General features: G+C 36.0%; 4 protein-coding genes, 2 long non-coding RNA genes, 1 other non-coding gene and 7 pseudogenes across 13 annotated transcripts; 10 read left to right on the top strand and 4 right to left on the bottom strand.

Moving 5' to 3' along the window:
* The first annotated feature begins 10,353 nt into the window (after nt 1–10,353).
* Nucleotides 10,354–14,038, top strand: LOC103956970. Of its 3 annotated transcripts, none has more exons than XM_018649807.2 (2): nt 10,354–11,934; nt 12,473–13,699. In XM_018649807.2, exon 1 carries the CDS (start codon nt 10,532–10,534, stop codon nt 11,918–11,920), a length of 1,389 nt encoding a protein of 462 aa, XP_018505323.2. In that variant the 5' UTR covers nt 10,354–10,531; the 3' UTR covers nt 11,921–11,934; nt 12,473–13,699. The 3 variants fall into 3 exon arrangements, with proteins under 3 accessions (XP_018505323.2, XP_009367308.2, XP_009367307.2); XM_009369033.3 differs by lacking the exon at nt 12,473–13,699 and adding an exon at nt 13,706–14,038 and having other exon boundaries at nt 10,355–11,916; XM_009369032.3 differs by lacking the exon at nt 12,473–13,699 and adding an exon at nt 13,706–14,038 and having other exon boundaries at nt 10,356–11,934.
* Nucleotides 14,039–15,440: 1,402 nt separating this feature from the next.
* Nucleotides 15,441–19,177, top strand: LOC125468010. Of its 2 annotated transcripts, none has more exons than XM_048581744.1 (2): nt 15,441–17,036; nt 18,845–19,177. In XM_048581744.1, exons 1-2 carry the CDS (start codon nt 15,526–15,528, stop codon nt 18,846–18,848), a joined length of 1,515 nt encoding a protein of 504 aa, XP_048437701.1. In that variant the 5' UTR covers nt 15,441–15,525; the 3' UTR covers nt 18,849–19,177. The 2 variants fall into 2 exon arrangements, with proteins under 2 accessions (XP_048437701.1, XP_048437700.1); XM_048581743.1 differs by having other exon boundaries at nt 15,442–17,054.
* A 5,925-nt stretch (nt 19,178–25,102) lies between these two features.
* LOC125476118 lies at nt 25,103–25,221 on the top strand (annotated as a pseudogene).
* A 915-nt stretch (nt 25,222–26,136) lies between these two features.
* LOC125475903 lies at nt 26,137–31,827 on the bottom strand. Its single transcript, XR_007257266.1, has 6 exons — nt 31,686–31,827; nt 31,405–31,531; nt 30,336–30,428; nt 29,371–29,457; nt 27,322–29,172; nt 26,137–26,398 (listed from the first exon to the last, which is right to left on the bottom strand). It is a non-coding gene; the product is annotated as an uncharacterized LOC125475903 (long non-coding RNA).
* A 3,242-nt stretch (nt 31,828–35,069) lies between these two features.
* Nucleotides 35,070–37,325, bottom strand: LOC125476064. Its single transcript, XM_048581794.1, has 3 exons — nt 37,056–37,325; nt 35,426–35,483; nt 35,070–35,207 (listed from the first exon to the last, which is right to left on the bottom strand). The coding sequence occupies exons 1-3, from the start codon at nt 37,323–37,325 to the stop codon at nt 35,113–35,115; spliced, it is 423 nt and encodes a 140-aa protein (XP_048437751.1). The 3' UTR covers nt 35,070–35,112.
* Nucleotides 37,326–42,077: 4,752 nt separating this feature from the next.
* LOC125476117 lies at nt 42,078–42,196 on the top strand (annotated as a pseudogene).
* Nucleotides 42,197–42,489: 293 nt separating this feature from the next.
* LOC125476116 lies at nt 42,490–42,608 on the top strand (annotated as a pseudogene).
* Nucleotides 42,609–43,010: 402 nt separating this feature from the next.
* Nucleotides 43,011–46,274, bottom strand: LOC103957890. 4 transcript variants are annotated; one of them, XR_007257264.1, is made up of 3 exons: nt 45,284–46,016; nt 43,241–43,391; nt 43,011–43,124 (listed from the first exon to the last, which is right to left on the bottom strand). XR_007257264.1 is itself a non-coding variant. In XM_048581274.1 (2 exons), the coding sequence occupies exons 1-2, from the start codon at nt 46,257–46,259 to the stop codon at nt 45,612–45,614; spliced, it is 327 nt and encodes a 108-aa protein (XP_048437231.1). In that variant the 5' UTR covers nt 46,260–46,274; the 3' UTR covers nt 45,192–45,611. The 4 variants fall into 4 exon arrangements, 1 of the variants encoding a protein (XP_048437231.1); XR_668823.3 differs by having other exon boundaries at nt 43,052–43,154; nt 45,284–46,014; XR_668822.3 differs by lacking the exon at nt 43,011–43,124 and adding an exon at nt 46,134–46,204 and having other exon boundaries at nt 43,130–43,391; nt 45,284–45,832.
* Nucleotides 43,020–43,138, top strand: LOC125476108 (annotated as a pseudogene).
* On the top strand, nt 44,398–44,468 carry TRNAC-GCA. Its single transcript has one exon. It is a non-coding gene; the product is annotated as a tRNA-Cys (tRNA).
* Nucleotides 46,275–52,447: 6,173 nt separating the features above from the next.
* On the top strand, nt 52,448–52,566 carry LOC125476119 (annotated as a pseudogene).
* A 276-nt stretch (nt 52,567–52,842) lies between these two features.
* LOC125476110 lies at nt 52,843–52,961 on the top strand (annotated as a pseudogene).
* A 360-nt stretch (nt 52,962–53,321) lies between these two features.
* Nucleotides 53,322–57,062, bottom strand: LOC103957927. The gene is made up of 2 exons (XR_007257265.1): nt 54,687–57,062; nt 53,322–53,743 (listed from the first exon to the last, which is right to left on the bottom strand). It is a non-coding gene; the product is annotated as an uncharacterized LOC103957927 (long non-coding RNA).
* Nucleotides 53,373–53,491, top strand: LOC125476109 (annotated as a pseudogene).
* Nucleotides 57,063–65,842: the final 8,780 nt, after the last annotated feature.

Below are 65,842 nucleotides of genomic sequence, written 5' to 3'. Positions count from 1 at the left end.
TTCTAAATATAAAGGGTATATATGTTATGAGGTGTTAAGTCAAAGATTCTACATTTCTAGACATGTGATCTTTGATGAGACAGAGTTTCCTTATTCAGCCTTATTGACAGCAGTTAATTCTTTACATAAGATATCTACACAGTCTTCTACAGCAGCACCTTTTACACATCCATTACCTATCACTAATAGTCTTAATGAATTAGTTACATTCCCATCTCATTCATCATCACATACATCTTCTATACCTGTGTCACCAAGTTTATCATCTCATAGTCCTGTTGTTACACCATTACATCATTCTGTTTCCACTCCCCCTTCATTAGTACCCTCACAACCAGTAACCTCAAATCCTATTTCTCAGTCCATTACTGCAGCTGCAAATTCCTATCCTAAGATCCCTGTGGCAATTGATTTTAGTCCTGATAGTCTACAAGTTGTATTACCAATACCTCCACTCAATTTACATCCTATGCAAACAAGGAGTAAAAGTGGAATTGTTAAAAAGAAGGCACTCTTGACCATATTTGATGAGTCTCCACCTGTTGATCTTTCTTTGGTGGAACCTTCTACTTACAAATCTGCACTCAAGGTTCCAGTTTGGTTCAATGCTATGACAGAAGAACTAGATGCATTGTATAAACAAGGGACATGGAGTTTGGTTCCTTTACCACCTCAAAAGAACTTAGTGGGCTGCAAATGGGTATTCAAGGTCAAAAAGCACTCTGATGGATCTATAGCTCGACATAAAGCTCGGTTAGTCGCAAAAGGGTTTAGCCAAGAACCTGGTTTAGACTATGGAGAAACCTTCAGTCCTGTAGTAAAGCCAACTACTGTCAGGTTAGTTTTGGCATTAGCAGCTCAATTTGATTGGCCCCTTCCACAACTTGATGTCAAAAACGTTTTTTTGCATGGCGTTCTTCAAGAAGAGGTATATATGGCTCAACCTCCCGGGTTTGTAGATGCTATACACCCTGAGTTAGTCTGTAAGTTCCACAAGTCCCTCTATGGGTTGAAACAAGCCCCTCAGGCTTGGAATGAAAGGTTTACTGCATTTCTACCTTCTCTGGGGTTTCAACATACATATTCTGATTCTTCTCTTTTTGTCAAGCCTGCTGGTGAATCTGTTGTGATTTTATTGTTGTGTGTTGATGATATAATCATCACAGGGAGCAGTTCTGCAGCAATTACACAGGTCATTCACTCTCTCACAACTGAGTTTGATATAAAGGATTTGGGAACTCTCCATTTTTTCTTAGGTATTCAGATTACTAGGCGTAGCAATGGTCTGTTCTTATCACAGACTAAATACATACGGGATCTGCTGCATAAAACAGAAATGATTGATTCTAAAACTTGTGATACTCCATGTCTCCCTTATAATCGGCTATTGAAGGATGATGGTCAGCCCTATAACAATCCAACCATGTACAGGAGTATAGTAGGGGCTCTTCAGTACCTTACATTTACTAGGCCCGATATTGCCTTTTCTGTTCATCAGGTGTGCCAATTTATGCAAGCACCAATGAATTCTCATTTTACAGCAGTGAAGAGGATCTTAAGGTACTTAAAAGGGACTATGCATCTGGGGCTCACATATTCCAAGGGTGATTTGAATCTAAAATCTTTTAGTGATGCTAACTGGGCAGGAGATCCTAATGAAAGGAGGTCTACAACTGGTTTAGTTGTCTTCTTAGGTACCAATCCCATCTCTTGGTCATCTAAGAAACAACAAACTGTTTCTCGATCATCTACTGAAGCTGAATATTAGGCACTATCTTCCACGGCTGCTGAGTTAGACTGGATACAACAACTTCTGGCTTTCTTGAAGGTTTCTGTCCATTCTTCTCCTGTGTTGTTTTGTGATAATCTTTCAGCAATTGCATTATCCTTCAATCCAGTACACCATCAGCGCACCAAGCATATTGAGATAGATGTTCACTTTGTTTGGGAGAGGGTTGCCAAGAACAAATTGATTGTTCAATTTGTGTCTTCTCAAGAACAATTTGCGGATATTCTCACAAAAGGATTGAGTGCTCCTTTGTTTAAGATTCATTGTAACAATCTAATGCTTGGCATGTCCAAGCATGAGATTGCGGGGGGATGTTAGAAGTATAAGAATGTAAGGCTGAGATGATGCCACATGTAAACAGATTAGCTTGTCTGTTATATTTGTTAGAAGAGTCGTTTTGCTATGGATATAAATACTCCATCTTGTAATAGCTTCCTGATTAAGAAAAGATATTAATACAATCATATTTTCCCTCTGAATTCTCTCTACAATCCTCTTCTCTTTCTCTTTCTCTCTATCTTCATAGAATCTGAGATACTGGGTTAACAGCAAGGAATTTTATTCTCTGTAATATAGTGTGCGGAAGATTAAAATCTCTAATCGGGAAAACAAATAAGTAATCAATCTCAATATCAACAATAAACAGAAACAAAAAAGGGAAACAAATAAAAAAAAAAATACAACTTGACTTCAAAGGGTTCTATATGCTATATTTAAATTGATTAGCTTAGATGGTTTATTTCACATTCTTATGCACATAACATACCAAAAAAGATTCAAAACATATAAATAATCTAGAAAAAAAAAAGGCCAAATTAATTCCTCTTCTCAAACAGCTGGTAAACACTGATAACAGGAAAAAATAGATAAACAACCACTGTCAAAAATGTACCCAAAGAGTCAGTGGTGGAGCCACGTAGAGGGCGGGGAAAGGCCTAGGCCTATCTTGGAATTTCACTATATATATTATCTGCATGATTCTACAGAAATGACCATGTGGCTAGCTGGTTAGGGAGGTTTTTGCCACTTCAAAACGTCTTGAGGTCGAGACTTGCCAGCTTCTTTTTGTTGTTATAATTTCCCTTCTATTTTACCATCTAAAACCAAGCCCACATTTTTTTTTAATTTTTATTTTACAATAATAAGCCTTATGTTTTTACCATATAAAAATCATATTCCTTTTTTTTTTTTTCTGGCCAGTTGATATTAAAAAAAAAAAAACCTATACAATCTAGAACAAGATCTAATTTTAAGTCTTGACTTAAATTTTTTGCTTTAATCTAATGTATTAATCTTTTATTTATCAAAGTCATAAACAAGTTTTATTCTTATGATATAATCATTTCAATACTAAAAATTAGGCTCTACCACTCACAAAATTCATCCCTAACTTGAAACCACCAATCAAAAAAAATAAATCAGATGCACTGACAAAGCTAAAAGACATGGCCAATATCAAACTTACCTAAAGTATGTGTGTGGCATGTCACAGATCCTATCCAAACAAAATATGGAAAAATAGATACATAAATATACTTCCCAATCCACTATTTCATTATGTAAGTCTCACCTCAAGTGTTTTATAATTGCATAAGCTATCCAAGATGTTCTCGTCCCAGTGCAAATACAACCTGCAAAACAAACTAACCGACAAAAAAAATGATAAATGATAAAAATCAGAAACCCTAGAACACAAAATCCCAAGAACGGGATAAAAATTAGCAAAAAACATATACTTTCTGGCACTAAGCCTCTTGACACCAATGAAAGCCCCAATCCCAAACAAAACCCCATATCAATTTGAAAAAAAAAATTAGCCCAAATGAGCTCAACCCGTCCCTCTCTCATATTCTTCTTTCCTGCCTCTGTTTTTCTACCCCTAATCCTAAATCTCTCTTCCATCCCTTCTCTCTTGTTTTTCTCTCACCCTAATGTCATATCTGCAAAACTTGAACATCCCTCCAGTAAATTTCAAAGACCCTCCAACTTGATCGTATTACTTTGGGATATCCATCCTCCAACCCGATCTCCTTCCAAGTCTATAAAAAAAAGTTGCATGCTTGGATAAGTATGCTACAAAACTCTGAAACCTATTACATAATTTAATTAAAAATTTCACCCAATAAAACTCCCCACCTCTCTCATTAAATCAAAATTGCCAAATTCCCAATTCACTGCTTGATCACAACCCATAACATAATCTAATAAAATTTCACCCAATTATTTTTTTTCAATTTTTAACATTTTGGAAGAAAAAAAAAATGCTCCCAGATGCAAGATTCAAATAACTCACTGTAAAACGATCAAGTTTAAAAGCCGACTGAGACCGACAAAGAAGAGTGAGAGAGAACAAAAGGACGGCAAATGAACCAAAAATAATGGAAAGACAATTCGAGAGAAAATAGTAAAATGAATTCAAAGAAGCCATAAGATGCATCGATGACAGACACCTAGAGAGGAAGGGCATAAGCGCCATTTTACTATGGAAAAGCTGAAACAAAGTGCAGCCAACAAAAAAATTAGAGGACATTTTGTCACTTTACTGTTAGTGAACAAAAACGTTTGGTTTGGGTTTTAGTATATAGATAATATATATAGTGACCTATTTTAATTGTTTGACTAGGGACTCCAATTACACGCGACATTAGCATTAATCGAGGTGTTGGTGAGGAATATTGCTTGCTTGGCTTGGAGACTAGGTAGGAGGATCCTCACTTACCCTAGTTATGGAATTTTGTGAATGTATGTATATGTAAATATACAAACACCTGTGAAAGCTGCATATTTTGTTGTGATAGAACCATGAGGAAAAATGATTTTGTTTTAAATCATGCTATGCATGCTGTTTTTATGCTACAAATTAAATTGATGACTTAGGAGTGAAGGGGGTATAGTGACCACCTTGGGTTACAATCCCCTAAACCTCCAGAGGGGTTTCTATGAAGGGATTCGTACTGCTACCTTTCTAGGAAAGGTAGTAGCATATCTAAGGGTAGAGCATTAAAGGACACTCTAGCTACACCTTACCATAAGTATATTCATTCGGAATTGGTCTAGGTAAGAGAGTAGTTGGTCATTAGACTGGTCATCAGGCATGTAGCGATTTATTGGGATCCCTGTATTCTTTTTAAAAGGAAATTGTGTGAGCGTATAATCTATTTTCAAGACTAAACAAAGCTTTTGTTGTGCATCATTTCCCTATAGTGTATATTGCGTCATATACTATTTTCAAACCTAGCTAGGGTGGTTTACCTAAGGGGGAGCGACGAAAGTTTGTGATGCTCACCCCTACTTTATTACAATGGACCCACAAATAGACGATCTGGACTAAAGTCAGGGCAAACATTGTTTGTTACTTGTCAACTTCTCAGTCGTTTATTGACTCTTTTCACAGGTTTTTGTCAGTACATATTTCTTATTTCATTACCGTCTTGAAGGGATCGTTTGTAGCCAAACTCAACGCTTTGTATTTTCCTAATCGTACTAAAGAGTTGGTTTAGTATATTGATTACCTTAAAGTTTCGGTTTTGTTGTAAGTTGTGAACTTTGTCTTTGATGTAAAAATGTTATTCAAATCCCATTGCCCTTTTATTCTTTGATTTACCAAAATGATTTTCGCTTCCGTATTGCATAAAAATAAATATTTTACTGTATTCCTCTCAAGTAGCCTTACATTTTATTGGTAATATAGTGTTATAGTGTTGGTCTTTAATACTATAACATTGCATTATCAATAGGGCGTGGCACTGTTACATGCTTATTTTTCAGGTGTACACTTTGGGAGCATGATCGTTAGCATGTGGATAAGAAACATTTTTTTAATCCTTCTGTTGAGCTCTATGCATCTGATTTGAGCATTTCTGATTGAACTACCTAAGTTGACTTGACCAAAGTATTTCCGCGTATCAGAGCTCTATTGGAATAAATTCCACTTGGGGATTACCTAGTCTGGATGCCCTCTTCAAATCTAGTAATCACTTGGTGTTGTAGAGCTTACTTAACGGAGATCCGTTGGAATAATTTTCTCTTGTGGGACCATGATTTTACAAGGCCAGAATAAGGCTGATCCAAATACTGTTACCTCAGAAGTCCGGTCATGCACTTACCAGCTTCGCGTAAAGCTGTATCAAACGGAGCAAAGTGCCACCATCATTCTACTCCGGGACAACAGGCAAAGTCCTATTGACTCCATTGGATGACCATACTTGTTCCACAAGACACACAATTTGATCTAGGTATGGACACAAGCAAATCCTATAAGTCTTGGAGTCCCCACAATCTAGAGATAGGCATGCGCAGCAAGTAATCATAACTCAGAAGATGATACAGTATCTACCCACTAGATATCCTCTAGGATTCTCCTGGCTTAGAACGAGGATTCTATCCCAAAAATGTCTATCTCCCTTCCTATCTCAAAGCCTCTATCCACGAAACCTTCATTGAATGACAACGAAGGCAAACCTACACCACAATTCGCTCAAAACGTAGAGGAAAAAATTGCCCTTCCAAGTACACTATCTCCACCGTCGGATTTTAAGCTTTGATGGGTAGATCTGTAATTAAATGACTACGGCCCTGACTGAGGGTCGGGCTTTTACCGAAAACCAACAAAGTCTATGAAAAAAGAGGGGAGCCTAAACCCTAACCCAGCCATAGAAGTAAATAAGGCAAAATCAAGGGACAAAAATTTGACTGTAGCTAAGCTATAGTCAAATCCCTCCTCAACTTTAGAATAGATAATTTCATGTATTCAGTAGCTAAACTGTCAATTTGACCATTAAGTGATGGCGTGGCAATTGTGGGTCTCATCATTGTTCGTATGTGGGTCAAAAAACACTTTTTTAAATCCTTTTGTCGGACCTTATGCGTTAAACCTAAGCGCTTCCGATCAGACTACTTAGATTAACTTACCCAAAGCACTTCCGTGTATCGGAGCTCTGTTGGAATAAAATTCCTTTTGGGGATTGCTAGTCTAGATGCCCCATTCAAACCTGATAGCACACGGTGTTACAGAACATACTCGACTTAATTGCTGGTTTGGCATGGAAGTAGTCGTACTTGGGGTCGAAGTTCAGAGCCACCTTTGGATGCTTTCCTAACCGCCCTTTCGACTATCCCCTCGAATGGCATAGAGCCCGAGTTTGAATGTTATAACCCACAACCTTGTTGGTTGAATAAACTTTCCAGACGCCAAATGGTGCATTAGACTTATGGGTCAATGCACCATGTGCTCATTCTTGTAGCCCGCCAATCGTTACCGCGCTTGTTACGGTTCGAGTCTCCCAAGCTATTAACCATTCAAGACGGACTAGGCTAAGGAAAACTCCTTTGACAATGTTGCTTTGGACTTTTTTAGATTGCATTTGTGCAAAGTTTTTCAAAGTTAATGCCCTGTTTGGAATGAGTAAGGTACTTTCCTGCATCACAAGTAAAAGAAAGAATAGATATTTAAGACAAATAACTTTTCTTTATTCATGATTCAAGGTAGAATTAGATTGATAAAGGTTGTTGGAACCAATTCTATGCACCTCCACGAGCGGTGGTTGAGCACAAATATGTGTAATCTTGAGCAACTTGCAAAACAGTGAAATAACCGTAAGTAAACCATAGGCCCGGGAGGTGTGAACAAGCATGGCCATCTAGCAGAGTAGCTAGGACTCTGCCTATTACCTCGAAGTAGAGTGATGGTGGCACCCTGCTCCATCTGATATAGCTCCCCAGAGCTGGTAAGTCCATGACTAGACTTCTTAGGCAACAATATTCGGATCAATCTTAATACGGCCCTGGAAAATCATGGTCCCACAGTTGCCTTTAACTATTCATCTGAGAGGCAACCTGGTCTGGCTCATTATTAAAGCTGGGTAGTCTTCACTTTGCAATCAGGTCCGGCTCATTATTAAAGCTGCATAGTCGAGTCGCTTCAATTTTCATAGCCTAATCTTTAGAATCACGAAAAAATATCAACTCCCATGATGACGAACACCTTCATTTTACGTGATTGCCTTTTCCATGCGTTTTATTAATTAACTTCAATCTTCGTGTATGTCAATCTCGAGATGCACAACCTTTCACTTTCAACGGTGAGATCTTCTAGTGATCTTCCTTTAAATAGCCTTACCAAGTCATAGTTTTCTTCAAAACCTTCTCATTTTCCGCTGTGACGCATGTGTCTTCCTTGCTTAACTCTTATTATTTTTTGTGTCTTTTTTTGAGAAATGATTCAATCCTAGAAAATAGCATTGCCTGCCGTAAATCTCCAAAAATGTTTTCCTTCTTCTTGCAACTCATTCTGTAATTTTCCATTATTCGGAAAACTTCCATGGGGGTCTTATGGAAGGGTTGGATATGTATAAAGAATGGAAATCAAGGGCTCATCCATCCTCGTTTTCTTCCCCATTTAATGCTTGTTGACGGTGACAGCGGTGGTCCTTCGTTTAAACACTCACCCATATGGCACTCATGTGGCTTGAGTGTTTAGAATCGTATTGGCGAGAAGATAATGGGTGATGGGGCATTCCAAACACCATCGGTTTTGGGGTGGAACTTGAAGAAGAAGGGTCGTGGAGTCATGTGCAGGTGATGGCGAGCCTTAGATCACCGGAAAAAAAGGCAGAAAAATCGTCAGACCGTCGCCAAGGACTAGTTTGGGTCATGGGTCAAAACGGGTCAAGGGTGATTCGGCCGATCCCTTCCATCTCTCTCTTCTCTCCTTTCTGTCCTTACTCTCTCTTCTCATTGGTCCTTTCCCTCTCTCCCTTATTCCTGATTGGGCATCCCGCCCTTCATTTCTCTCCTTTATATTTCATCCCCACCGCCCATCTTTTCTTCCCTTTAATCTGGGCCACACACGTGGCTTTCCTAGATTTTGCTCCAAAAATCTGGAGAATTCCAGAAAATATTTAAATGACTATTTTGTCCCCATTTTTACTCGCCCATAACTTCTTCAAACCACGTTCTGTTTGCGCCTACGCGTTCGTAGCGATGAGTACTACGAGGATATGCTAAGAAAATGGATCTTACGTGACTCGACAAGGCGATCAACAAAAGTCAATGCATTTGCCTTGAAGAGCATTTTCGAAATTTCACATTTTAAAATTATAAAAACCATAGTTTTTGGGGACGGTCGTTACATCTTTGTATTGGTTGAGAAGTTATCTTTGAAGAGAATGTATTGGAGCTTGGTTTTTAGCCATGGTTTCAACCAGATTCATCAGAATGGGACTAAATGGGAATAAAAATTTGTCTAGTTTTATGTTTTTATATCAATCGAAGTACTCTCCAAACAATAGGTATATAATTGGAACTAAAACGAGCAGACCTTTGCAGACTAGTGGCTAAGGTTTTATGTAGAACTATTCCAAACATTCTCCTATTAGAATCCTTTTGGAACTCAAACAAGCAATACACATTAAAGTTGGACTGACTTGCAGTCACAGTACCAAGTTCAATCCTCCATGTATTGGATTACTTTCAGTACTCATAATCCTACAAGAAATATAATTCCTCTAAGCTTATTGACAAGACTTTTCCATAGCAAGATTCACACAATATATCCGGCCGCAATGTTATCTTCGTACTCATAGTCTAACAATACTTCCAATACAAATTAAATGGGAACTTTAAATATCAACTCCAAAATTAATCAGGCATTCGACTTTGATAATACTATATGGGCATCTTAAGTTATAGGAATATATTTTACATTTCAGAAATTAATTTAGTTAAGTGTTTTGCTAAAACACTGAGACTTGGTGGTGGCCTGCACTTTGCAGCCACAACTAAGACCAAGGGGTTGATTTTCAATTTCCTTTCCTTATCAATTGGAATAAAAGTGCAACCCACCAGATAAGTAGTTAATTAGTTGTACTACTAAAGTTGTTAAGTTATTTTTACATAATGCCCCTTAGCAGCGGGAAATTAACGAACTAGATTTCTTGACATATTGTATGACAACTTTTTAGGTGCTACAGTTTTTGTTGTTCTGGTTTTTCATTCTCCCCGTGAATTTCAATTGTAGTAGGATTGAATCGTTTAAATTGTGGAATTGTTTTGTTTGATGGATTTCAATTGCGTTTTCATTTATATAGTACTAATGGATTTACTATTTTTGGGATATTTAGGAATTTGAATCGTTGGAGGAGAAAAGTTGGTTCCTAAGCATATTGAGGTGTATAATTATATGCCCTATTTTTATTCAAAGCCTATTTTAAATGTATGATTGGTTTGTGAGAGATGAATGAAAAACAGATTTAGAATACCCTATTTTGGACTTTGAAAAAGAGAGTTACAAATGTATTGTTGGGATCCAGAACAAAAATACCAAAAGCAATACTGCAACTGACTCAAGCAAACTGGGAGAATAACTTGTTTATTGAATAAAAACGTTGGCTATTATATAGCCTTACATAGTTAACGAAACCCTAAAAAATAGCCCACGATCCACACTAACGGAAAGTGGTAACGTGCACAAGGAAATAGTTTACGTAGAACAAGTCTTCCTACATAATAGGAACTTATTGAAAAACAAAACAATCCTAAGTAATAGAGTCCTACAACGAAAAGGACAATCAAACTTATCACGTACAAGGATGTGCATTTTATATTCCCTGTTTTGGATCAGTGTGTGTTATTTGGAAAAGAGAGCTAGAGATTTATGATCAGTGTGTGTGTTATTTGAATTTTCCCACAAACCAAGAAAGAGGAAAAACCCAAGAGCTGCAGTTGAGATCAGGAGGAGGGCAGATGGAGCAGACTCGTCCTCATCGTCTGTATATATGCATCGAGGAGCGCAAGTATACGGATTGTGACAGGTGCCGTTACATAATCTACGCCATCCAACTGAGCGATCTCTTAAATTGCTCCTGCAAGATTAAACCTGATGCAAGCTGTCAATCTCCCAGATGCCCCACTTGCAAAGCCAAAGCCAAGGCAGCCAAAAGGGCCCGAAGAAAGGCGGCGGCCGACGGTTCCAATGGTGCGGCGGCCGACGGTTCCAATGGTGAGTCGTCCGACTTACGCAAAGTGGCCTCCATGCACAACGGAACCTTCATGATGGGCTGCGGAGTCTTTGGCTCCAAAATTCTCTTCGCCGGCGGCTTGCCGGCCCCAACCCCAGACAATCCACGGAGTGGATTCGGACCATTCGCAGAAGATCCGAGTAAACAAGTGTATGTGTTTGACACTAAGGACTCTAATCCTAGCATTAAGCGCGAAATAAGCCCCCTCGGGGAATTCAAGCAAGGGAAAACACGCCCCTTTCTGGTTGACATCAACGGCGACCTCTATGCTGTCGCCGGCTCTCCTGCACTCCTCATGGCTTCTCCGGCTTGCGAGGTATTCGACTCTCGAAACAAGTGTTGGAATCCTCTTCCGGATCATCCCCTCGTCGGAGGCAGATGGCTTGTTCCTGTCTTTTCTTATGCAGTTGTTGGCACCAAGATCATGGTCTCCTCCCCAGAAACTCCGCTCTTCTTCTTCGACGTTGCTGAACCCGCTCTAGAATGGAGACGGCTCCCTCCTCCTCGTCTTCCTTCCCATGGCACGGCTTTGGTCCTCCTTGGTGGTCAGCTAATGTTCACCTACACTTTCGCACCTAGTGTACAAGCCTTCACTAGCTGCCTGGAACATAACTATCATTATTATGAAGATTATTACGCCGACCACCACGGCCTTTATAAGGCTTCTGGTTCTAATTGGGGCATAGTAGCCTGTCAACTGTCCAGTACCGATTCCAATGACTCCGGAACTTGGATTAAGCCCATCCAAATTCTGGAGCCAAGGTTGCCGAGTGAATTTTGGGGGCGATGCCATTATAGCTTTGCTCATCTAGGAGGTTCAAAAGTCTGCTTTGTTCTTTCCAATCCCATCAAGCACCCAAAAATAATAGGTCTTTGGAAGATGCGTCTTCTTGTTCAAACTTTTGAGTTTTCCTTCTCCAAACCAAGTACCACCATCACCAGTCCTGCTGATGATGATTATAATTATAATGATGGTGGCTGCAATTCAAAAAGATCATTCGATTTCTCCTCCTTCAAGGCCGACACCCTCTCCACTCGCATCTTTGAATACGATTGGTGCGGAGAATCTTTTGGGACTGCTCACGCAGCCGTGCTTGGTTGCTTTGCCCTGTAAGTTTTGTCTGTAAGGTAACTTTCCAATTCTATCACATTAACTGTATTTGCTTTCTACTGCATGCGGCCTTAACTTCTAACTGTACTACATCCATAGAAACCCAATAAGCAAGCATTGTCAAACTTTTGTTGTCATTCAACTATTCAAGTATACACGTCATCTGCATTCCAATTGAAGCATCATCATCTTTGAACAACAAATGAAAGGGCGGCCTGTCCGCTCCCTATGGCATTTTATGCATTTTTACACTTACGAACTGGTCATTTCGAAACTTTCATCTGTGTTTGATGTCTATGATTACTAGGGTCATTGTATGGATATGTTGAGGACAAGGGCTAATGCCGTTGTGCTGTATATCAAGAAGACAAAGCTTTGTCATAGGCATTTGAGAATTGTAATTAGAGTTCGGAAGCTAGTTAAGGGAAGGGCGGGTATGTAATATTAAGGGATGGGTTCCGTAATGCTTTGGATGATTAGTTGTGCTTACGATGATGTTAAGTTTGAAAGCAAAACATGGTCTGTTCTGTTGCCTCAATTTTGTGCTTGTTGCAGTGGTTTTTCGTCAAACTGTTGCACTACAGGGAGATCTTGCACAGAATCCCACCGACATTCTCATGTTACTTCAAGTTTCTATGAATCGGCCATCATTTCATTTAAAGTCCTTGGTTGGATTGAAGTCTATTGTGTCTAAGTTAAAAGACCACAACTTAATCACATCATCCGCAGCAACTGCAATCTAATTGAAACATCATCATCATTGAACAACAAATGAATGATATATGTCTTCAGACTCCACACCTTTAAGTTAAACTGAGTTGGATTTGCTATTCTTGCCATTATTGTTTTTTATACGAGTTGGTTCCTATGGCATTGTATGCATTTTTATTCTTATGAACTAATCATTTCAAAACTTCCATTCGTGTTTGATGTCCATGATTAATAGAGTCAGTGTATGGATATGTAGAGGATAAGGGCTAACGCCGTTGTGCTATATATCAAGAAAATCAAAGCTTTGTTCTTAGGCATTCGAGAATTGTAACTAGAGTTCGGCAGCTAGTTAAGGGAAAAGGCGGGTCTAGGCCTCGCCCCTTTACAGTATGTAATATTAAGGGCTGGGTTACGTAATGCTTCCGATGATTACTTGTCCTTACTATTAGAGGTTAAGTTTGAGAGCAAAACATGGTCCGTTGCCTCAGTTTTATGCTTGTTGCAGTGGTTTTTTCTTCAAAATGTTGTACTACGGGGAGATGTTGTAGAGAATCCCACTGACTTTCTCATGCAATATACCTGTAATCATCTACTTCAGGTTGTAACGAGTTGGCCTTCATTTATTTTATATAATAGTAATCTTTGTTGGTAATCTTTATTCTCTTTCATAGTTAATTTGCTGCAATACCAGTGATAAGAGCTAGAGCATTATTCAATGTATTTTCTGTGCACACACTTTCACTCGAGGAAGAAGTTCGTTTTGGACGGATCAAAAATCAACTGACTGCATTGTTTGCGATTTAAGTCAATCTAGATCCTGCATTGAAACGTGTATTGGGTCAAACTGGAACTCCTTAGAGATGCAAAACCCCCTGCGTATTGATTGATTTAGTAATAGGTAGTAGCTTCTTGTTTGCCAAACACAATTTGAGATTCAGTTTTTCGATTCTTGTTTGTTAGCGACACAAGATAGTAACGAAATGTTTATGGAGTTGTGAGGGTTTCCCGTGTTTAATCTTGCATCGTTTTGCTTTTCGTTTCGTTGGGCCAATGTTTGCTCTTTGCCTTTGGAAACAGGTGAGGCTCTCAGGGGGAACATCATTCTCGATCAAGCACGTTGAAAATATGGTGTGCAGCAGCATTGTGAAGTGACCCTTTGATTTGTGTATGCAACATTGCTTGGAAATCGGAAATTGGAGGCCTACCGAGCTAGCTTCTGTTGTTTCCAGTATATTCAAACATTTATGTGTCTGGTTCCTCGTGTAGTTTTCTAAACTCAATCCGAGATTCGGAAGTAATCGTCATCTTAATTGTCTCTCTCTGTTTCCAGTATGTCCACGCTTGACACTGTATCTAGTGCCACAACCACAACGCGAAATCAATTTTTCTGAGAAGTCATTGATGCCAGAGGAGTTGATAAAATAGTTGCCAAATCAATTAGTATTTTCATATCGTTTTCTGTTGGAGGTTTTTTTTTTTTTTTTTTTTGTTGTTGTTTAAATGGAAGAACGTGCGCCAGTGTGCATTTTATTAATAGTTTGATCGCCATCATTCTTTCCGGCACATTAGTTTACAACAAGAACTAAACGAGTTAATCTCGACCGTTCACTCGTGAATAAAAATGTGGAGGTGTTCTTGTTCTTTACTCCTTTGTAAAAGGTGGAGATGTCGTTGCTCCTTTCCTTTGAACGGAGGGTCCAATTTTCATCACCCTTGAAGGCTGAAGGCCGATGAGATGTACTTCAACTGACTGAGGAGCTGGCACGGAGCTACTCATGTGTGGGGTAAATTTTTTGTGAAGTAGGTGAGTCGTTGTGGAGCAAACTCGAGTACTGTACCATAAAGTTTGTAATGATGCACGAAAAAAAAGAAATTGCCTTCGATATCTTTCAGTAACTTTAACCGTCAGATTCGCTGATCCCAAAAAACATTACCACAAAAGGACTCACTTCTTTAAATCCAAAGCCCTCCCCCAAACCACGCGAAAACTATCCGGCAGCTTTTCTTCGACATCATTAGTTGCTCCTTCCCAAACGCAATTGTTGATTGCGGACACAACGTCTGGAGGCCTTGAAGAGGAGGAAGAAATCCCGCAATGTTATGTTCGTACCCATAGTCTAACAATGCTTCCAATACAAATTAAATGGGAACTTTAAATATCAACTCCAAAATTAATCAGGCATTCGACTTTGATAATACTATATGGGCATCTTAAAGTTATAGGAATATATTTTACATTTCAGAAATTAATTTATTTAAGTGTTTTGCTAAAACATTGAGACTTGGTGGTGGCCTGCACTTTGCAGCCACAACTAAGACCAAGGGGTTGATTTTCAATTTCCTTTCCTTATCAATTGGAATAAAAGTGCAACCCACCGGATAAGTAGTTAATTCGTTGTACTACTAAAGTTGTTAAATTATTTTTACATAATGCCCCTTAGCAGCGGGAAATTAACGAACTAGATTTCTTGACATATTGTATGACAACTTTTTAGGTGCTACAGATTTTGTTGTTCTGGTTTTTCATTCTCTCCGTGAATTTCAATTGTAGTAGGATTGAATCGTTTAAATTGTGGAATTGTTTTGTTTGATGGATTTAAATTGCGTTTTCATTTATATAGTACTAATGGATTTACTATTTTTGGGATATTTAGGAATTTGAATCGTTGGAGGAGAAAAGTTGGTTCTTAGGCATATTGAGGTGTATAATTATATGCCCTATTTTTATTCAAGGCCTATTTTAAATGTATGATTGGTTTGTGAGAGATGAATGAAAAACAGATTTAGAATACCCTATTTTGGACGTTGAAAAAGAGAGTTACAAACGTATAAGGACGTGCATTTTATATTCCCTGTTTTGGATCAGTGTGTTATTTGGAAAAGAGAGTTAGAGATTTATGATCAGAGTGTGTGTGTGTGTGTGTGTGTGTTATTTGTTCAAGGGGACATCCTTATTTGATTTTCTCACAAACCCGGAAAGAGGAAAAACCCAAGAGCTGCAGTTGAGATCAGGAGGAGGACAGATGGAGCAGACTCGTCCTCGTCGTCTGTATATATGCATCGAGGAGCGCAAGTATACGGATTGTGACAGGTGCCGTTACATAATCTACGCCATCGAACTGAGCGATCTCTTAAATTGCTCCTGCAAGATTAAACCTGATGCAAGCTGTCAATCTCCCAGATGCCCCACTTGCAAAGCCAAAGCCAAGGCAGCCAAAAGGATCCGAAGAAAGGCGGCGGCCGACGGTTCCAATGGTGCGGCGGCCGACGGTTCCAATGGTGAGTCGTCCGACTTACGCAAAGTGGCTTCCATGCACAACGGGACCTTCATGATGGGCTGCGGAGTCTTTGGCTCCAAAATTCTGTTCGCCGGCGGCTTGCCGGCCCCAACCCCAGACAATCCACGGAGTGGATTCGGACCATTCGCAGAAGATCCGAGTAAACAAGTGTATGTGTTTGACACTAAGGACTCTAATCCTAGCATTAAGCGCGAAATAAGCCCCCTCGGGGAATTCAAGCAAGGGAAAACACGCCCCTTTCTGGTTGACATCAACAGCGACCTCTATGCTGTTGCCGGCTCTCCTGTAATCCTCATTGCTTCTCCGGCTTGCGAGGTATTCGACTCTCGAAACAAGTGTTGGAATCCTCTTCCGGATCATCCCCTCGTCGGAAGCAGATGGCTTGTTCCTGTCTTTTCTTATGCAGTTGTTGGCACCAAGATCATGGTCTCCTCCCCAGAAACTCCGCTCTTCTTCTTCGACGTTGCTGAACCCGCTCTAGGATGGAGACGGCTCCCTCCTCCTCGTCTTCCTTCCCATGGCACGGCTTTGGTCCTCCTTGGTGGTCAGCTAATGTTCACCTACGCTTTCGCACCTAGTGTACAAGCCTTCACTAGCTGCCTGGAACATAACTATCATTATTATGAAGATTATTACGCGGACCACCACGGCCTTTATAAGGCTTCTGGTTCTAATTGGGGCATAGTAGCCTGTCAACTGTCCAGTACCGATTCCAATGACTCCGGAACTTGGATTAAGCCCATCCATATTCTGGAGCCAAGGTTGCCAAGTGAATTTTGGGGGCGATGCGATTATAGCTTTGCTCATCTAGGAGGTTCAAAAGTCTGCTTTGTTCTTTCCAATCCCATCAAGCACCCAAAAATAATAGGTCTTTGGAAGATGCGTCTTCTTGTTCAAACTTTTGAGTTTTCCTTCTCCAAACCAAGTACCACCATCACCAGTCCTGCTGATGATGATTATAATTATAATGATGGTGGCTGCGATTCAAAAAGATCATTCGATTTCTCCTCCTTCAAGGCCGACACCCTCTCCACTCGCATCTTTGAATACGATTGGTGCGGAGAATCTTTTGGGACTGCTCACGCAGCCGTGCTTGGTTGCTTTGCCCTGTAAGTTTTGTCTGTAAGGTAACTTTCCAATTCTATCACATTAACTGTATTTGCTTTCTCCTGCATGCGGCCTTAACTTCTAACTGTACTACATCCATAGAAACACAACAAGCAAGCATTGTCAAACTTTTGTTGTCATTCAACTATTCAAGTATACACGTCATCTGCAATACAATTGAAGCATCATCATCTTTGAACAACAAATGAAAGGGCGGCCTGTCCGCTCCCTATGGCATTTTATGCATTTTTACACTTACGAACTAGTCATTTCGAAACTTTCATCTGTGTTTGATGTCTGTGATTACTAGGGTCAGTGTATGGATATGTTGAGGACAAGGGCTAACGCCGTTGTGCTGTATATCAAGAAGACAAAGCTTTGTCATTAGGCATTTGAGAATTGTAATTAGAGTTCGGAAGCTAGTTAAGGGAAGGGCGGGTATGTAATATTAAGGGATGGGTTCCGTAATGCTTTGGACGAATAGTTGTGCTTACGATGATGTTAAGTTTGAAAGCAAAACATGGTCTCTTCTGTTGCCTCAATTTTGTGCTTGTTGCAGTGGTTTTTCGTCAAACTGTTGCACTACAGGGAGATCTTGCACAGAATCCCACCGACATTCTCATGTTATATACTCGTAATCATCTACTTCAAGTTTCTATGAATCGGCCTTCATTTCATTTGCAGTCCTTGGTTGGATTGAAGTCTATTGTGTCTAAGTTAAAAGACCACAACTTAATCACATCATCTGCAGCAACTGCAATCTAATTGAACCATCATCATCATTGAACAACAAATGAATGATATATGTCTTCAGATTGCACACCTTTAAGTTAAACTGAATTGGATTTGCTATTCTTGCCATTATTGTTTTTTATACAAGTTGGTTCCTATGGCATTGTATGCATTTTTATTCTTATGAACTAATCATTTCAAAACTTCCATTCGTGTTTGATGTCCATGATTAATAGAGTCAGTGTATGGATATGTAGAGGATAAGGGCTAACGCCGTTGTGCTATATATCAAGAAAATCAAAGCTTTGTTCTTAGGCATTCGAGAATTGTAACTAGAGTTCGGCAGCTAGTTAAGGGAAAAGGCGGGTCTAGGCCTCGCCCCTTTACAGTATGTAATATTAAGGGTTGGGTTACGTAATGCTTCCGATGATTACTTGTCCTTACTATTAGAGGTTAAGTTTGAGAGCAAAACATGGTCCGTTGCCTCAGTTTTATGCTTGTTGCAGTGGTTTTTCCTTCAAAATGTTGTACTACGGGGAGATGTTGTAGAGAATCCCACTGACTTTCTCATGAAATATACCTGTAATCATCTACTTCAGGTTGCAACGAGTTGGCCTTCATTTATTTTATATAATAGTAATCTTTGTTGGTAGTCTTTATTCTCTTTCATAGTTAATTTGCTGCAATACCAGTGATAAGAGCTAGAGCTTTATTCAATGTATTTTCTGTGCACACACTTTCACTTGAGGAAGAAGTTCGTTTTGGACGGATCAAAAATCAACTGATTGCATTGTTTGCGATTTAAGTCAATCTAGATCCTGCATTGAAACGTGTATTGGGTCAAACTGGAACTACTTAGAGATGCAAAACCCCCTGCGTATTGATTGGTTTAGTAATAGGTAGTAGCTTCTTGTTTGCGAAACACAATTTGAGATTCAGTTTTTCGATTCTTGTTTGTTAGCGACACAAGATAGTAACGAAATGTTTATGGAGTTGTGAGGGTTTCCCGTGTTTAATCTTGCATCGTTTTGCTTTTCGTTTCGTTGGGCCAATGTTTGCTCTTTGCCTTTGGAAACAGGTGAGGCTCTCAGGGGGAACATCATTCTCGATCAAGCACGTTGAAAATATGGTGTGCAGCAGCATTGTGAAGTGACCCTTTGATTTGTATATGCAACATTGCTTGGAAATCGGAAATTGGAGACCTACCGAGCTAGCTTCTGTTGCTTCCAGTATATTCAAACATTTATGTGTCTGGTTCCTCGTGTGGTTTTCTAAACTCAATCCGAGATTCGGAAGTAATCGTCATCTTAATTGTCTCTCTCTGTTTCCAGTATGTCCACGCTTGACACTGTATCTAGTGCCACAACCACAACGCGAAATCAATTTTTCTGAGAAGTCATTGATGCCAGAGGAGTTGATAAAATAGTTGCCAAATCAATTAGTATTTTCATATCGTTTTCTGTTGGAGGTTTGTTTTTTTTTTTTTTGTTTAAATGGAAGAACGTGCGCCAGTGTGCATTTTATTAATAGTTTGATCGCCATCATTCTTTCCGGCACATTAGTTTACAACAAGAACTAAACGAGTTAATCTCGACCGTTCACTCGTGAATAAAAATGTGGAGGTGTTCATGTTCTTTACTCCTTTGTAAAAGGTGGAGATGTCGTTGCTCCTTTCCTTTGAACGGAGGGTCCAATTTTCATCACCCTTGAAGGCTGAAGGCCGATGAGATGTACTTCAACTGACTGAGGAGCTGGCACGGAGCTACTCATGTGTGGGGTAAATTTTTTGTGAAGTAGGTGAGTCGTTGTGGAGCAAACTCGAGTACTGTGCCATAAAGTTTGTAATGATGCACGAAAAAACAATGATGCACGAAAAACAAGAATTTGCTTTCGATATCTTTCAGTAACTTTAACCGTCAGATTCGCTGATTCCAAAAAACATTACCACAAAAGGACTCACTTCTTTAAATCCAAAGCCCTCCCCCAAACCACACGAAAACTATCCAGCAGCTTTTCTTCGACATCATTAGTTGCTCCTTCCCAACCGCAATTGTTGATTGCGGACACAACGTCTGGAGGCCTTGAAGAGGAGGAAGAAATCCCACATGATGGTGGTTATCTGCCGTCAAGTGCACCACCTAGGCATCCCTATTCTTACTATGGTGGTAGCCAAGACGGCGCTTCATCATCGTATGGTGGTGGTCTTGTATCACATCTGCTTTATGGGGTTCCTCATTTTGGTGACTCTCCATCACATAGTGGTGGCCATATTGGTGGCTATCCTCAAAACTCACTTGTACAGTCAAGAACAGATGTTGTGCAAGACTATCACCATATGGTGCACTTGACGGTATAGGTGAGTTTTGCGGATAGCCACCAACATGGCCACTACTATGTGATGAAGAGTCACCGGAATGGGAACCCCATAAAGCAAATGTGATACAAGAACACCACCATACGATGATGAAGCGCCGTCTTGGCTACCACCATAGTAAGAATAGGGATGCCTAGGTGGTGCAATTGACGACAGATAACCACCAACATGTGATGAAGAATCACCATAATGGGGAACCCCATAAGACACATGTTGATATTATTCACCTGACTGTATATAATAATTACTCTCATACGGTAGTCCATGACTACCACTAGGACGAGGAGATTGGCCATATTGAGGGGGACCACCACTCATCTTGTTTTTGTAAAATTTGGAAGTTCAAAATAAGAATTTGTCTCTGTTCATGAGTTCCATGATAGCCTGTAGTCTGAAATTTATAGGCTTGTATTTACTGTGAGTTTACCATTTGACTTGTATTTTATATTTCTTTTTTGTCATGTTCTGTTCATTCAAAGTTTCAAATGTCCATCCGATTAGCGTGAAGGTAGTACATGTACTGTTCATGAATACAATAATGGTACTAAATTACAGAGAAAGATATTTTGGTACCATGTTCAGAAAGAAAATTAAAAAAAAAAAAAGGGAATCTTCCGTCATAGAATTAATTTAAAATAAACCGATTTGATCTAAAATTTACATGATCTAATCGAGTTCGGATCTCAAATTTAGAAGGTCAATAGTGAAACGGTCTAGAGTATATTTCTTACTTGTTCTTACGTATTGTTTTTATTTATCATATCACCAATTTGAATAATGGATCATATTTCTTACTTGTTCTTACGTATTGTTTTTATTTATCACATTATTTTACAGGGAGTGCATTTCCACTGAAGATGGATTCCCTTCTCGATTCCAGAGGTCTGCCGGACCAATTCCTTCTTCAATGCTGGGTTTGGAAGCTATGATTGGAAGACTGAATGATTTTGGCTTTGAGGATTACCTGAGCCCCTAGGAATCTGAAACCTTTTGGTCTGTGGACGCATCATGCAATGGAAGTTCACCTTGGGCTTTCAAAGGGTCCAGTCTCCCCAAGCTTTATGTGATCCTCGTAGACTTCCCTAAAGAAGAGGATTAGTAACCTTGTCAATGTTATTCTTAAAATGTGATTATTTGTCACACTGTGAGTTGAAAGGTCCAGGCATTGATATTGTGGTATTGGCTTTCTTCCAACCAATGACTGTTCCTCTATTTGGCACTTCAAAAAAATAAAATAAAAAAATGCAAGTAACAAGAACCCAATTAATGTAAACGTCAATTCAGTACAACAAGGAGAGATGGGATTTGGGCTTTTCATCTAAAAGTCAATAAATTATTAAACTCTACACTGGCAGGTGCCATGCATGGCTGATGCGTGTCTGTGAGATTGAAATTTCAAAAGTTCGGATCACTTTATTTGGTGGTCTTGGTGGAAGAGATTCTTCTCTTGTTCCACATCCCTCTCCCTCAATCTTCTTTTGAATAACAATATAATATAAACAAAATAAGAAAAGTAAAAAACTAAATTCTTTTAAAGGAAAATTAATGAAAAAAACTTCAATTCTTTGCATTTTAATTATAAAAAAAAACATAAACTAACTTTATTTAATGATAAGAAAAAAATAAAAAATCACTTATAAAAAAAAAATAAAAATCCCCCCCCACCCCAAAAAAAAAAACAAAAAACAACATAAAAAACCCAAAAAACCCCATCAGACTTGGAGAAAGCAGCGTGTTAAAGGTTAAAAAAGTAAAAATTGAGATCCAAACCATCAGACTACACTTTAATCAACTACTCGTAATTGCCTCTGTTTTTTATTACACGGCAGACAAATTTTTGTTTGATTTTCGTTTCGGTGCTTCAATTTTTTGCTATGATTTTTTGCATTGGACAGAGAGAATTTTAAATACGTCATCACACTAATGTTTTGCAACAAAAAGATAAATATATGTATATATTTTCATAGGAAAACTACTGAAAATGATTTTTAAATCTTTGTATTTTAATGAGTATTGAAGAAAATTAGAAGAAGAAAATGTGTTTGGAAGGTGAGAATGTGCCAAGAATATTCAAGAAGAGGAAAGAGAAGAATGTAGTACCGTTAAGTTTTATGAATAGTACTGTTAAGTTTCATAAACAATGTAGTAAGTTTCATAAACATTGTCATAAGTTTTCGTAAACAATGCAGTAAGTTTCATAAACAGTGTCATAAGTTTCATAAACAACATGAGGACGCGTGGGTCCGCGCGTCAGATTTTTTTAATGTTAAAATTATATCATTTTCATTAAAATTTAAGTTCCTTTGTCATTTTTATTAAAATTTAAGGGTTTTTCATTAAAATTTAAGTCTTTTTAATTAAATAAAATTATAGCATGATTTTTTTTTTATTAAAATAAACTTAGTCCAAGCCTTTTTCATGAAAGCTTCTTTGGATGTACTACTTGAATTTGAAGTTGAAGTTGAATTTTGGAAGTAATAACTAATATTTATCTTTAACTTAAGTACTGTTGGTTGTCAATGATTGGTACTCCGAGCCCCGAGTCGATCTTCTTCTTTCCTTACCATACATGCGTAATTATATATGTGCCAATCAATTATTAACACATACTCGCTCTTTAGTTGTTAATACTATCGAGACCAAATTTTTACCAAATTTTGTAACTTAAGTGATATGAATGTTGATGATTGAATTATTACTTAAACGTTAATTAATGTGTTTATCATTCGGTTTAAAATTTGATTTTTTTAGCATTATCCTCTATTAATTAGAAGGGCACGCATGCATGCATGAACTTCAATTTATAAAAAGTCAGTATTTATTATCATAAATAGTCAGTCAATTTAATAATAGTGTAGTACTTGTGTCAGTTTCATAAATAGTTAGTCAGTGTAATAAATTGTGTAGTCATAAATAGTCAGTCAGTTTAATAAATAGTGTAGTACTTATATCAGTTTAATAAATATTGTAGTACCTACCCGTGTCAGTTTCATAAATAGTGTAGTACATGTGTCAGTTTCATAAATAGTCAGTCAGTTTAATAAATATTGTAGTACCTACCCGTGTCAGTTTCATAAATAGTGTAGTACATGTATCAGTTTCATAAATTGTTCGTCAGATTAATAAATAGTGTAGTACATGTGTCAATTTCATAAATAGTCAGTCAGTTTAATAAACAATGTAGTAGTCGTGTCAGTTTCATAAATAGTGAGTTTAATAAATAGTGTAGTACTTATGTGAGTTTCATAAATAGTCAGTGTTTAATTTAACAAATAGTGATAGTACTTGTGTTTAGTTTTAAAAAATAATCATTATTTAGTTTAAAAAATAGTGTAGTATCCGTGTTCAATCTCATAAATACTCTGTTTAAGAAATAATGTAGCATCCATGTTTAGTTTCATAAATAGTAACCGTGTCCAATTTCAAACATAACCACTTTAAAAAAATAACGAGTGGAGAAATAACATTTCAATTTTTTAACCATAACTTTTTATGGTGAATGAAATTAAAATATAGGTGAAAAAAAACAAGACAATCGGTATAAACAGTCTTGGTCAAGATTGTAGCACAAGTAGTACCTGCATGAACAATTAAAATTTGTAATTACCCAGCCACACAAAACTTTGAGCAAGATTAATCCATTACGTAATATTTAATTCAACTAAAAGAAAGAAAGAAAAAATAAACTTGTTAGTAAACTGCAGAGCTATAATGCGCCACCGTAGGTGACAGGTGGGCCGCCCTGACTTGCCGAAAAATTCAATTATTTTAAAAAATTACCAAATTTCACAAAAATGAAGATCTCAATGAGAGGAGCAATGTTCATACCTGTAGCCAAGTCCAATTTGGCCGGGAAGAACTCCAGTTCCACTCAAACCCATCGGAAACCCTAATGGGTGTTCTTCAGTTCGACTTCCTCGGTGTTCCAACGCTCCTACAACTGGTTGGATCTTGTTCCTAGGGTCCAAGGGGGGATGATTAAGGGTGGTGGTGGGTGGTGAAACTCGCCGAAACGGCGGAGTCGCCTTCAAGAACCATCGAGTTCTCCGGTGAAGTTCTACACGATTTTAGACCTAAAACCCTTCGAATTTGGGTGAAGATGGTAGATGGGAAGTTGCGGAAGAGGGTGCAGGTGTTGGATGGTGGTGATTCGACGAAAAGAAATGGCAGAATCTGCCGGAATTTGGTCGGGTTGGTGCGGAAGGGTCCTTTTTTTTTTTTTTTTTTTTTTTTTTTATACCCTTCTCTTCTTGATTGGTTCATCCCCCCCTTTAACTAATTGGTCCCTTTTTCTTAAAGCAGATTGGCCCGAAATTTACTCACACCAGATAAGCCCAATTCCCACATGGTGGGGGTTTAACTAATTCAAAAACTATAGTTTAGTAAAACGACTTCAAATTCTAGTAACTATATCGTTAGACTCCGGACTCACAAACGGCTTCCACCTATGCGTTCGTGGTTTCGAGATCTATTCGAAATCATTACTTGTGACCTCCGAAGGTCTCAGGATTATAAATAATTATTTTTCAAAAATTCAACTTTGTACTTAAGTAATTAAAATCTAAAATTAATTTAAATTCCCGAAAAATAGTATAAAATCTCAATAATACAAACATGTACATTATAATAGTGAAATCCAAGAACGAGATTTCATGGGTGATCTCTAGGGAAGTCATCGTGTTGCATCCTCCTGCCTCTTTTATTATTCATTATTCTTTTTTTGTGTATATCTAGTAGCTTATTTGTGGCACATGTTGTTTACAATCGAGTCTCGTGATTGTGAGATGAAAGAAAAGAGTGGGAAAGACTATTCATTCAAGTTTTTGAATTTCGTGGGATCGTCTTGATTAATATTTTTGAATTTCTTGTGGTCATTTTGAGCAGATGTGATTTGCACATGCAAAAAGGTTACAGGATCATGGCCAAAGAAATGGTTATATAAAATTACAAGTCATAGAGAACGGATTTGATCGTAGTAACTCACATGCATTGGATCCCATTAGAACTACAAAGTTAAGAGAGTATGGGCAAGGGTAGTACTAGGATGGGTGGCCTTTTGGTAAGTCCTTGTGTTGCATCCTCTCACCTCTTTTTTTTTTTTTTTTTTTTTTTTTTTTGCGTATTTCTGATGCTTATTTGTGGCACAAGTCTTTTACAACCGAGTCTCATGATTGGGAGATGAAAGAAAAGAGTGGAAAAGACTATTAATTCAAGTTTTTGAATTTGAAGGGATCGTCTAGATTAATATTTTTGAATTTCGTGCAATTGTTTTGAGTAGGTGTGATTTGCACATGCATAAAGGTTACGGGGTCATGACTGAAGAAATGGATAAATAAATTACAAGTCATTGACTAACAAATGAGATCATACCAATTTACATGCACCGATACTCATCAGAACCTCGAAGTTAAACGAGTTTAGGCAAGAGTAGTACTAGGATGAGTGACTTCCTGGAAAGTCCTCGTGTTGCATCCCCCAAACTTTTTTTATTTTTCATGATTCTTTTTTGCGTATTTCTAGCGGCTTATTTATGGCGCTTGTCATTTATAACCGAGTCCCGTGCATTGGATAAAGGTGAAGGGATCATGGCAAAAGAAATGGTTATATAAAATTAGAAGTATAGACTAATGGATGCGATCATGCCAACTCACATGCACCGGATCTCATCAGAACTCCGAAGTTAAGCGAGTTTGGACGAGAGTAGTACTAGGATGAAAGAAAAGAGTGGGAAAGATTATTAATTCAAGTTCTTGAATTTCGTGGGATTGTCTTAATTAATATTTTTGAATTTTGTGTGATCGTTTTGGGCTGGTGTGATTTGCTTATGCATAAAGGTTAGTCATGGCCAAAGAAATGGTTATATAAAATTACAAGTCATAAACTAATGAATGCAATCATAACAACTCATATGCACCAAATGCCATCAGAACTCCGAAGTTAAGCGAGTTTGGGTAAGCGTAGTACTAGAATGGGTGACCTTTTGGGAAGTCCCTGGATAATAGGCATCAAAGCCGAAACCAACTAGATTCAAATGAAATTCAAACGTTATGCTTGCCATGGCCAGCCACATGTATACTGCAGCAATTCTTTAGAGTATGACATCTTACCTATTAAAAAACAGAGCAGATCAAACACCCAAAGGCCTTCAACACTGAGTTCAAGCATTTTCTGGTTCAAGCATTTCTGGTTCGAACCGTTGACAGTTGTAAGGCTTCGTAAGTAACCGGTTCCCAACCACCCCACGAAGAAAGAACTAACCTACAAAAATGCATTAGGAACAAAGACTGCATTGGCACATCTTCCAACATTTTCCATATAACTACCCAAGAAATATGACTTTAGAAATAAAATGATGAAGAGAAAAAACATTCAGTAATTATGATACCATGAGTAATACAAGTCCCTCCTAACGCTCATGTTTAACAACTTTACGTTAACATGTTTATTAATAAAACAGTGCCAATAAAGGGCACTTGTACATATGTGCACGTGTGTGAGTGAGTGAGTGTATGAGTGTGTGTGTGTGCAGCGTGAGAGAGAGAGAGAGAGAGAGAGAGAGAGAGAGAGACACCATGTTCGAAAGAAGATCAAGGTAGAGATCGAGTTCAAGGACGTCCTAGTAGTTAGTACAATAATGTAGCCTCCGAAACAAGTTGATGTTAGCTGTGGAAAATCACGTGGTGGTTGGTTCGGGGAAAGACTAAATATTTCAACAAGCAAACTACTTTAATGATGTAATTATAAGTTTCTAATTGGAATTAACAAGCAAACTACTTAATATTACAATTTAGTCGTATTTCTTTACATTTATCATTGAGGGTTTGAATCTTATGAATAAATAGTCTAAACTAGTTTATTAGGGTGGTATTTTTAGTTGTGTTCCTTTCCACTTGTCAAAGAAGTTTTCTATTTTGATATTGTGAATGAATAGTTTGAACTAACTTGTTATGATTGACTTAATGTGGGGCTTAGCCATACCTTCATCCTCTTTAGTGTAAGTATATCATTGTAATTTTTCTTTATTTACAAATCACAGTTTGAATATAATGATATGGTGTTAGTGCATTATCTCTATTCTGTTGAAAGATATACAATAAATTATGAAGCTATTGATTGAAATGTAAAATACAGTAGAATAGATTTATGAATTATTCTTGTTTCCGAATGTTATGCCAACGCACCTGTTGTACAATAAGAACTTGGCGGTGTCCAAGCTAGCATTGGTTGCAGCCCGATCTGGAGATACTGCTGCGAGATGACAGAAACTAACATGAAACCAGGTGCATACCCCCATGTATCTGTCACAACGCCTATGGGCAGAGACGGATACAAGAAAAATATTTCATGTAAGTATCTCCCGCAAGATTCTGTGACACACTCAAGAGGCAGAAGGGTGCCCTATCCTTCGGTCAGATTGAAGCCAGTGAGGGTGAATAAAATCTCAAGGTATAGCCACAGATTAGACTTCAAAACAATGGCCTGAGCATGCAACCACTTGTATCCCTTTGTTCAAACAGGTACACAATATATCATGAACCCCAAACCAAACGAGGTGCATATCGTAGCCATGGCGTATGCGTATGCTCTCCGAGAATATTTGCTCTCTCTCATCTCATTGAACTCAGCAATGAAGGTAGAAACAGTACTCGTGTAACCCAGAAATCCAAATTGTATGCCTTTTGCAACAATGTCACAAGTCTTAGTGTTCACCTAAGCAAACAGAAAAAGTTCTGAAGGATATATTTCGTTAGATTTTCTATTAAAAAAACCATGAGCATGGACCAAGAAAACGCAGGACAAAGGTAACACGCAGAATATTGTAAAAGAAACGAGTACACTTCAAGAATTCCCCCAAGAAGCTTCTAAAACCTTGACGAGAGAAAAAGAGCCCAAAGTAACAAACTTGGCAGTTTATAATGTGACAAATATATGTGAACCGTAAGCTTTCCGAACACGAGACCATAAAACACAAAAAGTAACGGTGAGGATGCAGCCATGGAGTGGATGTGGACGAAGATCATATCACAAGAACTTACCGCTTTCTTCACAGAAGACAGGGCAGCCATGACACAAGCTGCAGAAACATTGGCAAATAGGGTACCAAATGGAACCCATTTCAACAACCTCGCCTTCCTAATCCACGGCCATTAAGAGAAAATTCTTATTTTGAACTTCCAAATTTTACAAAAACAAGATGAGTGGTGATCCCCTCAATATGGCCAATCTCCGCGTCCTAGTGGTAGTCATGGACTACCGTATGAGAGTAATTATTATATACAGTCAGGTGAACAATATCAACATGTGCCTTATGGGGTTCCCCATTATGGTGATTCTTCATCACATGATGCTAGTTATCCGCCGTCAAGTGCACCACCTAGGCATCCCTATTCTTACTATGGTGGTAGCCAAGACGGCGCTTCATCATCGTATGGTGGTGGTCTTGTATCACATCTGCTATATGGGGTTCCTCATTTTGGTGACTCTTCATCACATAGTGGTGGCCATATTGGTGGCTATCCTCAAAACTCACTTGTACCGTCAAGAACAGATGTTGTGCAAGACTATCACCATATGGTGCACTTGACGGTATATGTGAGTTTTGCGGATAGCCACCAACATGGCCACTACTATGTGATGAAGAGTCACCAGAATGGGGAACCCCATAAAGCAAATGTGATTCAAGACCACCACCATACGATGATGAAGCGCCGTCTTGGCTACCACCATAGTAAGAATAGAGATGCCTAGGTGGTGTATTTGACGGCAGAAAACCACCAACATGTGATGAAGAATCACCATAATGGAGAACCCCATAAGGCACATGTTGATATTGTTCACCTGATTGTATATAATAATTACTCTCATACGGTAGTCCATGACTACCACTAGGACGCAGGAGATTGGCCATGTTGAGGGGGATCACCACTCATCTTGTTTTTGTAAAATTTGGAAGTTTAAAATAAGAATTTGTCTCTGTTCATGAGTTCCATGATAGCATGTAGTCTGAAACTAGTAATAGAGCCCGGGCGTTGCTGCGGGTTTTAAAAGTTTATAAAACATGTATAAAGTTGTATTTCAATAGTAGAAAACGATAGTAGGCAAGAGAAGCAAAGAACTAGGTGCATAACAAAGCTTCAGTAATGCATAAATGATTTCATCAAATGTAAAGGAAAGGATTGCTAACTACTAAGACATGCAACTAACACAAAAACAGTTACTCTTGAGCTTACAATTATGATTGTTGTTTGATCGAGATTATTCAGCTCAATCTGCTTTGTTCATCTATTTCTTACGCTTTCTGTGTTGATCTCTCAACCCTGAAAGGAATAACAATATCAATACAAAAACAGTCAAACATAGCCACAGAAGCCAAACATCAACAATCTCTCATATCCTCCACCCAAAAACACATAGAAAGAAAAAGGAAGAATATGTACGTGTTTTCTCCTCTTCTCTTTCTCCTAAAGATACTCACAATGGATATCATTGACAGTGATAATATATTATTATTTCTTTGGTCAAATGTAATCTAATATTATCAATTGGTAGTTAGTTCTAAAACATTGTTTTTGCAAAAAAAACAAAAAAAGAATGTTGTAGAAAGATGGATCAGATATATTTGGTTTGGTGTCTCTATGTAATATAGAGATATAATGTAAAAATAAAAATGAGTCAGCATTAGTACGTTAGAATCAAACTATTCAGATTTCCATACAAAACAAAACCATATGGACCCCATTTTTGTACAATAACTCGCAGATGCTGTAAAATACGTCTAATACAGGGCAAATAAATACTGATAAAAAAATTGTCAAATGATAAATACAGGCTTCTCTAAATAAGCCCATGCAACTACACACATAGAAATAAATCGATAATAAGAATATAAATATGTATACCATGCCTTGAAAACAATGAATAAATTAAATCATCATCTTGACAATTATAAAGAAAACCAACTATATGATTAACAAAAATTAAGCCTAAAAAGAAACGCAGGACATAAAGATCTATTATAAATTGTCGCTTACATCAGAAACAAATGTTAATTTATTCAAAATCAAACATGGAAAAAAATATATATATGGAAAGAAGAGAATAGATAATAAGCGCGAACAAATTTTGTTCAGATTATTAATTCATATTGCAAATCATAGGTCACAAATTGAAACCAAATGATACCATTGAAGAATACCTTTTGTATTATGTCTTTATATATTGATTGCCAACAAAATGGTCTTCTTTTTTTTTTTTTTCCTTTCTCAACCCAAAGTAGAACCACCAAACCCTGTAATGAAACAAAATATTGTTCATAGAAAATTCCAAAAATTTAATTAGATTTAACCAATACAGTCCTAAACCAATTTAATCTGAAAAATATAAAAAGAATTTTGTACATTACAAAATCAAATCAAATCATATAATCTCAAATATTTTATTCATACCTTTTTTATTGTCTTTATACCGATCACCAACAACCTTTATATATTTTTACTCAAGCTTTGAAGGTGAATTTTTATAAAAACCTGCAATCATGACCAAAAAAAAATTAATATCACAAAGATACAAAAAAATTGCAGCCTTGAATATTTATAACATCAAGAGAAGGACCACAAAAAGATAAGATTGATCAACAAAGATACATTTGTCCACCAAAGTCCAATAAAATACATTCAGAAAAGCCGTTCAGTTTTTACACTTATTGATCAAATGGACTTTAAAAACGAATTCAAATGAACTAAACGGAAAAGAATTACAAAAATTATTGTAAAAAAAAAAAAAGAATTTAAGCCTATTAAGACCATGCACTGACTAACTCTTTGACTAAATCATCAACACTCTAAATACGAATAAATAAATGTGCAAGTAGAGGTGTAAAGTAGAGGATCCCATAATTGTCCCAATGTTAATTTCATGAGTAGTTTACGAAGACATGTGAGGACAATAATTACTTTGTCAACTGATTTAAACAATGAGATTCCAAAAAAGACAACTCCGTAGGAGACACACTATAGTTTCTGCCCACCACAGAGCTTAATCTCTGTCCACACACTATCCATACCCCTTACTGAATCAAAACCCCTAAATCGAACTGATCTCAAAACTGGATTACTGCTCTTACTCTGTTAGACATACCCACACTTATCAATTTACACATAAATTTCAATTCTGAATCATTGGGGTTTCCAAAAAATTCCAAATAAATGCAAAAGTAGACAAATAAACTGAAACAAAATTATGTGCACTGGGGAATCAAGACTCACCCAAAATTGCTATCCAATGCCCTACAATTGAGAACACGTTTACAAAGCCTTTCAAAGGCTCATATTCAACTTTCATATGCAAAGACTCTAAGCTCCAATTGTTATTTCTCAACTCTAGTTACTTCAGCTGCATAACAGAAAGAAAAAAAAAATTTATTTAACTATAATTAACTAATCTGATTTAAGATTAATAAAAAAAAAAGTCGGAAATTTCAGCTTTAAAATTACATCTCAGGCTGGAAGTCGAATAAAAAACGTTGTAGAATTTCAAAACTCCTCACCTTAATGTCAGAAACCCGAAAAACCGGATCTCCTGAAACCAAAAAGAAAACCAAATTAAATCTGAGGCCAAAATTCCCAAAATCACAACCAAAAAATTTAAATGAAAAACCCGTTTATAAATCCAAATTTACACTCCCAAGCACATAACATTCAAAGCCCATACCAAATCGGCAGCAGGAAATGTGATCCACTCCAAATTTTCTGCAAATCGAGACCAAACTGACTATTTTTTAGCAAGCGAGCGTTGTCGTCTGCAGCCTCCGACAAAAGGATCTAAACAAATTTTACTGACTTAACCATTTTTTGGAAAAAGCCGAGACACAGAGAGAACTCGAGATGGGAGAGCAAGGCCAGGATTGAGAGAAGGTTTGTGAGACAGAGATAGAATTGGAAAGAAGAGTCCAGAAAGGAGAAAAGCTGTAGTCCACGAAGAAGGGATACCCTCTTCTGAAATCATCGACGACAAACGCGTGGCAAAGGAGGGTAGCGATGCCATTTCACTGTAGCAAAGATGGCAAAAAATTGATTTAACAAACGAATTGAGGGGCATTTTGGTCCGCACACTGCTCTAGAACAGTAACCAGAAGTTTGGGTTTTAGTATATACTAGTGTAGTGCCCGCGCGTTGCCGCGTGTTTAAAAAATGTATAAAATATATGTGCATTCATATTAGGTGTAATATTTACAATTGTATTTATACACATAATAATTTGTACCTAAAAGTTATATTGACTGTCGCTTCCCAATTTTTTTGTTTTATTTGTGATGATGTACATGCTTCTGTGTTATGATTTGAGAAAATAGAAGCTGTTAGTACAAATAAATAAGAATGTTAAAGAAGAAGAACAATTTTTATAATTGGTAAAGAAATTGGGTAATTTTTGCAGTTTTTAAATAAATTTAATAATATACTACAAAGAAAACTGCAAGGTACCTATTATTTTGATCAGCAATCTTCCCCAAATAGTAACACTGGATGATGGCATAAACTGTCATAGCCTTCAAAAATGACAATTGGCAAAAACCTGTTTATATCGGAGATAAAATTTTAATGACATTCACAGGATAAAACCTGTTATTATTGTTCTAATATTATTGTTAAAAAAATAAATAAATTAAAAAAAAAGAAGAAGAAGAAAAAGCATTGATTGCTTTCTTTGTAAATTGAATTTACATACCATATGAGAGGTTAATCTAGCTTTGATCGAGATTTGTAGTACATGCTGAAGTTCTCAATGTTTGACGGTGATGGTATACAGTTGATTGACTCGTTTCAGATGAAGACAACTGTGAACATTTCTGAGCCAAAAGCTGTTGTGGAGTTTGTTAGAGAATTAAGCAATATATGTAAAAACTGAGAATTATTCCAAGTGATGAACCATGGATATAAAGGAGTTTTATTTTATAGTGGAAAACAACATAAAACAATAAAAGAAAATCTTTACAAATTCGTTTGAATTTCCTATACCATATGTTACTGCGTTTTCAATTTTACACACCAATGTGCCTATCTTATTTGCAGTACGAAACCAACATTAACATATAACAAAAAGTTGAGTGTTTACCTGCCAATGTAGCAATAGGAACGAACACTATAGCTCCAATTCAAAGGTCAAACCTTTCTGCAACTAAATCACTCTACATTTCACCAATTTATTCCATCTCACCACGAAAACTAAGCAAACACAAACCCACATTACAAAATTAACATTTAAAAGAAAATGGAGCTCGTCTTCTTGGAAATTTAAGCACCAATGCATAAAATTGTCCACTAATTCTTAGTTCTTCTATGCATTGCAGGATCATATGCTTACTTGCAATTGATGTTATAATTTGTGAATTTTATGTAAACGACCCTTAAGTTTATATATTGACAGTTAAGACGTAAGAAAAGCTAAAATATATTTACTCTGATTGATCAAATTACTTAGTCTAATTCCCAAAATATGTAATGTACAACATGGTCATCTTTACACATGTATTATGGAACAAACCAAAACCAAATTAAGGAATTTTAATTTAAAAACAAAGGTAAAACATAAGGTACAAATTACACTAAAGTATGGACATTGCATCCAAAAAAAGAATGGATCATTTACTGTCAAGTTAATATTGTAATCTCTTATTACATTATTAAGGTCTTCTTCGTACTGCAAAGATAATAAACAAAGTTTAAGTCCACTAATCTTGAGGCCAAATAAGAAACAATATCATAACTAAAAACTAAAATAGCTGACAAATAATTTGATCAAAGTGAATAGAAGATGAGCTGACAATGCCATACCCTACGATCAATGATAATTTGATACAATGCCACGTGGAAATTGCTTAGCCCATCTACTGAAGACTAAATGTGTGAAAAAATAGGCTGCAAAAGAAGAATAAATGAAGCATAAGTTGAAAAAGAATATTTGGTCACAAATGACCTTACCGTTAAAAGTAAATTATAAGAACTTACCATGGGTATTGATAGAAGCAGGAGACTGTTCATAAAGATTTATCTATTTCCAAAGAATTAGTGAAACACATGACTAAAATCAAATTCCTATCTACCCAAGTCTTTATACAACTAAAAAAGTTGGGAACATTTAATCATAACCTGGAAGAAGAATCCATTTGGTGATTTGATTCAAACCTGGCTGAAATCTTCGAGTCTTCTTATGATTTCAAACGTCTCCAAACCACCTGGTGTTTCAAAAAAACATCAAGCCCAATAAATACTACTCACACAACAAAAATTAATAAATATAAAAACCGAATTTGTTCAAATCAACACAAAAAACCAAAAACTCATAGGAGCTTCCTTCTGAGAATCTCAAACTCTAACCATTTCAAAAAAAGTTCTTCGCATTTCCTCAAATACGTGCTAAACTCTCTCCTACTGCTCAAAATCCAAATGAGTACTTGAGATATATAGAACCACATTTAAGTTAAAGCTATACTGCACTAAATGACATTCAAAACCACAAACACCAAAACAAAGATGAATTCAACACGTTGAATGTGTAATACTCATATCTAAATCCAATTTGAAACATAATTTTCGCCCTTAAATTTTTTCAACAAATGAACATACAATTTAGGAAAGCAACTACAATGCAACTGAAGAGCTGTTCGACTTAGCTCCATTTAGTATGGCCAAAAGCTTGAAAAACAGCTTAGAAGCACAATTCCAAATATTACCAAAAGCAAGCATCTTTGGGGTAAAGAGCCCACTTTCCCAAACAGAGCTTTAAGTTCATGCCACATGATTCGAATTAATTTATCAATAATATAAGTTTTAAAATGGTAAAAAAGGAGGAAATACACCTATCACCCGGTTCACTGTGATCTTTGAAATCCAAGTTCCACTACGTATCCCTCTGCATAGCTGCATAACTTCCAGTGACGAACACGGTTTCAGAATATATAAACTTCAGAACTTAATTCATTCTATAAAATAGAATAAAAAAGTTGATTTACACTTGTAAGGCATGCTCCAATGTTGATATAAAGTTGAGTCAGTTGATTTGTGACCACCAACTGTAAACGAAAAATGTAAATGCTAAGTCAGTTTACATGTTTAAATCTTTTGGTAAATGCTAAGTTATGTTATTATCTATGATGGCATGCCAAAGACCAAATAAAAAAAATAACAGTAAAGAGTTAAAACTCAAAGTTGAAATACCATCTTCAATGTACCATCATATGCTAGCATTTAAAGTTGAATTGTTAAAATTTAAATCCTATGATCAACTCACCTTTCTTAATCTTTTCTGGAGGAATAAACAGAACGTTTCTTCTACTCTTCTTTAACCACTACACCAAAAAAAACAATAATGTTTAAATATTAAAATTTAAGATCTTAAATTCATAAGTTAAAAACTTAAAAGCTAGTTAAAATAAACATCCATTACAATAATAGCACGGAAATTAAGTTGTTTTATTTCTGAGCATTTTTTTGGCAATCAAACGGAGAAAATCTGTGTTAAACTAAACACGCAATGGTTGTTAAATTTAGTTCTTTAAATTTATAATTTTTTTAACATGTGAGTTGATCCGTACTTTTTAATTTGGTTTGGAAATGGGGTAAGATCATGTTGGTTTAAAACAATTGTTAACATGTTATGGTGGAATATATTATACCAAGGATTAAACAAATAGTTGTCATTTATTTCTTGCAATGCATTCACTGTTAATGAATAGTGACATCAAATTGATAAGTTTGTAGCTACATAGGAAAAAAGACTAATAGGTATTATGCACATAAGTAATCAACCAAAACCTCTTTCCACATCAACTAATCAATAGCTTTAACTGTAAAAAAAAAAACAAAAAAATTGATTCGAAAAACCTCTGTAACTATTGTAATTTTCAGTTTCTAACTCATTCTTTTGATCAATATCATCTGAATCAGTGTAATTTCGTCAAATTCTAATCCATATTATCACTTGTGTGCCTAAAAACAAAACTAATCGACTCTTACCAGCAGCACAAAAAAAAATAAAAACTTGGAAAAACGAAGTTGTGTGCCTAAAGGCTTTGTTTTAAAAGACAGAGAAGGGCATAAGAACTTTACCTTAGGAATTTTCCCAACTCCGCTCAACCTTTTTACCCACCCTAAAAAATACTTCAAATCCGATCCACCTACTAAAACACAACCAAAAAAAAAAAAAAAAAAAATTAGCAAACTAATAAACTTAATTATATATGATCATTTCACCACATATTTCAAATTAATTGGTGAAAAAATTAATTAATTAAAATGAGTTTAAAATAAATATAAAAACCAATAATAATTGTGATTGTCCATTTTCTGCTCCCTGGGCTTTCCACTTGGAGTTCAAGATAGCACGAAACCACTAAAAAAAAAAAACTATTCAATTTTTGAGACCAGAGAACAAAACCAAGCAAACACCACCAATGCAACAGAAACAACCTAGTAAAATAGAGTTTTACAGAGAGAAAAAAAAAAAAGAGAGGACTTTAATTTTACATCGATCGAGCAATCGATCTAGACGAAAACCCTAAATCTCGAAGACCAAGATTTCCTAAAACGAAAATTCGAATTAGATGGAACAGCCACACACAAATCATCGAAAAAAAAGAAGAAAAGTTTTAAAGAAAAAACTCACAGACCTTAATCAGAAGGGGTTTGCAAGGTTGTACACAAAAACCCTAAAATTCGCACACCAATTTTCCTGAAACAAAAAAACCCAATCAGATCAAACAACCACACTGAAAACATCAAAAAAAAAAAAAAAAAAAAGAAAGAAAGAAAGAAAGGAAACAATCAGTGCAAAACGCAAAGACTTGAATTTTACAGCGATCAATCTGCAAATTTCTTCCCAATCAAAGAAAGGACAAAAAAAATATAAGCAGAGAAACCACCTGAAACAGTGCAATCACCCGGAAAAGAAACTCTTCATACGACACACGATCGACGCAGAGAGAGAAGCAGGGAAACACGAAGGATTGACGCAGGGAGAAAAGCACGGAAACAGAGAGGAAGAGAAAGGGAAAAGCGACGGAAGAAAATGGAAGAGAGGTAAGCAAGGAAACACGAAGATTGAACAGGGAGAAAAGCAGAGAGAAACTAGAGAGCAGGCGAAAGGGAAAAGCAACGGAAGAAAATGAGAGAGGGTTCGAGCACCTTCCCATATGTAGACTCACTCTACTAAGGGGCAAAATCGCCAATTCATGTAGCATCTTTTAAAGGGCTGAAAACCGTGCGTTAGATCAGGGGCAAAATCGGATTGGTGCCAATCCGCTGAGCTTTAGTATATATAGAATATAAATTTATAGGCTTGTATTTACTGTGAGTTTCACCACTCACACATAATTACTGTGAGTTTACCATTTGACTTGTATTTTATATTTCTTTTTTGTCATGTTCTGTTCATTCAAAGTTTCAAATGTCCATCCGATTAGCGTGAAGGTAGTACATGTACTGTTCATGAATACAATAATGGTACTAAATTACAGAGAAAGATATTTTGGTACCATGTTCAGAAAGAAAATTAAAAAAAAAAAAGGGAATCTTCCATCAAAGAATTAATTTAAAATAAACCGATTTGATCTAAAATTTACATGATCTAATCGAGTTCGGATCTCAAATTTAGAAGGTCAATAGTGAAACGGTCTAGAGTATATTATCATATCACCAATTTGAATAATGGATCATATTTCTTACTTGTTCTTACGTATTGTTTTTATTTATCACATTATTTTACAGGGAGTGCATTTCCACTGAAGATGGATTCCCTTCTCGATTCCAGAGGTCTACCGGACCAATTCCTTCGTCAATGCTGGGTTTGGAAGCTATGATTGGAAGACTGAATGATTTTGGCTTTGAGGATTACCTGAGCCCCTAGGAATCTGAAACCTTTTGGTCTGTGGACACATCATGCAATGGAAGTTCACCTTGGGCTTTCAAAGGGTCCAGTCTCCCCAAGCTTTATGTGATCCTCGTAGACTTTCCTAAAGAAGAGGATTAGTAACCTTGTCAATGTTATTCTTAAAATGTGATTATCTGTCACACTGTGAGTTGAAAGGTCCAGACATTGATATTGTGGTATTGGCTTTCTTCCAACCAATGACTGTTCCTCTATTTGGCACTTCAAAAAAATAAAATAAAATAAAATTAAAAAAATGCAAGTAACAAGAACCCAATTAATGTAAACGTCAATTAAGTACAACAAGGAGAGATGGGATTTGGGCTTTTCATCGAAAAGTCAATAAATTATTAAACTCTACACTGGCAGGTGTCATGCATGGCTGATGCGTGTCTGTGAGATTGAAATTTCAAAAATTCGGATTACTTTATTTGGTGGTCTTGGTGGAAGAGATTCTTCTCTTGTTCCACATCCCTCTTCCTCAATCTTCTTTTGAATAACAATATAATATAAACAGAATAAGAAAAGTAAAAAACTAAATTCTTTTAAAGGAAAACTAATGAAAAAACTTCAATTCTTTGCATTTTAACAAAAAAAAAAAAAAAAAAAAAAAAACATACACTAACTAAAAAAATAAAAAATAAAAAATGCCCCCCCACCCCAAAAACAACAAAAAAAAACCCAAAAAACTCCATCAGACTTGGAGAAAGCAGCGTGTTAAAAGTTAAAAAGTAAAATTGAGATCCAAACCATCAGACTACTACTCGTAATTGCCTCTGTTTTTTCTTACATGGCAGACAAATTTTTGTTTGATTTTCGTTTCGGTGCTTCAATGTTTTGCTATGATTTTTTGCATTGGACAGAGAGAATTTTAAATACGTCATCACACTAATGTTTTGCAACAAAAAGATAAATATATGTATATATTTTCATAGGAAAACTACTGAAAATGATTTTTAAATCTTTGTATTTTAATGAGTATTGAAGAAAATTAGAAGAAGAAAATGTGTTTGGAAGGTGAGAATGTGCCAAGAATATTCAAGAAGAGAAGAGAGAAGAATGTAGTACCGTTAAGTTTTATGAATGGTACTGTTAAGTTTCATAAACAGTGTAGTAAGTTTCATAAACATTATCATAAGTTTTCATAAACAATGCAGTAAGTTTCATAAACAGTATCGTAAGTTTCTTAAACAATGTGAGGACTTGTGGGTCCGCGTGTCAGATTTTTTTAATGTTAAAATTATATCATTTTCATTAAAATTTAAGTTCCTTTGTCATTTTTATTAAAATTTAAGGGTTTTCCATTAAAATTTAAGTCTTTTTAATTAAATAAAGTTATAGCATGATTTTTTTTTATTAAAATAAATTTAGTCCAAACCCTTTTCATGAAAGCTTCTTTGGATGTACTACTTGAATTTGAAGTTGAAGTTGAATTTTGGAAGTAATAACTAATATTTATCTTTGACTTAAGTACAGTTGGTTGTCAATGATGGTACTCCGAGCCCCGAGTCGATCTTCTTCTTTCCTTACCATACATGCGTAATTATATATGTGCCAATCAATTATTAACACATACTCGCTCTTTAGTTGTTAATACTATCGAGACCAAATTTTTACCAAATTTTGTAACTTAAATGATATGAATGTTGATGATTGAATTATTACTTAAATGTTAATTAATGTGTTTATCATTTGGTTTAAAATTTGATTTTTTTAGCATTATCCCCTATTAATTAGAAGGGCACGCATGCATGCATGAACTTCAATTTATAAAAAGTCAGTATTTATTATCATAAATAGTCAGTCAATTTAATAATAGTGTAGTACTTGTGTCAGTTTCATAAATAGTCAGTCAGTTTAATAAATTGTGTAGTCATAAATAGTTAGTCAGTTTAATAAATAGTGTAGTACTTGTGTCAGTTTCATAAATAGTCAGTCAGTTTAATAAATTGTGTAGTCATAAATAGTCAGTCAGTTTAATAAATAGTGTAGTACTTGTGTCAGTTTCATAAATAGTCAGTCAATTTAATAAATATTGTAGTACCTACCAGTGTCAGTTTAATAAATAGTGTAGTACTTGTGTCAGTTTCATAAATAGTCAGTCAGTTTAATAAATATTGTAGTACCTACCTGTGTCAGTTTCATAAATAGTGTAGTACATGTGTCAGTTTCATAAATAGTTAGTCAGATTAATAAATAGTATAGTACCTGTGTCAGTTTCATAAATAGTCAGTCAGTTTAATAAATAATGTAGTAGTCGTGTCAGTTTCATAAATAGTGAGTTTAATAAATAGTGTAGTACTTATGTGAGTTTCATAAATAGTCAGTGTTCAATTTAACAAATAATGATAGTACTTGTGTTTAGTTTTAAAAAATAGTCATTATTTAGTTTAAAAAATGGTGTAGTATCTGCGTTCAATCTCATAAATAGTTTAAGAAATAATGTAGCATCCATGTTTAGTTTCATAAATAGTAACCGTGTCCAGTTTCAAACATAACCACTTTAAAAAAATAATGAGTGGAGAAATAACATTTCAATTTTTTAACCATAACTTTATATGGTGAATGAAATTAAAATATAGGTGAAAAAAACAAGACAATCGGTATAAACAGTCTTGGTCAAGATTGTAGCACAAGTAGTACCTGATGAACAATTAAAATTTGTAATTACCCAGCCAGACAAAACTTTGAGCAAGATTAATCCATTACGTAATATTTAATTCAACTAAAAGAAAGAAAGAAAAAATAAACTTGTTAGAAAACTGCAGAGCTATAATGCGCCACCATAGGTGACGGTGGACCGTTTTGACTTGCCGAAAAATTCAATTATTTTAAAAAATTACTAAATTTCACAAAAATGAAGATCTCAATAAGAGGAGCAATGTTCATACCTATGGCTAAGTCCAATTTGGCTGGGAAGAACTCCAGTTCCACTTAAACCCGTCAGAAACCCTAATGGGTGTTCTTCGATTCGACTTCCTCGGTGTTCCAACGCTCCTACAACTGGTTGGATTTTGTTCCTGGGTCCAAGGGGGGTTGATTAAGGGTGGTGGTGGGTGGTGAAACTTGTCGAACGGCGGAATCGCCGTCAAGAACCATCGAGTTCTCCGGTGAGGTTCTACACGATTTTAGACCTAAAACCCTTCGAATTTGGGTGAAGATGGTAGATGGGAAGTTGCGAAAGAGGGTGCAGGTGTTGGATGGTGGTGAATCGACGAAAAGAAATGGTGGAATCTGCCGGAATTTGGTCGGGTTGGTGCGGAAGGGTCCTTTGTTTTTTTTTTTTTTTTTTCACCCCTCTCTTCTTGATTGGTTCCTCCCCACTTTAACTGATTGGTCCCTTTTTATTAAATCAGATTGACCCAATATTTACTCACACCTGATAGGCCCAATTCCCACATGGTGGGGGTTTAACTAATTTAAAAATTATAGTTTAGTAAAACGACTTCAAATGCCCGTAACTATATCGTTAGACTCCGGACTCACAAACGGCTTCCGCCTATGCGTTCGTGGTTTCGAGATCTATTCGAAATCGTTACTTGTGACCTCCGAAGGTCTCAGGATTATAAATAATTATTTTTCAAAAATTCAACTTTGTACTTAAGTAATTAAAATCTAAAATTAATTTAAATTCCTGAAAAATAGTATAAAATCTCAATAATACAAACATGTACATTATAATAGTGAAATCCAAGAACGAGATTTCATGGGTGACCTCCGGGGAAGTCATCGTGTTGCATCCTCCTGCCTCTTTTATTTTTCATTATTCTTTTTTTTGTGTATATCTGGCAGCTTATTTGTGGCACGCGTTGTTTACAATCGAGTCTTGTGATTGTGAGATGAAAGAAAAGAGTGGGAAAGACTATTCATTCAAGTTTTTGAATTTCGTGGGATCGTCTTGATTAATATTTTTGAATTTCTTGTGGTCGTTTTGAGCCGATGTGATTTGCACATGCAAAAAGGTTACAGGGTCATGGCCAAAGAAATGGTTATATAAAATTACAAGTCATAGAGGAACGGATGCGATCGTAGTAACTCACATGCATTGGATCCCATTAGAACTACAAAGTTAAGAGAGTATGGGCAAGGGTAGTACTAGGATGAGTGGCCTTTTGGTAAGTCCTTGTATTGCATCCTCTCACCTCTTTTCTTTCTTTTTTTTTTTTTTTTTTTTTTTTTTTTTTTTTTTTTGCGTATTTCTGATGCTTATTTGTGGCGCGAGTCTTTTACAACCGAGTCTCATGATTGGGAGATGAAAGAAAAGTGTGGGAAAGACTATTAATTCAAGTTTTTGAATTTGGAGGGATTGTCTTGATTAATATTTTTGAATTTCGTGCAATTGTTTTGAGTAGGTGTGATTTGCACATGCATAAAGGTTACGGGGTCATGACTGAAGAAATGGATATATAAATTACAAGTCATAGACTAACGAATGAGATCATACCAACTTACATGCACCAATTCTCATCTGAACCTTGAAGTTAAACGAGTTTAGGCGAGAGTAGTACTTGGATGAGTGACTTCCTGGGAAGTCTTCGTGTTGCATCCCCCAAACTTTTTTTATTTTTCATGATTCTTTTTTGCGTATTTCTAGCGGCTTGTTTATGGCGCTTGTCATTTACAACCGAGTCTTGTGCATTGGATAAAGGTGAAGGGATCATGGCAAAAGAAATGGTTATATAAAATTACAAGTATAAACTAATGGATGCGATCATACCAACTCACATGCACCGAATCTCATCAGAACTCCGAAGTTAAGCGAGTTTGGGCGAGAGTAGTACTAGGATGAAAGAAAAGAGTGGGAAAGATTATTAATTCAAGTTTTTGAATTTCGTGGGATTGTCTTAATTAATATTTTTGAATTTAGTGTGATCGTTTTGGGCCGGTGTGATGTGCTTATGCATAAAGGTTAGTCATGGCCAAAGAAATGGTTATATAAAATTACAAGTCATAAACTAATGAATGCAATCATACCAACTCATATACACCAAATGCCATCAGAACTCCGAAGTTAAGCGAGTTTGGGTAAGAGTAGTACTAGAATGGGTGACCTCTTGGGAAGTCCCTGGATAATAGGCATCAAAGCCGAAACCAACTAGATTCAAATGAAATTCAAACGTTATGCTTGCCATGGCCAGCCACATGTATACTGCAGCAATTCTTTAGAGTATGACATCTTACCTATTAAAAAACAGAGCAGATCAAACACCCAAAGGCCTTCAACACTGAGTTCAAGCATTTTCTGGTTCAAGCATTTCTGGTTCGAACCGTTGAAAGATGTAAGGCTTCCTAAGTAACCGGTTCCCAACCACCCCATCAAGAAAGAACTAACCTACAAAAATGCATTAGGAACAAAGACTGCATTGGCACATCATCCAACATTTTCCATGTAACTACCCAAGAAATATGACTTCAGAAATAAAAAGATGAAGAGAAAAAACTTTCAGTAATCATGATACCATGAGTAATACAAGTCCCACCTAACGCTCATGTTTAACAACTTTACGTTAACGTGTTTATTAATAAAACAGTGCCAATAAAGGGCACTTGTACATATGTGCACGTGTGTGAGTGAGTGAGTGTATGAGTGTGTGTGTGTGTGTGTGAGAGAGAGAGAGAGAGGCCATGTTCGAAAGAAGATCAAGGTAGAGATCGAGTTCAAGGACGTCCTAGTAGTTAGTACAATAATGTAGCCTCCGAAACCTATATTGAAAAGTTTTTTCTACTATTTGATTTCTTGTATATTTTCTTTCATCTCTATCGGAGACCCTTATTTGGTCCAATCAGAAATGATTCTATCATTTCTATATCATCAATTCAATCATTTCTATATCATCAATTCAATATAGATCGCATAACATATATATTATAGTATAATATATATTTATTATACTTATATATGCCCCTATTTCTACCGTTTTTAGCGTTAAATTTTAAATACTTGAACGGTCGATTCTTTTTTTTTTTTTTTTTTTTCGTCTTAGCTTTCACCTTTCCGAATGAAACCAGAGGAGTGTTTCATTATGATCTGAATTGCGCTTTTATCTTTCATGTTATTCTTAGGGCAGGCCTTCTATAACATAACAAAAAAAACATTATAACATAACAAAAAAACGAAAAGGAAGATTTGAGTATTATTAATTTTAAATTCAATTAATAGCCATAACTAAAACTAATAAAATGGCTATAACTAACCATTCCGTTAATTTAGAATTAGAAGAGAATTCAAAATAAAATTATTTATTAATTAAATATGAAATTATTTCGAATTATATATAATAAATAATAATATTATAAGATTGTAATATACAATAAATTCATATATTTTGTATCATTTTGGCGGCATGGCCGAGCGGTAAGGCGGGGGACTGCAAATCCTTTTTCCCCAGTTCAAATCCGGGTGTCGCCTGATCAACAAAAGAATAGAAATACCTTCTTATGTTTTGCTGATATAATTTGCAAACTTTTTTCCAGCAGAAGCAAGTGGAGGAAAAGGATTTTTGGTTTACACAATTGAGTTCTTTTTGTACATGCGTCTGTAATTCTTCAATTCTTCGAGTCCTGTCTTCTATTAATAACTTGGGGAATCCCATATAGATTATGACCTGAATCAAATCGATTCTTTTTTGAATCTCTATACGTGCAATTCCCTCTACATTAGAGGATATTTTCATATTATTTTGCACATAAGTTGATGTTAGCTGTGGAAAATCACGTGGTGGTTGGTTCGGGGAAAGACTAAATATTTCAACAAGCAAACTACTTTTAAGGAATGATGTAATTATAAGTTTCTAATTGGAATTGACAAGCAAACTACTTAATATTACAATTTACTCGTATTTCTTTACATTTATTATTGAGGGTTTGAATCTCATGAATGAATAGTCTAAACGAGTTTATTACGGTGGTATTTTTAGTTGTATTCCTTTCCACTTGTCAAAGAAGTTTTCTATTTTGATATTGTGAATGAATAGTCTGAACTAACTTGTTATGATTGACTTAATGTGGGGCTTAGCCATACATTCATCCTCTTTAGTGTAAGTATATCGTTGTAATTTTTCTTTATTTACAAATCACAGTTTGAATATAATGATATGGTGTTAGTGCATTATCTCTATTCTCTTGAAAGATATACAATAAATTATGAAGCTATTGATTGAAATGTAAAATACAGTAGAATAGATTTATGAATTATTCTTGTTTCCGAATGTTATGCCAACGCACCTGTTGTACAATAAGAACTTGGCGGTGTCCAAGCTAGCATTGGTTGCAGCCCGATCTGGAGATACTTCTGCGAGATGACAGAAACTAACATGAAACCAGGTGCATACCCCCATGCATCTGTCACAACGCCTGAGGGCAGAGACGGATACAAGAAAAATATTTCGTGTAAGTATGTCCCGCAAGATTCTGTGACACACTCAAGAGGCAGAAGGGTGCCCTGTCCTTCGGTCAGATTGAAGCCAGTGAGGGTGAATAAAATCTCAAGGTATAGCCACAGATTAGACTTCAAAACAATGGCCTGAGCATGCAACTACTTGTATCCCTTTGTTCAAACAGGTACACAATATATCATGAACCCCAAACCAAACGAGGTGCATATCGTAGCCATGGCGTATGCGTATGCTCTCCGAGGATATTTGCTCTCTCTCATCTCATTGAACTCAGCAATGAAGGTAGAAACAGTACTCGTGCAACCCAGAAATCCAAATTGTATGCCTGTTGCAACAATGTCACAAGTCTTAGTGTTCACCTGAGAAAACAGAAAAAGTTCTGAAGGATATATTTCGTTAGATTTTCTATTAAAAAAACCATGAGCATGGACCAAGAAAACGCAGGACAAAGGTAACACGCAGAATATTGTAAAAGAAACGAGTACACTTCAAAAATTCCCCCAAGAAGCTTCTAAAACCTTGACGAGAGAAAAAGAGCCCAAAGTAACAAACTTGGCAGTTTATAATGTGACAAATATATGTGAACTGTAAGCTTTCCGAAGACCATAAAACACAAAAAGTAACGGTGAGGATGAAGTCATGGAGTGGATGTGGACGAAGATCATATCACAAGAACTTACCGCTTTCTTCACAGAAGACAGGGCAGCCATGACACAAGCTGCAGAAACATTGGCAAATAGAGTACCAAATGGAACCCATTGCAACAACCCCGCCTTCCTAATCCACTGGCCATTAAGCAGGGCCATTAAGAGACAAATTCTTATTTTGAACTTCCAAATTTTACAAAAACAAGATGAGTGGTGATCCCCTCAATATGGCCAATCTCCGCGTCCTAGTGGTAATCATGGACTACCGTATGAGAGTAATTATTATATACAGTCAGGTGAACAATATCAACATGTGCCTTATGGGGTTCTCCGTTATGGTGATTCTTCTTCACATAATCACCATCAAGTGCATCACCTAGGCATCCCTATTCTTACTATGGTGTATCCAAGACGGCGCTTCATCATCGTATGGTGGTGGTCTTGTATCACATCTGCTTTATGGGGTTCCTCATTTTGGTGACTCTTCATCACATAGTGGTGGCCATATTGGTGGCTCTCCTCAAAACTCACTTGTACCGTCAAGAACAGATGTTGTGCAAGACTATCACCATATGGTGCACTTGACGGTATAGGTGAGTTTTGCGGATAGCCACCAACATGGCCACTACTATGTGATGAAGAGTCACCAGAATGGGAACCCCATAAAGCAAATGTGATACAAGACCTACCACCATACGATGATGAAGCGCTGTCTTGGCTACCACATAGTAAGAATAGGGATGCCTAGGTGGTGCATTTGACGGCAGATAACCACCAACATGTGATGAAGAATCACCATAATGGGAATCCCATAAGGACACATGTTGATATTTTTCACCTGATTGTATATAATATTACTCTCATACGGTAGTTCATGACTACCACTAGGACGCGGAGATTGGCCATATTGAGGGGGATCACCACTCATCTTGTTTTTGTAAAATTTGGAAGTTCAAAATAAGAATTTGTCTCTGTTCATGAGTTCCATGATAGCCTGTAGTCTGAAATTTATAGGCTTGTATTTACTGTGAGTTTCACCACTCCCACATAATTACCGTGAGTTTACCATTTGACTTGTATTTTATATTTCTTTTTTGTCATGTTCTGTTCATTCAAAGTTTCAAATCTCCATCCGATTAGCGTGAAGGTAGTACATGTACTGTTCATGAATACAATAATGGTACTAAATTACAGAGAAAGATATTTTGGTACCATGTTCAGAAAGAAAATTAAAAACAAAAAAGGGAATCTTCCATCATAGAATTAATTTAAAATAAACCGATTTGATCTAAAATTTACATGATCTAATCGAGTTCGGATCTCAAATTTAGAAGGTCAATAGTGAAACGGTCTAGAGTATATTATCATATCACCAATTTGAAGAATGGATAATATTTCCTACTTGTTCTTACGTATAGTTTTTATTTATCACATTATTTTACAGGGAGTGCGTTTCCACTGAAGATGGATTCCCTTCTCGATTCCAGAGGTCTGCCGGACCAATTCCTTCTTCAATGCTGGGTTTGGAAGCTATGATTGGAAGACTGAATGATTTTGGCTTTGAGGATTACCTAAGCCTCTAGGAATCTGAAACCTTCTGGCCTGTGGACACATCATGCAATGGAAGTTCACCTTGGGCTTTCAAAGGGTCCAGTCTCCCCAAGCTTTATGTGATCCTCGTAGACTTCCCTAAACAAGAGGATTAGTAACCTTGTCAATGCTATTCTTAAAATGTGATTATCTGTCACACTGTGAGTTTAAAGGTCCAGGCATTGATATTGTGGTATTGGCTTTCTTCCAACCAATGACTGTTCCTCTATTTGGCACTTCAAAAAAATAAAATAAAATAAAATAAAAAAATGCAAGTAACAAGAACCCAATTAATGTAAACGTCAATTAAGTACAACAAGGAGAGATGAGATTTGGGCTTTTCATCGAAAAGTCAATAAATTATTAAACTCTACACTGGCAGGTGCCATGCATGGCTGATGCGTGTCTGTGAGATTGAAATTTCAAAAGTTCGGATCACTTTATTTGGTGGTCTTGGTGGAAGAGATTCTTCTCTTGTTCCACATCCCTCTCTCTCAATCTTCTTTTGAATAACAATATAATATAAACAAAATAAGAAAAGTGAAAAAACTAATTTTTTTTAGGGGCTTTTGGATCTAGGTCCAAAAACTTAGGTAGTTTTTGGGACCAAGTCCAGTTATCCAATTACATATTTTGATATCAATTTTGCCCCTTCAGATAAAAATATTGAAATTCTTTAATTTTTTTTTATCATTTATTTAGTTTTTAAATTTTGAATATTGAAATACTCAAACTAAAATATTATATAGTAACTACCTACCATTTATGAAGAAAACAAAACCGATATAATCTAGTAACCAGCTACCTATTGTATAGGAAGAAAATGCTTTATACCTACAAAGTAGATATGATCTACCTGCAAAACAAAAATAAACTACCTATTGTATTGGAAGAAAAATGCTAGGAACCTACATGGCGGAACATAAAAATATAAATATGATATAATATACCTCTATTAAAGGAACGAATTTGGAGGGAAGAACACAAAAATATCATCCATGAAAAGAAGAGACAAAAAAGAGGAGGATTGATAAAGGGAATTGTTTGGAAGAAGGAAAAAAGGAGGGATGAAACGGACTGGGGATTGAGGATTATATGGCTATAACTAATCCTACAATTAAGGGATTAGTTAAACCACAAATTACCTCATTATTAAGAAATTTTGTGTATTTACTACAATTCGTAAGCCTAAGGGGTAAATATGGTACAAATCACAAATAAACATACATGGAATCTCAATTATTGGACCTATTTCCAAATAAACATACATGGAATCTCAATTATTGGACCTATTTCAATGAAGTGGACTAATTCTACTAATGGCTCACAAAATTGGATCTATATCAAGTTATCCCTTTTTTTTAAAGGAAAACTACTGAAAAAAGCTTCAATTCTTTGCATTTTAATTAAAAAAAAAACATACACTAACTTTATTTAATGATAAGAAAAAAATAAAAAATCACTTATAAAAAAAAAATAAAAACCCGCCCCCCCCTCAACAAAAAAAAAAAAAAAAAAAACCCAAAAAGCTCCATCAGACTTGGAGAAAGCAGCGTGTTAAAAGTTAAAAAGTAAAAATTGAGATCCAAACCATCGGACTACACTTCTAATCAACTACTCGTAATTGCCTCTGTTTTTTCTTACATGGCAGACAAATTTTTGTTTGATTTTCGTTTCGGTGCTTCAATTTTTTTCTATGATTTTTTGCATTGGACAGAGAGAATTTTAAATACGTCATCACACTAATGTTTTGCAACAAAAAGATAAATATATGTATATATTTTCATAGGAAAAATACTGAAAATGATTTTTAAATCTTTGTATTTTAATGAGTATTGAAGAAAATTAAAAGAAGAAAATGTGTTTGGAAGGTGAGAATGTGGCATGAATATTCAAGAAGAGGAGAGAGAAGAATATAGTATCGTTAAGTTTTATGAATAGTACCGTTAAGTTTCATAAACAGTGTAGTAAGTTTCATAAACATTGTCATAAGTTTTCATAAACAATGCAGTAAGTTTCATAAATAGTATCGTAAGTTTCATAAACAATGTGAGGACGCGTGGGTCCGCGTCAGATTTTTTTAATGTTAAAATTATATCATTTTCATTAAAATTTAAGTTCCTTTGTCATTTTTATTAAAATTTAAGGGTTTTTCATTAAAATTTAAGTCTTTTTAATTAAATAAAGTTATAGCATAGTTTTTTTTTTTTAAATTAAAATAAACTTAGTCCAAGCCCTTTTCATGAAAGCTTCTTTGGATGTACTACTTGAATTTGAAGTTGAAGTTGAATTTTGGAAGTAATAACTAATATTTATCTTTGACTTAAGTACTGTTGGTTGTCAATGATTGGTACTCCGAGCCCCGAGTCGATCTTCTTCTTTCCTTACCATACATGCGTAATTATATATGTGCCAATCAATTATTAACACATACTTGCTCTTTAGTTGTTAATACTATCGAGACCAAATTTTGTAACTTAAATGATATGAATGTTGATGATTGAATTATTACTTAAAAATGTTAATTAATGTGTTTATCATTTGGTTTAAAATTTGATTTTTTTAGCATTATCCTCTATTAATTAGAAGGGCACGCATGCATGCATGAACTTCAATTTATAAAAAGTCAGTATTTATTATCATAAATAGTCAGTCAATTTAATAATAGTGTAGTACTTGTGTCAGTTTCATAAATAGTCAGTCATTTTAATAAATTGTGTAGTCATAAATAGTCAGTCAGTTTAATAAATAGTGTAGTACTTGTGTCAGTTTCATAAATAGTCAGTCAGTTTAATAAATATTGCGGTACCTACCCGTGTCAGTTTAATAAATAGTGTAGTACTTGTGTTAGTTTCATAAATAGTCAGTCAGTTTAATAAATATTGTAGTACCTACCCGTGTCAGTTTCATAAATAGTTATTCAGATTAATAAATAGTGTAGTACCTGTGTCAATTTCATAAATAGTCAGTCAGTTTAATAAATAATGTAGTAGTCGTGTCAGCTTCATAAATAGTGAGTTTAATAAATAGTGTAGTACTTATATGAGTTTCATAAATAGTCAATGTTCAATTTAACAAATAGTGATAGTACTTGTGTTTAGTTTTAAAAAATAGTCATTATTTAGTTTAAAAAATAGTGTATTATCCGTGTTCAATCTCATAAATAGTCTGTTTAAGAAATAATGTAGCATCCATGTTTAGTTTCATAAATAATAACCGTGTCCAATTTCAGACATAACCACTTTAAAAAAATAATGAGTGAAGAAATAACATTTCAATTTTTAACCATAACTTTATATGGGGAATGAAATTAAAATATAGGTGAAAAAAACAAGACAATCGGTATAAACAGTCTTGGTCAAGATTGTAGCACAAGTAGTACCTGCATGAACAATTAAAATTTGTAATTACCCAGCCACACAAAACTTTGAGCAAGATTAATCCATTACGTAATATTTAATTCAACTAAAAGAAAGAAAGAAAAAATAAACTTGTTAGCAAACTGCAGAGCTATAATGCGCCACCGTAGGTGACGGTGGGCCGCCTTGACTTGCCGAAAAATTCAATTATTTTAAAAAATTACCAAATTTCACAGAAATGAAGATCTCAATAAGAGGATCAATGTTCATACCTGTGGCCAAGTCCAATTTGGCCGGGAAGAACTCCAGTTCCACTCAAACCCGTCAGAAACCCTAATGGGTGTTCTTCGATTCGACTTCCTCGGTGTTCCAACGCTCCAACAGTTGGTTGGATCTTGTTCCTGGGTCCAAGGGGGGTTGATTAAGGGTGGTGGTGGGTGGTGAAACTCGTTGGAACTGCGGAATTGCTGTCAAGAACCATCGAGTTCTCCGGTGAGGTTCTACACGATTTTAGACCTAAAACCCTTCGAATTTGGGTGAAGATGGTAGATGGGAAGTTGCGAAAGAGGGTGCAGGTGTTGGATGGTGGTGAATCGACGAAAAGAAATGGCGGAATCTGCCGGAATTTGGTCGAGTTGGTGCGGAAGGGTCCTTTTTTTTTTTTTTTTTTTTTTTACCCCTCTCTTCTTGATTGGTTCCTCCCCCCTTTAACTGATTGGTCCCTTTTTCTTAAATCAGATTGGCCCGAAATTTACTCACACCTGATAGGCCCAATTCCCACATGGAGGGGGTTTAACTAATTTAAAAACTATAGTTTAGTAAAACGACTTCAAATGCCCGTAACTATATCGTTAGACTCCGGACTCACAAACGGCTTCTGCCTATGCGTTCGTGGTTTCGAGATCTATTCGAAATCGTTACTTGTGACCTCCGAAGGTCTCAGGATTATAAATAATTATTTTTCAAAAATTCCACTTTGTACTTAAGTAATTAAAATCTAAAATTAATTTAAATTCCTGAAAAATAGTATAAAATATCAATAATACAAACATGTACATTATAATAGTGAAATCCAAGAACGAGATTTCATGGGTGACCTCCGAGGAAGTCATCGTGTTGCATCCTCCTGCCTCTTTTATTTTTCATTATTCTTTTTTTGCGTATATCTGGCAGCTTATTTGTGGCGCGCGTTGTTTACAATCGAGTCTTGTGATGTGAGATGAAAGAAAAGAGTGGGAAAGACTATTCATTCAAGTTTTTGAATTTCGTGGGATCGTCTTGATTAATATTTTTGAATTTCTTGTGGTCGTTTTGAGCCGATGTGATTTGCACATGCAAAAAGGTTACAGGGTCCTGGCCAAAGAAATGGTTATATAAAATTACAAGTCATAGAGGAACAGATGCGATCGTAGTAACTCACATGCATTGGATCCCATTAGAATTACAAAGTTAAGAGAGTATGGGCAAGGGTAGTACTAGAATGGGTGGCCTTTTGGTAAGTCCTTGTGTTGCATCCTCTCTCACCTCTTTTTTTTTTTTTTTTTTTTTTTTTTTTTGTATTTCTGATGCTTATTTGTGGCGCGAGTCTTTTACAACCGAGTCTCATGATTGGGAGATGAAAGAAAAGAGTGGGAAAGACTATTAATTCAAGTTTTTGAATTTGGAGGGATTGTCTTGATTAATATTTTTGAATTTCATGCAATTGTTTTGAGTAGGTGTGATTTGCACATGCATAAAGGTTACGGGGTCATGACTGAAGAAACGGATATATAAATTACAAGTCATAGACTAACGAATGAGATCATACCAACTTACATGCACCAATTCTCATGAGAACCTCGAAGTTAAACGAGTTTAGACGAGAGTAGTACTAGGATGAGTGACTTCCTAGGAAGTCCTTGTGTTGCATCCTCCAAACTTTTTTTATTTTTCATGATTCTTTTTTGCGTATTTCTAGCAGCTTATTTATGGCGCTTGTCATTTACAACCGAGTCTCGTGCATTGGATAAAGGTGAAGGGATCATGGAAAAAGAAATGGTTATATAAAATTACAAGTATAAACTAATGGATGCGATCATACCAACTCACATGCACCGGATCTCATCAGAACTCCGAAGTTAAGCAAGTTTGGGCGAGAGTAGTACTAGGATGAAAGAAAAGAGTGGGAAAGATTATTAATTCAAGTTTTTGAATTTCGTGGGATTGTCTTAATTAATATTTTTGAATTTAGTGTGATCGTTTTGGGCCGGTGTGATCTGCTTATGCATAAAGGTTAGTCATGGCCAAAGAAATGGTTATATAAAATTACAAGTCATAAACTAATGAATGCAATCATACCAACTCATATGCACCAAATGCCATCAGAACTCCGAAGTTAAGCGAGTTTGGGTAAGAGTAGTACTAGAATGGGTGACCTCTTGAGAAGTCCCTGGATAATAGGCATCAAAGCCGAAACCAACTAGATTCAAATGAAATTCAAACGTTATGCTTGCCATGGCCAGCCACATGTATACTGCAGCAATTCTTTAGAGTATGACATCTTACCTATTAAAAAACAGAGCAGATCAAACACCCAAAGGCCTTCAACACTGAGTTCAAGCATTTCTGGTTCAAGCATTTCTGGTTCGAACCGTTGAAAGATGTAAGGCTTCCTAAGTAACCGGTTCCCAACCACCCCATCAAGAAAGAACTAACCTACAAAAATGCATTAGGAACAAAGACTGCATTGGCACATCATCCAACATTTTCCATATAACTACCCAAGAAATATGACTTTAGAAATAAAAAGATGAAGAGAAAAAACTTTCAGTAATCATGATACCATGAGTAATACAAGTCCCTCCTAACGCTCATGTTTAACAACTTTACGTTAACATGTTTATTAATAAAACAGTGCCAATAAAGGGCACTTGTACATATGTGCACGTGTGTGAGTGAGTGAGTGTATGAGTGTGTGTGTGTGTGTGAGAGAGAGAGAGAGAGAGAGAGAGAGAGAGAGAGAGAGAGAGAGAGAGAGAGAGGCCATGTTCGAAAGAAGATCAAGGTAGAGATCGAGTTCAAGGACGTCCTAGTAGTTAGTACAATAATGTAGCCTCCGAAACAAGTTGATGTTAGCTGTGGAAAATCACGTGGTGGTTGGTTCGGGGAAAGACTAAATATTTCAACAAGCAAACTACTTTTAAGGAATGATGTAATTATAAGTTTCTAATTGGAATTGACAAGCAAACTACTTAATATTAAAATTTACTCGTATTTCTTTACATTTATCATTGAGGGTTTGAATCTCATGAATGAATAGTCTAAACTTGTTTATTAGGGTGGTATTTTTAGTTGTATTCCTTTCCACTTGTCAAAGAAGTTTTCTATTTTGATATTGTGAATGAATAGTCTGAACTAACTTGTTATGATTGACTTAATGTGGGGCTTAGCCATACCTTCATCCTCTTTAGTGTAAGTATATCGTTGTAAATTTTCTTTATTTACAAATCACAATTTGAATATAATGATATGGTGTTAGTGCATTATCTCTATTCTGTTGAAAGATATACAATAAATTATGAAGCTATTGAATGAAATGTAAAATACAGTAGAATAGATTTATGAATTATTCTTGTTTCCGAATGTTATGCCAACGCACCTGTTGTACAATAAGAACTTGGCGGTGTCCAAGCTAGCATTGGTTGCAGCCCGATCTGGAGATACTTCTGCGAGATGACAGAAACTAACATGAAACCAGGTGCATACCCCCATGCATCTGTCACAACGCCTGAGGGCAGAGACGGATACAAGAAAAATATTTCGTGTAAGTATCTCCCGCCAGATTCTGTGACACACTCAAGAGGCAGAAGGGTGCCCTGTCCTTCGGTCAGATTGAAGCCAGTGAGGGTGAATAAAATCTCAAGGTATAGCCACAGATTAGACGTCAAAACAATGGCCTGAGCATGCAACTACTTGTATCCCTTTGTTCAAACAGGTACACAATATATCATGAACCCCAAACCAAACGAGGTGCATATCGTAGCCATGGCGTATGCGTATGCTCTCCGAGAATATTTGCTCTCTCTCATCTCATTGAACTCAGCAATGAAGGTAGAAACAGTACTCGTGCAACCCAGAAATCCAAATTGTATGCCTGTTGCAACAATGTCACTAGTCTTAGTGTTCATCTGAGCAAACAGAAAAGGTTCTGAAGGATATATTTCGTTAGATTTTCATGGACCAAGAAAACGCAGGACAAAGGTAACACGCAGAACATTGTAAAAGAAACGAGTACACTTCAAGAATTCCCCCAAGAAGCTTCTAAAACCTCGACGAGAGAAAAAGAGCCCAAAGTAACAAACTTGGCAGTTTATAATGTGACAAATATATGTGAACTGTAAGCTTTCCGAAGACCATAAAACACAAAAAGTAACGGTGAGGATGACGTCATGAAGTGGATGTGGAGGAAGATCATATCACAAGCACTTACCGCTTTCTTCACAGAAGACAGGGCAGCCATGACACAAGCTGCAGAAACATTGGCAATTAGAGTACCAAATGGAACCCATTTCAACAACCCCGCCTTCCTAATCCACGGCCATTAAGCAGGGCTAAAAACCACCGGATCCGCACACCAAGAGGTCCAACTATGCAACCCAACCACAACAACACTGCTAAAGCTACCAAGTGACGCTTGTAGCTATCAACCCTCAAGCTCCTTATAGAGCTAGTGATACCACATACTGAGTTTCTCTCAATAAGCTGCCTAAAACACTTTGCTGTCTCTACCCCGAAAATGATGGAGTTGGTGGCAAGAAACAAACCTGATATAATCCGTCACATGAAAGAGAAGCTCAGATCAGTCCAGCAATTTGAGCAACATTGGGTTTGTGATTAATCCCTGGATAATAGGCATCAAAGCTGAGACCAGCTAGATTCAAATGAAATTCAAACATTACGCTAGCCATAGCCAGCTACATGTAAATATGACATCAGCAAAAACCCAATGGCCTTCAACACTTAAGTTCAAGCACTTTCTGGTTCCCACCGCTAAAAGATGTAAGGCTTCCCAAGTAACCGGTTGACAATCCAATGGCCAAATAATCGGACGTATACGATATATCTCCTTTGAAAACAACACCCAACCACCCCATCAAGAAAGAGCAAACCTACAAAAATGCATTAGGAACAAAGACTGGATTGGCACATCATCCAACATTTTCCATATTGCTACTCCCAAGAAATATGACATTAGAAATGAAAAGATGAAGAGAAAAAACCAGGAAAACAGAGGTACTAAGGAACTTGATTAAACTTCAGTAATTACGATACCATGTGTAATACAAGTGGATTTGGATCCTTGCCGGATCCCCTCTCTGGGGATCCTAGGGATCAACGCACGGAGACCGTTGATAAAAAAATCGTGCGGTCTTAATTAAATGCTTTTTAAATTTTTAAAAGTAAAGCAGTCTCGTTTTGCATGAAAAATATAAAATAAAATAAAAAATTACGACCGCACGATTTTTTATCAACGGTCCCCATGTGTTGATCCCTAGGATCCCCAGGGAGGGGATCCGGTGAGGAGCCAAATCCAATACAAGTCCCTCCTAACACTCATGTTTAACAACTTTACGTTAACATGTTTATTAATAAAACACTGCCAAATAAAGGGCACTAGTACATTTGTGCATATGTGTGAGTAAGCGTCAGAGAGAGACACCATATTCGAAGGAAACTCAAGGTAGAGAATGGTTTGGTTGCTTGTTACACCAACTGGAATTGCCAAACAACTATTGCAGCAGATATATCGTTAAGACCTGCATAATGCTGCCTGTCAAATAATCTACTTGACAAGTAGGTTTCATGATATGAAAGAAATATCTACCAAGATGTGTCACAATGACATTCAGTTTGTCAAGAAGACAAAAAGAAATCCCCACCTGCCAGAGCATGATCAAAGATTTTCGTTAACAAATACTTTTGTTGTTCTCAAGTGTTTCACAATATAAAGATAGAACTGATACAATTTGATCATTATAAGCATCTTCATCTAGGCAGAGTTCCACAAAAAAGTACTTTTAGCAAGGAAATTTTTTGCAACGCATGATAATATCTAGTTATCTCAATTGTAAAGACCAGAATATGGCTAATGTATTCTTCCACAAGTATCCAAAGATCCAAATTTTGACAAACGAATGCAACAACAGCTATAAACTCAATATATGGGATTCAAGTAAAATGCACTTTGGTATACAATGAGAAACAAAGTTAAGTGTGTTACCTTGAGAATGCCAAAAACAGCTAAATGAACCATGCATAAACCGTACTCCAAGAATTTTGGGAACCTTATCGTATTTCCCTGCATATAAAAACACAACTTTATGTTAGTAGCATGATTCCACCAAAGAGGGGGAAAATTCAAACATGTTTAACTTTGTTACTTTCAAGATGAATGAACAAACAAACCAAATGTCGTACATGATCAAGGATCTCTAGCAAAGATTATATGCGATGACAAAAGTATAAACCAAAAGCTCTCTTGCTTTTTGTCCTCTTGTATGATCGCATCAGTGGAAAGAGGAGATATGATTTCCTCTAGCAAGGGAGAGACAGGGGAATTGCTTTGGATGTAACAGGCTCACGACCCCAGAACCCATAGGATTGCAGTTGAATGTCCTCTGGAGGAAATAAGCAGACACTGCCACTCTCACTGTGCCTGTTGCTGTGATGGGCGCGATCTCCAATATCTCCTGCCTCCGACACACATTCACTTTCATTGCCGTCATCTATTTGAGAAGGTTGAACACGTGAAAAACTTAAAGACCGCCTCCTTAATGGAGGAGTGGCACTGCTTGTTCGATCATTTAATTCGTATCAGTTCAGCGCCATTAGTCCCACGGTACTCTTCATAACCACAGCGCTTGATTCCTCTTGAAGCGACTTCATAAATAAAAATAACAAAATCCAAATGTTGATCCATAATGCTAAAAACGAGAGGAACAAATGCACTAGTGAAAATAATGCAATTACTGCTGCTACAAACGTTGAAATGCTATTTGTATCCTAACCAATCCATGTGTTCAGCAATCCAAACATTTGTATACGAACAAAATATGACAACTCCTTGAGCCCTAACAAGAAAAAGTCAGATCTTAAAAACAAAACAAAAAAAATGCATAGGAAATTTAGTGACCGCACTTCGCATATAAGCTCCAACAGCCATGACATAAGTAATGAGAAAGAGCAAAACTAATACTTCAAGATATCCACAAAATTCAAGAATAATACAACCTACATCCCTAATAAATCCATATACAGAAGAGTGCAGGATGAAAATATTTCTCGCAACACCTTTTATAAATGAGTAATGCTAGGTAAACCAAAATTTTAAACCCAGTTGCAAACCATATGATGTGTCCCCAACAGAAAATAAATACATTTTCAACACTTACGTAATAATCTAATCACCAACAATTATGTCATATAGTTTACAAAATTTGGTTTAAATTTTGTCTCCCTAACATTACGCTAAATAATACAGGTTACTTCTTTATGTATGCATTCTTGTAAGTTAGAACAATGCATATGAAGACATGTATAGGTGATATTTGATGAGTCAATATTATATTATATATTTTACCCTATTCTTAGTATAATTTGGTATTTATTTTGGTAAAATTTTGATACTTTCTTTTATATTTTCAATATAGAACATTTGATTTCCTCTGGAGCAAAATGTGATCAAACGGATGAATTTTGGAGTGATTTAAATTGGAGGATGTTTGTGTGTTCCTTAGCTTGTTTATATCAAAATTTGAGATTTTTCTATCAAGCAGTTAGTTTCTGGCGATTTATTAAAGAAGTAGTGCGCGTTGCTAGAAAGTGACGTTTCTGGGCTTAAATTGCATTTTTGGAGCCCAAGATAACCTCAGAAGGGTTCGTGGTCTTCTAGAGAAGTGTTCAAAATAGTCCAAACTTTAAATCCAGCATTTTGGGCCAGTTTTGGAGCTGATATGGGTCCAGAACGTGGTTGTGCAGATTTCTAGGCGAATTTACCAAGTCAATTTAAGATTATGTTTCCTATTTTATTTCAATTTATTTAGTTTCCTAGTCTGATTCTAAGACCTTTTACTAGGAGGATTTTAATTAGAGTAGTATAAATAAGCCTTTTGGCAGACCTAGGGTCTCTTCAGAACGTACGCAAGATTTGAGAAGAAGAATTTGGCTAAAGCTTAGAGATTTCAAGACTTATACTTTCAGGTGTTTTCATTCTTTTTCTAGTTTAATACAATTATGTTGATTTTAATTATGAATATGCGTAACTAATCATTTTTGCTAGGGTGAGATCATGATCGTTAGCAAGAATATGTAGTCTCTTTTTAATTTTCTTATGAATTGATGCATGCAAGTTTTGGATTGTTAATTACTGTGCTTTAAACTATCTATTGATCATGCTCTAGGTTTCTGGCCTTCAAAGCTTTCAAGTAAATAAAATAAGAAATCATTTGTGGTATGAAAGTTTAAATTTATTTCTATTAAATATAATATTGGTTAAAGTGATGAATTTATTTAACATCTATTAGCTCTTATTATTCTTAAAAACAGCCTTACTAATAAAAAAATTCATTTGTTAAGTGGAATATGGCAATTAAAAATCATAAACTAATCCAAAATTAATATTTTTAAGCTTGAAGAACCAAACTCTCCCTATGCTATAGCCTAGGGGAGCCTTGTACTTGGCTCCGCCCTTTTTGATTGTTTGTAAGTAAAAACCTTTTACCCTCTGAAACGATTTCAAGAATGTCCAAGTAGTTAGTACAACAATGTAGCCTCCGAAACAAGGTGATGTTAGCTGTGTAAAATCACGTGTTGGTTGGTTGGGGGAAAGACTAAATATTTCGACAAGCAAACTACTTTTAAGGAATAATGTAATTATAAGTTTCTAATTGGAATTGACTAGCAAACTACTCAATATTACAATCTAGTTTATTTCTCTATATTTATCATTGAGGGTTTGAATCTCGTGAATGAATAATCCGAACTAATTTATTAGGGTTGTATTTCTAGTTGTATCCTTCCACTTGTCAAATAAGTTTTACGTTTTGGTCTCGTGAATGAATAGCCTGAACTGAATTATTATGACTGACTTAATGTGAGGCTTAGCCATATTTTCATCCTCTTTAGTGTAAGTATATCTTTGTAATTTTTTTTTTTTTTAAACAAAGTCTTTCTTCTTTATTTACAAATCACAGTTTGAATATAATGATATGGCAGTTAGTGCAAATAGTGTCATAAATACTTATCTCTCTTCTGTTGAAAGATTTACAATAAATTATGAAGCTATCAGCGAAATGTAAAATATAGTAGAGTAGATTTATGAATTATTCTTGTTTCCGGATGTTATGCCAACGCACCTATAGTACAATAAGAACTTGGCCGTGTTGGAATTCATGTGATTTCATCACATTTGAATTCTAGTGAGTTCATCAAAACTCAGACAGCAAATAAACTTAGGAATGAGCTATAACACATTCGAACTTGTAATAGTTTGTATCCAGACAAACTTAATATATAATGGAGGGAAAATGATATAAACCACATGTCATTAATCAAACTATAAGGCAGTTGGTTTGCAATTCGAAAACTGATGGTAACTGCCATCGTAATGGGATGAGGCAGTTACCAAAATTGACGGTGTGGATTGGTCCCTCTTCTCGGTATATAACCTTGGTGTTTATTAAGAAGGATCAGTCTCATTGTGACTCATGAACGTACAAGCATTGTGTACGAGAGAAGAGAAGACACCACCATAAAAAGAAGCATGGCAACGAATTCTGGTCAGTGCATACGTACATTTGCATGTCGCTAGGGTTCATGCTAGTTTATGCATTTAGTGCAGAAACTTATCAACACGCATGCATTATAAACTTGATGTTGATGTAGTTTAGAACTTGGTTGATTGGATCCTTTTAGTTAAAGTTAACATGTGGTATCAGAGCTAGGTTAATTCAAGTTCTACAATCATGATTATGGACAGATTTGTGAACTCAATCTGTGTTGTTTAAAATTCTGCAATAATCAGTTTTATAAGTTAAAGACTATTTTGTTGTAATGGTTTGCTTGATTCCGTTACTGCAATTATGACTCCATGAGTTCTACTACACATTGATCTACTAAAATATTAATACTTGACTTTGAATATATGAACTGATAAATTTATGCAGATTGAGTCACATAAAGCATTAAGTGTTGATGTGTCATAGTTGGTGTACGCCAAAGTGTATGTACTGATGTCAAGTTATTAAACATCGAAATGAACACTTAAACCAGTTTATAAGGTTAACAAGTAAGAATGTTTCCAAAGAAATTGATTATTGGGATTGCTTATACACTGTTGTATAATGAGTGATGATGATCATATTAAGTGTGTAAAATTAACTTGCCGAAAGGTGTTACTTTACATGTATCTATGCATTTTTATCCTTGGCTATGCAAAACTTCTTGGAGTTCATGTTATGTACATGGATAGTGTCTTGCCTAAAGGTGACATTTATTCTATAATGAAGTGTGACAAGAATATCAAGTTAATTTCTTGATCACAAATAATTATGAACTCACAAATGAAAGAATCATGTTATCTGCAGGTTTTAACATGTTGAATTTGGTGAATATTGAGAAGTTAAATGGTAACAACTTCAACACCTGGAAGAATCAAATACAGATGAACTTGAATTTGGGAATGTTAGAGTTCACTATGGCTTTCAAGACCCCTCAACCTGCTGCATTAACTAATTCAAGCACTCCACAACATAGGGAGACTTATGCAAAATGGGAGAGAGCTAATCAAATGTCTCTCCTCATTATGCAAAATGCTATGGAAGAGCATGTTTGTGGTGGTATACCTAGATGTGACTTAGCCAAGGATTATATGGCTAGGATTGAAGAGAAATTCAAGAGGTCTGATAAAGCTGAGATAGGTGCATATCTCACTACACTGATCAACACCAAGCATGATGGGGTGAGTAATGTTCGTGAACATTTGTTGAAATTGGTGAACATCTCCAACAAGTTGAATGCATTAGAGATTGAGATAACAGATCAGTTTCTAGTGCACATGGCCTTATACTCCTTATCTTGTGATTATGACCAGATTAAGGTGAATTACAAAACACAAAAAGAGACTTGGACAATCAATGAACTCATTTCCATTTGCTATCAAGAAGAGGAGATAATGAAGAAGTCCAAGATTAAAATGATGGAGTTGGCAAACCTTGTCAATTCTGGGAAAGGAAAAGGAAAGATAGGGGCTGCTACGTTCAAGAATGAGAAAGCCAAGGGCAAAAAGCAATCAGGATTCAAACCCCAAGCTGGTGCAGACTTTGGTGCCAAGAAATTTCACATCAGTTGCTGCCAAAAATGATGGTGCCTCTCTTTCCCATAGGTTTGCGAGTTAATAAAGTTCAACTTAAAAAGTGTTTACATTGTCAATCCACTGAGCATCAAAGGAAAAACTGTCCTGCATTCAAAATCTAGTTGGTTAAGAAATGTAATATTGAAATTAATGTTTTTGTCACAGTAGAGTCTAACATGGTTTTTATTCCTGAAAATTCATTGTAGTTTGACACTGGTTGTTCAATCCATATAACCAACTCATTTCAGGGACTTCAAAACCAGAAGGGGACAAATAAGGAGGTCTACAATGTGCTTGTTGGAAATGGAAATAAAGTGGTAGTTGAAGCTATTGGCAAAATTATGTTAAGATTGTCATCTGGATTTATTTTAATTTTGAACAATGTACTATATGTTCCATAAATAAGAAGGAACTTGTTTTCAGTTACTCAGTTTGTAAGGATGGTTTTTCATATGTTGGTGATGTTAATCAAATTAAGTTTTTTTTATTCAAAACCAGCATGACAATCCAATTGGTTATGCATTCCCAAATTGAGATATTTGGCAAATCCAATGCACATATTATGAAGAATGTCTCAATCTTGAACATTCTATCTCAAAACGTATGCTTGTTAATGAGAAATCTTCAATGCTATGGCATAGAAGGCTAGGGCATATATCAAAAGAAAAAATGTTGAGACTAATTAAGAATGGCATATTGTCAAATAGCAATTTCAATGACTTTGAGGAATGCATAGAATGATATAAGGGCAAGACTACTAATACCGAAAACAAAAAGAAAGCCACAAGAAGCAATGATCTCTTCGAGATCATTCATACCGATGTGTGTGGTCCATTCCCAACAAAAACAATCTATGGAAATTCCTATTTTGTTCTCTTTATTGATGATTTCTCAAGATACACTTTTTTGTATTTGATTTTAGAAAAGTCTCAAGTTTTAAACTGTTTTAAAGTTTTCAAAATAGAAGTGGAAAGACAATTGGGAAAACTTATAAAGGTTGTAAGATCCGATTGTGGAGGAGAGTTTTATGGTAAGTACACTGAAAGTGGAGAACACATGGGTCCCTTCGCCTTGTATCTGCAACAAAATGGTATTGTAGCACAACACACTACCCCAGGGACACCATCTCATAATGGTGTTGTATAAAGAAGGAATAGGACTCTTAAAGACATGGTGAGGAATATTTTTTTCTCAATCGAATTTGCCTAAGTTCTTGTGGGGGGAAGCAATCAAAACTGCCAATTACATACTCAATAAAGTGCCTACAAAAGCTGTTGAGGTGACTCCATTTGAAGCTTGGACAGGAAGAAAGCCAAGCTTATCCCATTTTCACACATGGGGGTGTCAATGTGAGGCTAGATTATACAATCTGAATGAAAAGAAATTGGATTTGAAAACAACTAGTTGTTATGTCATTGGTTATGCAGAGAAGTCAAATGGTTACAAATTTTATTGTCCTTATTCATACAATAGAATTGCAGAAAGTCATAATGCTAAATTCATTGAAAGTGTTGGTGAAACCTATGTTCCAAGTGATCACTCCAATGTTTTTGAAGAAAGAAATGAAGACATTATAGAACCAAACACTGGTTATGTGCAAAATCAAACACTGTTGATACCACTAGCAAATACAGGTACCATTGCAGCTACAATTTCCAACAACTCCAATGTATCACTTCATAGTGGTACTGTGGCATCCTGTAACAATTTACAACAGACTCCAACGAGTACTCAGCCTCCATTCACTGTGCTTCCAAATGCTGCATTGCCTTCTCAAGTACCAACAATTGTCCAGCCATAAGTAGGCTTGGATCACTCTTCACAAGTTATGATAAAGTGTTTGGGTAAAATTGGCAATCCCTGACAAATTGCCTGAGTCTGTAATAGCTTAGACTCGTTATATATTTTCAATTATATTAGTTTAAGTCTAGGAAGGGTTCTCACACTTTCAATGCAAAGATGTTACCTACACGCGATAAATATTCAGGTACGTTTGCATGCATGCATCCAACTACATTCATCTATATTTCATATTATTGTTTTGAGATAGGACTCTTAACCATTGTGTGGTTTATCTTTTCAAATAACTTATCCTTTCTTTATCACTTAATAAAACACGCATGCAAAAGAATCTGATTGTATTGGAACTTATCAAACCGAGTGTTCAAACCGTGTTTTGAAACTTAAGTGATTGTATGTTGGTGGGAGTCATCTAACTCATGGATGCCGTCCTTATCAATTCAAACGGTTGCGGTGCTTTTTGTATTTATATGGGAAGTCAGGGACGTGCTGGTTTTGAAGCCGCATATATGCATGTTTTTCTTGAAAGATAGATTGGCAGCAGCTTTGTGATTTTAAAGAATATAGCATTATTTTTCAGTGGCTGCCATATTGTGGTTTCATTAGCATGTGTTTTTAAAGGGAGCCATATATGCATGAAAACTGATTTTATTGAATAGGTTTGTTAAGAAGCTTCAGCTTGGTTTTTGTGTGCGCAGAAAAACATTTTGAATGCTGCTGTTAGCTTACGGTTCCAACAGCATGGGTTTTTAAAATAAGATATTATTTTTCATGCTGTTTTCTTGGAGGTTTTAAATTGAATATCAATTATGGAAATGAGCCTTGTGATTTTCGTAATTGATTGTTTTCCAAAAAACACTTCATCATATAAACATTCTGCATGATCGAGTTAGCATCGTGCAAAGTTCGAGGGAAAGGTGATTGACGGTTGCGTTAGTACCGTGCCACTTCAACTCGAGGACTGAAGAAAGATCGAGTAGCAAAGCGCGAAGACAAAGCTGCCAACTGGTATGTGTGTCTAGTTGATGAGTTTTGTAAGTCTTTATGTATTCTTTCTTTCTTAGTGCTTCTTGGCTTGGTAGCCCGAGGATTTTCCCAGTGGTGGGTTTTGCCTCGTTAAATCCTACATCATGTGTGTGCTTTTTATATTCATGTTGAATATTTGTGTAGGATTAATTTTGCATAACTGATTAATCGAAACCATAATTTGCTTTAGCGTTAAGTTGTCATTTATAGATTAAGTTAGTACCCATCCTAGGACTTTCAGAAAGTCTACTAAAACAAGAAAATCAACCATACCAGATGACTATCTGTTCTATTTGCAGGAGATGGAGTATGACATTGGTGATGAAGATGATCCAACAAGCTACAAGGAGGCAATGTAAAGCTCTAATTTTGATATGTGGATGGCTGCAATGGAAGATGGGTTAGCATCCATGTCTAGAAACAATGTCTGGACTTTGGTTGAAAATGCAAAAAATATGAAATCCATAGGCTACAAGTGGGTTTTTAAGACCAAACATGATTCACAAGGAAATGTGAAAAGATTCAAAGCAAAATTGGTGGCCAAGGGGTACACTCAAAGAGAATAAGTCGACTACAAT

Source organism: the organism of the source record quoted next, unplaced genomic scaffold (assembly GCF_019419815.1).
Source record: "Pyrus x bretschneideri cultivar Hongxiangsu unplaced genomic scaffold, Pyrus_bretschneideri_v1 Contig17, whole genome shotgun sequence".
Classification (NCBI taxonomy): Eukaryota; Viridiplantae; Streptophyta; class Magnoliopsida; order Rosales; family Rosaceae; genus Pyrus; species Pyrus x bretschneideri.
The sequence above is the reverse complement of the archived record's forward strand: the minus strand, read 5'-3'. Positions and strand labels throughout refer to the sequence as shown.

Coding starts and splice junctions, on each gene's coding strand:
- LOC103956970 (XM_009369033.3), top strand. CDS start 10,532: ATGGAGCAGACTCGTCCTCATCGTCTGTATATATGCATCGAGGAGCGC.
- LOC125468010 (XM_048581744.1), top strand. CDS start 15,526: ATGATCAGAGTGTGTGTGTGTGTGTGTGTGTGTTATTTGTTCAAGGGG.
- LOC125476064 (XM_048581794.1), bottom strand. CDS start 37,325: ATGGGAAGGTGCTCGAACCCTCTCTCATTTTCTTCCGTTGCTTTTCCC. Junction 35,484..37,055: donor GGGTGATTGCACTGTTTCAG/GTGGTTTCTCTG, acceptor TTTTTGGTGTAG/TGGTTAAAGAAGAGTAGAAG. Junction 35,208..35,425: donor TCCAGAAAAGATTAAGAAAG/GTGAGTTGATCA, acceptor TTTCGTTTACAG/TTGGTGGTCACAAATCAACT.
- LOC103957890 (XM_048581274.1), bottom strand. CDS start 46,259: ATGGCCCTGCTTAATGGCCAGTGGATTAGGAAGGCGGGGTTGTTGCAA. Junction 45,813..46,133: donor TGTCTTCTGTGAAGAAAGCG/GTAAGTTCTTGT, acceptor CTGTTTTCTCAG/GTGAACACTAAGACTTGTGA.